Source organism: Mirounga leonina, unplaced genomic scaffold, assembly GCF_011800145.1.
Source record: "Mirounga leonina isolate KUSES-001 unplaced genomic scaffold, KU_Mleo_1.0 Mir_151, whole genome shotgun sequence".
Taxonomy (NCBI): domain Eukaryota; kingdom Metazoa; phylum Chordata; class Mammalia; order Carnivora; family Phocidae; genus Mirounga; species Mirounga leonina.
This window is the reverse complement of record NW_023270377.1, coordinates 81,604,015-81,676,103: the sequence shown is the minus strand read 5'-3', so window position 1 is coordinate 81,676,103 and position 72,089 is coordinate 81,604,015.

Genomic DNA, 72,089 nt, shown 5'->3' with positions numbered 1-72,089 from the left:
TTAGAATATTAGTCTGAAGTGATGTATAAATTACAAAAGGGATGAGATTCCATAAGAAGATAAAAGAATACTGCAAATTACAACACTTTACATATCATTCTTAATACAATGTTCTAGACTTCCCAGTCTAGAATTAAAAAAATTAGAACCACACATTGAAGGTCTCCATTTATTTCTGTAACATCATATTGGTCCAGGAAGTCCTTAAATATTTGAAATTTTGTGAATGGCTGCAATGTCTATTTTCTATGGAGAGAGGGCATATGATTTAACAGATTCTCAAGGAGACTGTTACCCCAAAAGATTATGAATATCTGTGGAAGTTAAATAAAATGTTAAAACAAAAGTCAAAAAACAAAAACAAAATAGAGGATATGCCAGTGCATCAAATATCAGCAAGAATATTATCTCCACTAATCAAACTTGCTTTTCCCCACCATTGGCAGAATTAAGCATCTTTTTTTCCTATTTTTTGGATAGCTATTTGTCTATATCTATTATTATAAAAGTTACCACAATTTATTGGGCGCCTGGGTGGCTCAGTTGGTTAAGCGACTGCCTTTGGCTCAGGTCATGATCCTGGAGTCCCGGGATCGAGTCCCGCATCGGGCTCCCTGCTCGGTGGGGAGTCTGCTTCTCCCTCTGACCCTCCTCCCTCTCCTGCTCTCTGTCTCTCATTCTCTCTGTCTCAAATAAATAAATAAAATCTTAAAAAAAAAAAAAAAAGTTACCACAATTTATTTTTAGGTAGTTGCTGTTAACCTCCCCCTCATTAGATTGGACTACTGAAGAAGAGGAAGTTATTTACTATCTAAGCCCAGTATCTAGCACACAGCTGACCTCCAAATCTGTTTCTTTACTTAAGGTACTTCATTTAAACAGCCAATATTTTTAGTGAACATTTTTTATTAGCTATTAAGAGTCAGAATACCTTGTTTCCATATAGATGCCATTCAGAATTTGTAGGGCATTTCCACTTAAAGGAAACAAAGCTTGACAACACTATGGTCTATAAATACCAATGTTATCTGTCAATATTATAGGAAAGAAATCCCTTTCATCAAATCTTTTGTATTGCTAATTCTCAAAACCTACCTAGGGCAGAAATGCTTTAGGGAAGACACTTCACTCCATTAACAGCCCTATCCTCAAAAGTCTTTCTCTTTTGTCTGTCCCTTTATGTCACATCCTTAGCACACAATTCTAATATTTCTTGGGTCATAATTTTAGGACTTGATAGGTTTTTCTCAACTCAATCCTTCAGGTTTTACCCTCAGCTTCTTTGCATTCTAGATAATAATGCCTATTTCCTGGTCTTCAGTTATTATCTATAAGCTAATAACACTCAAAACTATGGCCCTGACCTTAACCTTTTCAAATTCCAGGTTTCAATAGCTAGTTGATTTATCATTTACTCCGAGAACTACTCTTCCTCTAGAGTCCCTTAGGTCAGTATTTCCTCCGTGACACAGCATCTTACTGAAAGCCAGATTCCTCCATCACCCACATCTCCCAGGTTCCATAAATCAAATTGAATGTTGATTTTCCTTACAAAGAGTTTGCAAATGCTTGCTGCCCCTCCTTTCCCACTATCAAGACCTAAGTCTTTTCCTTCAGGTTTTCCTTTCTCAGTGAATGTTATCACCTACTTTTGCCAAGAAATTAGGAATTATTCTTATACTTTTCTTTCTCACATATGTAATTCTTATAAAATCCTATCAACTTTAGCTTTAGAATTTATTCTGAATTTGTTCAGTTATTTCCATCTCTGCTAATGTCCCCCTTAATCAGAACACCATCATTTCTCCTCCTAGAATTTGCCCCCACCCCACAGTCCATTCTATGCACATTAGTCAAAATCATCTTAAAGAATTGAAAATGGCTTCCTAGAGAAAGAGTAAAAAGAAAAACATTTCAAGGAGAAGAAACAGCTTTGTTAGGGACCTAAATTGGCAACGATTTCAATGTGTGTGTTGAACAGAAGTGGGGAAAATACTGCTCTACAATAAGAAGTGGGGAGAATGACTCAAGACAAAGTGAGCAATGAGATAAGGGGTTAGTTTCCACAAAGCACTGTAGGAACATAACCTTATTTACTATCTTAAAACATCATTCTTGTTACTAAAAAGGGAATGGAGGGGTGCCTGGGTGGCTGAGTTGGTTAAGTTTCCAACTCTTGGTTTCAGCTCAGGTCATGATCTCAGGGTTATGAGATCAAGCCCTGCATTGGGCTCCACTCTAGGCATGGAGCCTGCTTAAGGTTCTCTCTCTCCCTCTGCCTCTGCACCCCTCTTCTAAAAATAAATAAATAAAAAATAAAAATAAAAAGGGAATGGATTGTAAAGGAGGAGAGAGCAAGAAATTAAGTGGTTAGGTAAGAGTTGATAATATCAAAGAAAAAGTTATAGATTTTGAAATCAAGGAAAGTGCCTGGAATTTAGACATATTTTGGAGATTAAATAAGATTATGTGGATGACTGATATGAGGAGCAAGAGAAGAATAAAGAATGATGACTAAAGTTTTGGCTTGAACAACAGGCAGAACACTGGTGTCATTTATGAAAGTAGAGATCAAGGAAAAGATTTCATAGAGAAGAAATTATAAATCAAAGTTTCAGGGTTGAACACATTGAAGTTGACATATTGTGAGACAGTCAGCTGAAATGTCATAAAAGTGAAAGAAAGAATAAGCCTCCCTCTGATTTCTATAGCATCCCGGTACAATCTTATTATTAGGTAAACAGAAGAACTAAGAAATGTTCTGGTTAGATTCTGAGCATGTATAGAAGTGAGAGTTGAGGGGAGAAATAGTTATCAAGGTAATATAAAGTAATTACCAACATAACCAAAATTTTAAGCTCAGATTGCCTCTCTTAGAAAATATTCTTTCTGGGATGCCTGGGTGGCTCAGTCAGTTAAGTGGCCAACTCTTGATTTCTGCTCAGGTTATGATTTCATGGTCCTGGGATCAAGCCCCACCTCTGGCTCTGTGCTCAGCAGGGAGTTTGAGGATTCTTTTTCTCCCTCTCCCTCTGCCCTCCCCCCCCCAACTCCTGTTCTCTCTCTCTCTCCCTCTAAAATAAATAAAATATTTTTTTAAAAAGAGGAAAATATTCCTTCCAATTAAACAGAAATTAATGCATGGAAATATTTTTAAGGTAGCAATCTAGCAAGCAACTGACACAGTCAGCTATAAGGCAAGAGAAAATGATCATTCTAAAAAGTAACTGGATAACATGTAAAGCCAACAAAGTATCCAGTATCAATATTTCATGATGTGCCCCAGATACAGTAATAGTTCCACATCAACATGTTATTACAACATGACAATGCTAACAATAACAAGAGGTTTCTACCAAGGTTTTGGATTCTGAGGCCTAGATAAGAACAAATGAGTTATTTATCTTAAGTAGCTGGAAATAGTGCAAGCGATTTTGAAGGCGGGCTGAAGTATTACACTTAAGGAGGGAACCTGGAGATCAGAATCAATGAAATAATAACACGTCACACTTAGGAGAGGAGATGAAATCATAAACAGAAAAATAAAGTTAGAACTCAGGGAAAAAAAAAAAAAGAAATCAGATCAAATGAACAGCCATAGGACATTCACTATTATAGCTTTGAGACACACACGCCCTCCTCCCCAGCAGTCACGGCCATTTGTGAGGCTAAGGGAAGCTAGAAAAAATAATGCAAAGCCTGTTCATAGTAATTTGGGAGTATCTATCAACTGAATAATACCCATCAGTGGGTATTTTGTTCAGTTATTTCCATCTCTGCTAATGCCCCCCTTAATCAGAACACCATCATTTCTCCTCCTAGAATTTGCCCCCACCCCACAGTCCATTCTATGCACATTAGTCAAAATCATCTTAAAGAAGCTCACCCCAAAGGGATATATTTTGATCAAGGTTTATGTAACATATAGAACTATTGTTTGTGGAGTTAAAGATTCTTTATAATTCCATGGTTCCTTTGACATTTTTAAATACTTTGGACCTCCATAAATCACACTTTCTCAAAGATTCTCTATTATATAATTTTTACATGTAAGAGAAAAACATGGGTCCTAATCTGGTAAAGCTGAAGGATGATGTCCTGACAGAATGAGATCAGTGGTTTTTCAATTTTTACAGCCTGCTAGAATCAATTGGGGAGCTTTTAAAAAATATGAGTACTTGGGTTCCACCCATACAGAATCGGAATAAATCAGTGTGAGCTATGCTCCTATGGCTTAAAAACTCCTGAAATGGACTAATGAAATAAAAGATTTCTAGGCATTAAAGACATATTGTCTTGATATTAAGTCAAACACTTCATGCAAAATAATTGTCCAAGAAAGAATTTTGAAGTGTTTCTTGCTTGCCTGCATTGGTGTACTGTTTTCAATTTTAGAATTAAAGATCTAAAATCTTAAAACATTAACCCTGGAGGCTTGTCTTTCTGTGAAGGCTGCATGATCTGGAGTGCACTAGGTCAAGTTAAATGGGACCATAAACAAATAAACAGATTTTTAAACTCAAATTTGAGTTGTGAGCGAGGGACGAAGGAGAGGAAGTTCTTTTCTTCCACCTCTTGTTTCCTTTTCCAATGCTATATAGATAAGAAGTCGAAATATTATAAATTGGCCAATATGAACAGAAAAACGTGAGTAGAGGTGCAAAAACACATGAAGATTGATTTTACACTGAAGATACTACTAAGACTGCCTAAAAGGAGGGCTTCCTAAGTCAATGTAAAAATTCAAATTATTAGATGGATGGTTGACTTCTCAAAATGGATTACTGAAAAAAAAAAAGAAAGATTGAATCTACATCGATGTTATATAGAATTTGCAGAACATTCAGAGACACTAATGCTTTACAAAGAGTAATGCGCTGTTGAGAAATAAACACCACTTCACTTTGTCAATCCTGAGCTGCATGGAGGTTCCCCTTTTAAGAGGGAAATGGGCACCCATGGCTTACGCACATGCAGGCCACATGTGTATGATCATAACCACTTTTTTTTTTTTTCCCAACTGTCACATACACACAGTTTAGATTGAGTTTTACTAGACATACCCTCTCTATGGATAAAAGCAATTCCCTTATATTCAAAAGTAAAGATACAGGGGAAATATGAATAATTCAGTCAAAACAACATATTTATTTAAAACACAGGCTAAGGGGCATCTGGATGGCTTAGTCATTAAGCTTCTGCCTTCCGCTCAGGTCATGATCCCAGGGTCCTGGGATTGAGCCCCACATCGGGCTCCCTGCTGAGCGGGAGGCCTGCTTCTCCCTTTCCCACTCCCCCTGCTTGTGTTCCCTCTCTCGCTGTGTCTCTCTCTGTCAAATAAATAAATAGAATCTTAAAATAAATAAATAAATAAATAAATAAATAAATAAATAAATAAATAAATAAATAAAACGCAGGCTAAGTTATAAAGTAGAGACCACTGGATCAACAGCTATAGTACCTGAGTTCCTGTTCGTAACGAAGCCACTAATTATATATGCCTTTAGGCAAAACTTTAAACTCTGTAATCTGGAGAACAATTTTCTCAACTAAAAAATAAACACTGTGAACTAGAGAACTTTTAAAATCTTATCCAACTGTAAAAAAACAACAGGAAATTGCAAAAGGAGAGGCATCATGGCCCTAGTCTTATCTCTACCGCTATAATTTCTCTGACCTTGAGCATTCATTCATTCATTCATTCACTTCACACACTGTGTTCAGCTGCCTGCTATGCCTGAGCAGTATGCTAGGTACTGGGATTTAATAAAAAGATGGGGCCAAGAATCTTGCTTTATATAATTTACATTGTCATAGGAGAAAGAGACTAGAAAATAGTTAAGATAATTACCAATTTGGACAGATTTTTAAAAGGCAGCAAATAAAAGGGAGCACTCTGAAGGGAGTCTCTCTGAGGAGGTAATATGAAGGAAAAGAAAGAGCCAGCCATAGGACAACCTAGGAAAAGAACATTCTAAGTAGGGAGGGCAGGCTGGGACCAGGGGTGGGGAAGGTTTGTCACATACTGAACAAGAAAATCCTAATGTGGGCCTCAGTTTTTCTGTGTAGTAAAATGGAAGACATGAGCTAGATCAATGGCTTTTACTAGGAGAGCTAGGAAAATACAGATCCCAGGGTCTCACCCCAAACTACTGAATCAGACTTATGGAAGAGAAACTAAAGAGCTATGTGATTTGAAATCTCATTTATCTTGGCTCTTTCCACAGTTTGGCTATTGTGGACATTGCTGCTATAAACATCGGCGTGCACATACCCCTTCAGATCCCTACATTTGTATCTTTGGGGTAAATACCCAGTAGTGCAATTGCTGGATCGTATGGTAGCTCTATTTTCAACTTTTTGAGGAACCTCCATCGACAGATGAATGGATAAAGAAGATGTGGTATATATATACAATGGAATATTATGCAGCCATCAAAAGGAATGAGATCTTGCCATTTGCAATGATGTGGATGGAACTGGAGGGTGTTATGCTGAGCGAAATAAGTCAATCAGAGAAGGACATGTATCATATGACCTCACTGACATGAGGAATTCTTAATCTCAGGAAACAAATTGAGGGTTGCTGGGGTGGTGGGGCGTGAGGGATGGGGTGGCTAGGTGATAGACATTGAGGAGGGTATGTGCTATGGTGAGCACTGTGAATTGTGCAAGACTGTTGAATCACAGATCTGTACCTCTGAAACAATGCAATATATGTTAAGAAAAAAAAAAAAAAGAAGAAGATAGCAGGAGGCGAAGAATGAAGGGGGGAAAATCAGAGGCGGAGACGAACCATGAGAGACTATGGACTCTGAAAAACAAACTGAGGGTTCTAGAGGGGAGGGGGTTGGGAGGATGGGTTAGCCTGGTGATGGGTATTAAAGAGGGTGCATTCTGCATGGAGCACTGGGTGTTATGCACAAACAATGAATCATGGAACACTACATCAAAAACTAATGATGTAATGTATGGTGATTAACATAACAATAAAAATTTTTAAAACAGTGAAATCTCATTTATCCTGAAGTAGAATTACAAACTAAATAGATTTAAATCTCCTTTTTGGCCTCTAATATTTTATGGCACTATAAATAGTTATCTAATTCTCCATTTAAATAATCACATATAGATTGCATTCATTTTATATAATTTTTAATAAGACAAGGCACTAAAAAGGAAGAAACCCTGATGCTACAGGAATTACAAGATAATTATTTATAAATTGTTGCATCAATGCTTTAATGCAGGGGGAAAAATCAAAGGCATCTAATTATCTACATGCTTACATTCATTAGAAGGGAAAGTTTAGAAGGGTATCTACAAGTGGACTCCTAGTATGTAGTTGAGTGCCTGGCACATGCTAGTTTCTCTACTTGCAGCTGTTGTATAAAACAAAACAATCTCAAAACCAAATCATAGAACAATTCCATTGATTTACCCAAATTCATACTGTGTCAGAGGAGGTAGATTAGAAGAAAAGCACAAGGACACCCAAATCATCCAACATCTTGTCCCTTTCCCTGTTTTGAAAACTGAATCATGAAATTAAAGAAAGTCAATCTTATTTACTGGCATTAATGGGCATGTTCCCCTCACTCATCAGTATAAGAGAAATGGTACCTCATAGATTATTCATCATTCAAAATGTACATATACAGCCTGACAGAAAGAATCTGGAACCAGTGTATTTATTTGAAGAGTTTATATTAATGCTTGGGATTTTGCAGGATACTTGAGGGAGTTGGGAATGGGGGCAAACAAGCAAAGAACAAAATCCTTGACTTCAGTGAACTGAAGTCAGTGAGCAAACTCCATACTCTGGATGAAAAGATAGAATTTATACTCTGAAATTATATTGAGCAGTACAAAATTAACAGCTAAAATGTATGGTATAGGAAATGCCACAGTTTCCATGTTTAGGAGACTGTGAGTTAACACATTTCTATGGATATAAAATATGGGGCTGGGATTCGTGTATCTTAGGCAAGCAAGAACGTTCTAGGTTACTTTGAACCTGAAAAGAAATAGAATAAGGCTGTTAATGATGTTCCATGTTTGACCATTTAGGGTATAAAACAATATTCTTCAAGTCACTCATCATATTTTCAGTAATTTTTTTTTAATTTCAGAAGGAAAATATTTACAAAATTAGCATGATCCATATGCTTTTCTATTTAATAGTTTATATAAGACCTATAATATTACATATATAAATATAATATAGCTAACTTCACTAACTTCCCTAGAACAAGCATTCTACCTGTCTTGGAATCATATGCTAGTCTCTTAAGTGTTCTATTGTGTATCATTCCCTCATTTTCCCCCTCTTTCAAGACAAAAGTGTAACCTTTATTAAAAAAAAAGTTTCTAATGTGTCATGCGATCAATAGATATAAGTACCTTCACTTTTAAAATTAGTCTAAGGCTATTTTCCTTTTACTGTTGTATAAACAGGGAACTGAAGGGTAAAATAGTTAAAACTTAATGCTATAGTGCTAATGTGGCTTTTAAATCACGTCAGCTGCAATCACTGCATTATAATTAACAATTTATTGAACCAGCAATAAAATGAACATCACATTACTTCTTAAAGCAGCAGAATAAAATGGCTAATAAATAGCATAAGCCAGACAAATTGCAGAGTAATAGAAATTTTCTTAAGATTTATGGTGTGCAGAAAGATGGATGTGCTATTAGTAGGAGCTCCGATACTTGACAAAATTCTTTTGCAAAGACATTGTTACCATGCATGTCAGAGTTCACAAGTCTAAGTGGTTTATCCAAATTTCAGCTCTCTGCTATTACAGTGGAAAATACTCATTACAAGGTTTTGAAACTGCAAGCAATGTGTACATTTGCCAACATTCAAACTGCTACTGCCAAAAAGATACTAAAATATTTTATAAACTGTCAAATAACAAGTCTGCTAGCTTAATCTGAGTCTATTTTATACTATACAGACTGTAAAACTATTACATTAATTCACTTCCTGCAAAACTTTTAAAGAGCAGAGAACAGCCTATGGAGAAACTGAATAAAATAACTGCTTTTTACCTTCCAAAACCTTGACAATGTCCTACTTCTATTGGGGAACATCATTGTTTTCCTGAAATGCAATCACACTCCCCTTGACAATCAGCCATATTAAAAGAATCTATGAAATAAAGTATCAGAAATGGTCAGATTAGAGTCAAGCTCCATGTCTCACGATTACAAGCAGAAGAGATCAATGAGAAAATGAGATGTTTTCAATGTTTCTGGTAAAAATATGTTTTGTGATGCTTTATTTCTGAAATGGAGATATTACATGATGAGGGAACAAAAGACAAGCTGAGGACAAAGCAGAGGCTGATACCCCACAACACCCCCCCCAGATGGGATATATATGACATTCCTCATGCACTCCTAGCTCACTCCACCGAACCTCACCTATATTCCAAAACGCCATCATTACATTCACAATTTAGAGTAAAAAATACAATATTTTTATATTATCTGGTAATATGCACAGCAATTAACAATGCTTTTTTTAAGGAATTTATTTCTAGTATTTTATTTTTAAATTAGTAGTAGTAGTAATAGTAGTCATGGTAGCATCAGCTCTATTAAAATGCAGAAAGAGTTGGTTCTCTAGATTTGTCACTAATTAGTTTGTTCAATAATAAGGATCATTTTTTCATACATAAAATGAAATGTATTCATCAAATATTTATCAAATATCCCAGGTACAAATTTACATACTTAAAGTGGAATGTATAGTAATACGTATACTAATTACTTGCTAAAGATGATTACTGTAGGGGCGCTTGGGTGGCTCAGTCATTAAGCATCTGCCTTCAGCTCAGGTCATGATCCCAGGGTCCTGGGATTGAGCCCCGCATTGGGCCCCCTGCTCCGCGGGAAGCCTGCTTCTCCCTCTCCCACTCCCCCTGCTTGTGTTCCCTCTCTCATTGTGTTTCTGTCAAATAAATAAATAAAATCTTAAAAAAAAAATGATTACTGTAGTTTAACATGACAATTTCTAATGATGTGTTCTTTTTAACAGCAGAGGGTAAACTATGATTTGGTCATTTTATTACATTATAAGAGGACTGATACCAATACAAAGGAAGACATAATACAGGGGACAAAATTAAACAGAAAAAATTTCTTACATTTGGAAGGATGAACTGTACTGCTAATGTGATGTGCTAAAGCTCTCATCCATTTCATATTTATTCCAGTTAGATCATTGGAACAAAGGTCTACTGCTTGCTTTGTACCCATTTCCTGGTGCCTAGAAGAACTAGGGCATATAAAAGGTGCTCACAAAATACTTGTTGAATGAATATTTCCTAGTGAGACAATTCTCTTTGGACTTCTCATAATTTAGCACGTCTTGTGAGCAGAGGCCATGATCTTTGCTCCAAACTATTTGTATAGCAAACAGTCTTGGAAGATAGAAATAGTGGCACTCTTAGGGGCAATGTTTACTATTCAATACATGAGATGAATTTCCCTAAACTCATGGTTCCTCTCCTATATTGCAACTAACTGTGTGCATCTTACACCTGGCCCTCTTCACAGTGTACTGTGGAAACTGGGAATTGGGGAACTTGCATAAGAAAATTTGGGGAGTCAAGCTTCTGTTACTACTTTGAATAGTAAACCCTCTTGTCTCTGAATCAGGTGGCTCATGTTTTCTAGTATCCATGAAACTGTCACAGCCTAAATAGTTAATTTGCAAACCTTTCACAGATCTCGACAATTTTACAGAGAAGACAGATTAAAAACATTTTTATGAAAATTAAGCCTTGCTTAAAATTCTTACCTTAAATTCATTAAGTATCTTACAATTTTGTGGGTTAGATAAGTAAACCACACATATGCAAATAATACAGAACAAAGAGAAAACATGCCACAAGAGACCTACAAAGTGCCACAGGATATTCAGAGGAGAAAATTACCACATGTTGGGTGATCAAGGAAGCTTCAGAGAAGAAATGATATTTAAGTTCCATCTGATGAGGGAACAGAAGGCAAGCTGAAGACAAAGGAGAAGTTTACACCCCACAACCCCGCCCTCCATGGGACATATACGACATTCCTCTTGCACTCCTGGCTGCCCTAAAGCTAAGGAAAGAAAAAAAAAATAGTTAACTTGTAGAGATCACAATCCAAGACATGAGTCTCCCTCAGTTTACAAATGTTTTAGCAATCTACAAGAACAAAAGCATTTCTATCAATGGCCTAAGGGAAGGTCGACACAATTAAATGTCCTTGTAACCTGCAGCCCATTGACAATACTTGAAGTGGGCAGAGTGTAATGCTCCTCCTGGAAGCTCCTAAATATCTTCCTGTTAATGACTTGCTAGAGGGAAAAACAACCTTAACTTGACAATGGCAAGGCCTCAGGTATCCTGTGAGGCTTCTTTAACATATGAAAATCCTTTTGAAACCTCCCTTTTCCTTACCTCCCCCAACTCCCAAGTATATAATCAGCCACACCTCACACACCTGGGGCAGCAGCTCTTTCTGACCATGGGTCCTGTACCCATGCTTTAATAAACCACCATTTTGCACCAAAGACGTCTCAAGAATTCTTGGTTGTGGGCTCTGGACCTCACCCCACTGAACCTCACTTATATTCTAAAACCCCATCACATCGTAGATGTGCAAGATTTTGAAAGATGAATATGAAGGAAGAAAGATAAAATGCCAGTCCCCTCTAAAAGATGTTTTCGTGAGAGAAATGTCATTAAACAGAGAAGTTTGGAAAATGTTGGCAATGGAGGGTGTCTAGTTGGCTGAAGAGTAGTAAGAAAGAAGTGGAGAAAAGGTTTGGACATAGAGGTAAGGTAGTTTGGGTAAACTATAGGAATACTTTAAGCTGTTTTCAATAAATTTTGGAAATAATTTGTTTCAAATATTATATATATACATACATACATATTATATATATACACATTTGTGTGTATGTATATATATGTATATATATGTGTAAATATATATATATATATATATATATATTTGTATTTTTGAAGATTAGAGAAATGTGTCTACCACCATAGTACAAAGTCGAATTGAGATTAGAACTCATAGCCTGTGGTCAAAAGCCTATTACTCTATACCAAAACTCTTTAAATTTATTTTATTTTCTCTTTTTTAACTAGGCAACTTTGTGCTAAGTAGAATATTAGTAATTAAAATAATAAAAAGTTGATAGAAATAGGGAAATAAGACAGATACATACGCAGTCTTTTCTCTCAAGCCCTTACCCTCCACTCCCCACATAATTTTTTGGTCTCTGAGGCAGACTAATGGTGCAGGAGGAGGGTTCTTTACCTCCACACTTGTTATTTCTTGTCTTTTCGATTTTAGCCATTCTGACAAGTATAAGGTGATATCTCATTGTGGTTTTGATTCACATTTCCCTGATGATTAATTATGTTGAGCATCTTTTCATGTACCTGCTGGCCACCTGCATGCCTTCTTTGAGAAAATGTCTATTCAGGTCCTCTGACCATTTTTAAATTGGATTTTCTTGTTGTTGTTGTCCAGTTGTATAAGTTCTTTATAATTTTGGATATTAAACTCTTATTGGATATATCATTTGTAATTATCTTCTCCCATTCAGTAGGTTGCCTTTTTTACTCTGTTGATGGTTCCCCTGGTCATGCAGAAGCTTTTTATTTTGATGTAGTCCTAACAGTTTATTTTTGTGTTTGTTTCCCTTGCCTCAGGAGACATATCTAGAAAAATGTTGCTACAGCCAATGCCAGAGAAAGTACCACTTGTTTTATCTTCTAGGATTTTTATGGTTTCAAGTCTCACATTTAGGTCTTTAATCCATTTTGAGTTTATTTTTGTGTATGGCATTTTAGAGTGGTCCAGTTTCATTCTTTTGCAGGTAGCTATCCAGTTTTCCCAGCACCATTTATTGAAGACTGCCTTTTCCCTAGTGTGTATTTTGCCTCCTTTGTCATAGATTAATTGACCACATAAGCATTAGTTTACTTCTGGGCTCTCTACCCTGTTCTATAGATATGCGTGTCTATTTTTTGTACTAGTACCATACTGTTTTGATTACTACAGCTTTGTAGTACAGTTTGAAATCTCAGATTGTGATACCTCCAGCTTTGTTCTTCTTCCTCAAGATTGCTTTGGCTGTTTGGGATCTTCTGTGGTTCCACACAAATTTTAGTATTATTTGTTTTAGTTCCGCCCTAGTAATGTCCTAAATTGACAATTCATAAATCACACTCATTTGCCTTTTGGAATTCTGAAAAGGAACTATCAGTGCCCAATGCCAAAGTCTAGTTCAGAGGACTGGTACCCTGAGGATGGTCATAACTGATACATTCCCTTTAAAGAATAAAAGCCTGCATCATGCTAGTATTCTTTGTTTTGATCTAAATTCTGACCCTGAATTCCAGTGCCTCATTTTTTAACTTAGGTTGTTTGGAAAAACTAAAAAAAATATATCAGCCTGCTCTTAAGTATTGCATACCTGTATTCCCAAATTATGTTCAAGAACATATGAGAAAATCTCATAACATCATCTTAAACCATTCAGACCAATAAATGCCAGAGCTGTAAAGATTCTGGAGTTTGGTTAAACCCTGATCAAGCTGCTCAAATGATAAGCTAATTTCAGGTAGTCAGATGTGGACCCTTTTAACCATCCAATTATTGAGAGATATCTGGTACAGGATGAAAGAAGCATTACATGATGTCAATAACTCACATTTCTGTGCCCATGTAGACATCACTAATCAATCACAGGACACTAAATTGTTGGGTTTAGATAAGGTCTTAGAGTCCTTTTGTCCACATCTCTCCAGGCAGCCACTACAAATCAAATAGACTTGGCAGCCAGGAAGAAACCTATCTGCCATCCTCAATCTAGTGGCATGCTTCACCTTTCTAATGACCTACCCTACTGTGAATAAATTATCCTAGGCCAGTGGCTTTAACAGCTACTTCCATGCTACTCTGAGAATGGAGATATTTCTGTAAAAGCTGCAAAGCTACTCTTTTATGAATTCAAAATTTTTACTAAGTTCTCTCTTCTACCTTTCACTTTCAGTCATTCCACTTACCAGCATCAGTTTGCTAACCAACTGGGCTAACCAATCTAACCAGATTGTCTTTTGTTGATGATTCCATCAGAAGGGGAAATCACCTAGACAGTCTACTCAGATATAAATTTGACTTTTCCTCAAGCCTGCCTCTTGGATTTCTCCTTTATATTCTTACTGTATAAAACATAGGCAAGTAGCAGCCTTCCATCAAGCCTGAAACAGACTCAAGGGGGAAAACAACAGCCCAGTTATTAATGCATATGACTAGGAGAGGGCAGATGAACTCCAGGATAAGACAAAGGGGCTGGGCTGAAGGGGCACCATATTCATAACCATATTCACCTACTCATGAGGCTGACAGCAATATCTCTCATTAAAAGTCTTAATTTACAAAGCAGGATAGATCAGTTAAGGGTGTGTGTGTGCGTGTGTGCATGCACATGTGCACATGGTCATTTATATTACAAAAATACATACTCTAGAACTCCTTGCATTAAAATCCCAATTTGATTTATACAAAAGATTTATGTATGCATAATTTTAAATATATACATATATATATATACACCATAGTAGTCCCCCTTATCCATAGTTTCACTTTCTGCAGTTTCAATTACCTGTGGTCAACCATGGTCTGGAAGTAGGTGATCCTCTGGACATACTGTCAGCAGGTCAATAGTAACCCAACCTTACATCACAGGGCCTATGTCATGCATCTCACTTCATCTCAACAATAGGCATTTTGCCATCTCACATCAACACAAGAAGAGGGTTGAATAAAAGCTAATACTATATTACAATATAATATTGTTTTTATATATTACTTATATTTTATACATTACTTGTTTATATATTATTATGAAGATATACTACAATACAATATGATATTTTGAGAGGTCACAATTATAAGTTATTGTTATAACTATTTTATTCTCAGTTATTGTTGTTAATCTCTTACTGTGCCTAAGTTATAAAATAAACTTTCTCATAGCTACAAATGTATAGGAAAAAAACATAGTATATGTAGGTAATATCACAGTTTCAGACATGTACTGGGCATCTTGGAACACATCCCCCATGGATAAAGGGGGATTTCTGTACATGAAGTAAATATCAGTGACAGGTCAAAATAATTATGCATATTTGTGAACCAGGTATCCCTCTTCTCAAAGTGTCTAGATAGCTGAAAAGATGTGAGGCTATCATTGCCAAAAGCATTTATGAATGTTCAGTGGTTGCAGGCAAGAGCTTTAATTTTATATTTAAGCTAACAAGTTTGCTAGGGCTTTTTATTTTTAAAAAAATCCATTTGTATATTTATGTATTGTGATCCAGGTTGATCCATCTCCTGAGACCCTCGTAATACACCTCTTGTGTGTGGTTCTATGACCAATTCATCTCTCATTAATAGATCCTTCACAAGTCTAGTTGAACTAGCATCACTTTTGCCTGGATATATTCCAAAACCCAATAGCTAATAAGTCTTTCCTCCATTGTATTAAATAATAAATATGATTCATAATTGATTCTGATGAACCTTCTAGACATATCTTCTAGGGAAATTTCAATATTTCAGAAGGTGACTGGCATGGTTGGCCTGTACACTTTCATTTTTGTCTTATATTTAATAAATCATTTGCTTTGCATTCTGCCTGACAACTTCCTGAAACACATACACCCACAAAGACAGAGGTCTTTAAAATGTGCCTTTCTTTTTCTGTGGTAAGCCGTATGTCACCAAATGGTGTGAAGCATAGGTAAAAAAGCAAAACAAAACAAAACAAAAACCTCAGGGATTGTTATGGTTCTGTATGAATGCTGAGAAAACTTGTGTAAGTATAAACTGTTGCTGGTGAGTAAGCAATGACTTAGCTTAGGTTGACAAGTACTTAAGTACACCAGGAAGCCAGATGTGTTAAGATAGTTAGGAAGATGAGGAAATGAGGAATATCTCATGTAGCCTTCAAGAAGTGGAGCCCTGTGATTTCATACTGAATCCACAAACTAATAAATTACAAAGAGAAATGACATATCTGCCTTTTTATTTTTATATTTTACTGACTTTTAGACAACGTATTGGGAGACAGGATAAGAACACAGGGCATCAGGGCTCCTGGGTGGTTCAGATGGTTAAGCATCTGCCTTCAGCTCAGGTCATGATCTCCAGGTCCTGGGATCAAGCTCCACATCAGCCTCCCAGGTCAGTGGGGAATCTGCTTCTCCCTCTCCCTCTACCCACACCCCCCGCTTGTTCATGCTCTCTCAAATGAATAAATAAAATCTTAAAAAAAAAAAAAAGAACATAGGGCATCAAATACATCTCAGTTTGGGATTCCTTCTGGAATGTTCCTACATTTTAATCAAAAATGCCCACGGCAAACATGTGGCAAGTTTATCGTATGGGTGCATTTTTAAAATGACAAGCATAATTATTTATCCTAAATCATTTGCCTAATTGATTGGCAATATGATATAGTTGAAAGTTCACTGAGAGAGGAATGGAAGTTTGGTTCTGTTTGGAAGACTATGTGCTTTGGGTCAAGCTGACCAGTATTTGACTCTCAAGTTTGCTTTGATTTTTCCTTTAACTATGTGAATATAACATAACTATCATTTTTTTCATCTATAAGTATCAGAATTAAATGTGATTATATGAATTAAGTGTCCAGCTCACTATCTAGTATTTCAGGTTCACTATAAATGTTAGCTTCTTCTTTTTTTTTTTTCTTAGTCATATTTCATCTTCTATAAATCACTTCACCTCTCTGTATCCATTTCTTATCTTAAAAAAGCAAGAGCTTAATCTGGATGATCTCAAGTTCTTCTCATATCTGAAATTCTATGATTCTGTGATATATGATATATATATTGAGTGGATGTGGTCATTTAATCAGGGGTTATAGCAGGCAAATAGAATCAAATTGTGAAGCTGTGTTATGAAAGATAATGGGAAATGATAAACTAAAGAATGCATAGATCTTCCTAAAAACATTAAAAATTTTAAAACTTTAAGACAGTGTACCTATCCAAAAAAACACACCCTTGGGTCAAGTCTCAATACTGGGCTCAAGGGTTTCCAATATCTAATCTAGAACTTTTGATCTCCATTACCCATCAGCACCCCGGGTTGTTGACAGGGCTGACAGAAGATGGATCAATTGCAATTTTAAGTTAAACTAATTAGTAACAGTTCAAGAATTTTTCACGGAAGTCAGCATCTCTGGGAAAATATACTTTTGAACCTACCCAGAAGAGTCCAGATCAAGAAGGGAGAGTTAGGAAGACGAAATCAGAAGAGAATCAGCAGAATTCTTTATTCTAATTATACTGTGCTTTGGCTGTGAAGAAATGACCTCTTGGCATCCTATGGGGAATCATGCCTTTATGGTAGGTATTTTTCCCCCCTCCCTGCCATGAATATGTCTGAGAAACTGCAGAATAAAAATGCAAAATAACAACTATATTTAGATACACTCCCACACAGACTCTAAAGCTTAATATTTCACTGAACACCACATGGAAAGACTGAATTAATATCCATAACTCTTCTACATCACTCATGCTTCAAAGTTCGGTTGTTATAGATTTCTTTGGCCTATATAGTTGCAAAATTAGCTAACAACAGTAATCTTTCTTTAATATAACATTCAATTGTACTTCATAAGAAAAAATTCATTAGATTTATTTCTCTTTTGACTCTGTATATTCACAGAAGTTTCATTGATGTTGCAGTAAATGACAAATTTCTACCAAATAAAAATTAAACATGAGTGATTTTTGAACAATTATTTATAATCCAATTCTAAGTATCATAAGATAATCATAAGATCAAAATCATTTATGATATAATCTATTCTCAACTCTGTAACCAACTAGTTGTCACATTGCACAAATCAATTCACTTTTCTGACCCTCAGTTATCCTCTATATAAAATGAGATTATTAGTGGAAGTGACTAAAGTAACTTTAGAAAAGATTATTCTGATTCTTACATTTTGTGATTCTTAGTGGAACACATGCCAAAATTAATCACTGAACAAAACCTAAAAATTATTTGCAACCATACAAAATTGAGGAAGGCTAATGCGTTGATAAGCAACAGGAACTTGACCCCTCATTGAATTGCATCTTCATGTAACAAATGTTAGAATATGTCTTCTTATGAAATGAAAGGCAGAAATATTAAAATGTAGCTTAAATTGGAAAAAGGAAATTTCTAGAAAATATGCACCAAATGTTTTCAGAAATTATCAGTGGATGAAGGTACACAATAGATTTTTTTCCCTCTAAGCTTTAAATATCAATTAAAAAATGATTTAGCCTTGACTACTAAAATTAGTCTCAAGTCTGGGGAATGTTTAGAGTAATGTCATTGATAATATGGTTTACATTATGATACAAACAAAATAAAATGTAAATGATTGTAAATTAAGCCATATTTCTTAAAATCATGTTATTATTCTATATTTTCTTGATTTAATGCACAATGGTAATAAAAAAACAAATTTGAACAGTCTTTTTTCCATGGTATCCTGGGGTCAAATTTCTAAAAAAGGGATGAAACAGACACTAAAATTCTACCAACACAAAGGACTATTCTAAAACTGCTAAACAAGTCTGTATGTGGAATTTTAATGGTCTTTTTTTTCATTAAGGCACTGCTTTAAATGGATAGCAATTTTTGAACATCAATGTTTTCTTATTGAATCACATATTATGGTAGATATGCAAACAAAATGCTCAGTGTCATATCAAGGAACCACATTCATAAATTCATTGATTCATTTAATAAGCATTTGCTGAGCACTGTAACCCTTCACAACATTGGGTGTGATAATATCCATGAGCTCTCTTAAGTTCCTGCCCAAGAGATTTGTAATGTTTTACAGCGAGAGTGTCCTGACAATGCCCAAACAGCAGTACATTCTTCCCAAAGAATGATTTTTAAATGTCCCTCCCTTTGCCACAGCTCAAAGGAGAATTCTGATAAATGGCAAAGAGAATCGAGTAGCAAATAGAACAGTGATATGTACTAGGAGAAAAAGAGAAAGAGAGCCAAAACAGCTCTCCTCAATTTTCTTTCGTTAGTAATGGAGGAAGCCAAAATTTTGCAGAGAATATTAAAAGAACAAACGTAGCATAGAAATCAATCTATTAAAGATCTAGTAATGAAAGATCATTCTTCGAGCAAGTGAATAAGCAAAGTCTAAGACAGTTCCTGCAATTATTAATAAGGTCCTTAAAACAAGAAGCAGGCAATGCAGCCCAGATGCCATAGAATGGCATGAAACAAAAGATCATTTAAATTATAACTTGACATACTCTTTTTCCCTGAGATGAATTATCAACAGATCTTTAGTGATAGGAGGTAGAAATTTATAACAGAATAGAAATGAAGAGAGAGAGAGACAGAAGAGTTTAGGATCCATTTTTTAAAAATATATCATTTTGTCAACCTGATAAAGTTCCACGTTACAACTACTGTCATGACTTTATAAGTTCACCTAGACAGAACTTCCTGATTATTATAGTCAAGCTTCTGGTGCCATGAATGGGTAGATCAGACATATAGTACCTCTTATTGAATCCAAGAAGTTGGGAAGGAACACGATAAGATTAAAATGTCATTTTGCAGTATTTGGATGGATGATATAAGAAGGCTTAAATTTTGTTTTATCAATCAATTCCCCTGAAGAGAAGCTGCTGCCAGGGCTATATACTTAAAAAAATCATAGCAAGATGACAGAGATTTTTCATTTTATTATTAGGCTGGCCAAGGTCTGATGATCATGACTTATCTATTGTTCACAACCCAAACAAGAGTCCCTTGCTCAATTTACTTAACCAGCTACATGAAGGAAGTAAGAAAAAGAGGGAAACATGGAACTGTGTGGTCCTTTGGAATATATTTATCTTACTCACTGGTTACTATGAGCCAATAATTTTGCAGTGCCACTCTCCTCTTGGGATTGGCATGAGCAAATGGACTATCTTTCCTTCTCTTCCTGCTTTAAAGATCCAAATTGATGTATTGTGATGCTTTAACTAGCATTATAGCAAACAGAACAAAACTATAATATACATATTCAGTTTTACAGCTAACTTAGAGATGATGTTCAAAATCTATGTGGTGAATTAATGACAGTATCTTCTATGGATTTCCACTCAACAAGATACATTAAATAGAAGAAGGATTTAAAGTAACTGTATCATTGTTGACTTATTTCAGGGTATCATCAAAGAAGTATGATGATGATGATGATGATGATGATGATGATGTAATTATAATATGGATGAATTTTGAATTAGCTTCATTTTTTATTTTTGCTATGAACTTTCAGGTAATTTAGCAAATTAATATGTCTGGATTAGATTTTTTTTAATATGCTCAGTCTGACCATTATTCTCTGCAGCAGGAGATCCCAAATGTTCGTCCATGAATCAACACTGGAACACGTATAAATGAATCGCCTGGAAGACTATAAAATATAATTCTCAGGCTCTATCTTGAATATATCTGACATAGCATATCTGTATTTTTTTTTTTTTATAAAGATCTCATGTGAGTCTGATGGGCTGCCAGAATTAGGACTCACAGATGTAGGAGCTTCAGAAGACATGTGTCCTGACCTCAATGACTTGACACTCCTACAGAAAACACAAATTAATCACATATCAAAACACTGAAACAGGGGTGCCTGCGTGGCTCAGTCACTTAAGCATCTGCCTTCAGCTCAGGTCATGATCCCCTGGTCCTGAGATTAAGCCCCGCATGGGGCTCCCAGCTCAGGGGGAATCTGCTTCTCCCTCTCCGTCTGCCCCACCCCACCACTCATGCGCCCTCTCTCACACACACTCTCTCTCTCTCAAATAAATAAATAAAATGAAATCTTAAAAAAATTGGAACAAATAAAAATAAGCTATATAACCATCATGTTTAGCATAGACAAGTGCTTAAGAATTCAAAGTGAGGTCAGCTATGATCAGGAATGCCTGCTTAGACTAGATGGAAGTGAAGTTGGGTTCTGAGGCTGTTTGTAGGGCTGTTTGAGGTGGGAATGGAAGAAACTTTCATGTTAGAGAAATAACAGAACTGAAAGTCTGAGCAGAAATGGTCATGAATGTGTTAATGAGGGAGTAAGGAACTCAATCTAGATGAAGAAGAAAATCTTGTTTGATAGTTTAAAGACCTTGAAATTCAGACAGTGATTTAGATTATATGGTAGGAGGTAGTATTTGAGGAAATGAAATTGGCTAGTTTATAAGGGCAAATTCCAGTGTTTAAAGCACAGGGTCATGAACATGTAGATTAAAGGAAAATAATTTAATGAGTGTAAAAATAGAAGTGTGGTACAATTTTCAGATGAGAGAGAGGTGATAAGAATAGGTAACTGGTTTTAATATTTAATAAAACAGAGGTTATAGTTTTAACATAGTAGCCTATACACTTGGTTAATAATTTTTCTCTGTGGTATTTTTTTTTAAGATTTTATTTATTTATTTGAGAGAGTGAGAATGAGAGAGAGTACATGAGAGGGGGGAGGGTCAGAGGGAGAAGCAGGCTCCTCGTTGAGCAGGGAGCCCGATGCGGGACTCGATCCAGGGACTCCAGGATCATGACCTGAGCCGAAGGCAGTTGCTTAACCAACTGAGCCACCCAGGCGCCCTTCTCTGTGGTATTTTTTTAAAATGCCGATCCCTCCGTTTTTGTTTGGAAATTTCCAAAATAATATATATATATATTTAGATTTTATTTATTTATTAGAGAGAATGAGAGACAGAGAGCATGAGAGGGGGGAGGGTCAGAGGGAGAAGCAGACTCCCCGCTGAGCAGGGAGCCCGATGCGGGACTCGGTCCTGGGACTCCAGGATCATGACCTGAGCCGAAGGCAGTCACCTAACCAACTGAGCCACCCAGGCGCCCTCCAAAATAATATATTTAAAAATGAGTCTAGTCTGCAGTCTAGTCAAGAGACAACACCGACACCAATAGTGGTAATGAAGGTATCAGAGGGAGCCCAGCCTGCATACACTTCTGAGAATATTGTTAGCATGCCTGAAGAAAGCAACATTGAGGAGAGGCAGACTTAATCCACCACCCCTCTCACATGTCCATGCGAGACCTTTGGAACAGAAGTGGCTTATGTTACCTAATATCTCTCTCCCTGGTTGCTATCAGAAGCATGACTTAGAGAAGCCAGAAGAGCAGTTGCTCCCTCACACATCCTCCAGATGTAATTCCCAATTTACAAGCTGTATCTTCCTAAGGTTGGAACTTTATTACCTCTGAGGATGGGATAATTTCTTGGAGGAAAAAAAGTAACTGCTTCTACCAGCTATCTTTCTTAGATTTACATTACCATTGGAAACCCAAATATTCTTGTGTTTTCTCGTGGTATGGAGGATTTCTCCTACATGGTTGGGGAGTGCCAAAGTTTTCTGAACTCACAGGATGTCAATGAATGGGTAGGTCCCCATGTGGTTCTGTTTTGTACACTCTTCCTCTGGGAAACCCCAAAAGGGAAAAAATAAATTTTAAAATTGAGCCTCCGATTCCTGTTTGATCCATTTGCAGAGAGAAGATCTGTTTGAAGGATCTTGACATTTTGGATATTCCTTACTCCCTCACCTCCACCCCAAGGCATTTATCACATTATTCAGTGTCCCACACAAAAGCTTAAAGAAATCATCTTACACAAGCAACCATTAAGTATTCATTGCAGTTTTTCTCAGAAAACTCTTTGACTAAGGAAATATTTATTAAGGGACTAATATGTGCCAGGCACTGTTTTAGACACTTGGGACACATCTCTGAACAGAAGAAACAAAGATTCCTGCCCTCATGGAGCATCTATTCTATCAGAGAGAGGATGGCAACGCAAAATAAATTAGCTGCAAGTTCACAGGCAGTACCTATTTTTCCTCAGGCTTTTTATTGTGAAAGTATTCAAACATGGAAAAGTTGAAATATTTTTACAGTGTGCACTCATATAGATTCTTTAACATAAAGATTCTTTAACATTTTGTGGTATTTGTTTTACCACATGTGTATCCATGTATCCATCCTTCTGAAGATAGACTGAATACCACATTTGGGTGCACCATTAAAATGTTTTCTGACCCAACATTAAAAAATGTTCTTAGTAGGAGGAGATATAAGAGTAATGACAATTTAAATTGGAGTTATGAGATAACTGTAAACAATAGCACAAGAAGACTAACAGACAAAAGCAAGAGAGGATATCAGTTCAGGTCTTACATCAAGAGTACCATCCGGGTCTACAAATGTGGTCTGGCCAGGGCAGCAGCCATAAAGATGACTTCCACAAAGGGAGCAGGAATACTGCCAAGAAGTCAGCAACAATCCCCTAATACCACCCCCCCGCCAAGGACAGGGACAAAAATTAAAGCATTCTTCTGGGATCTAGGGAAAGGGAGTCTTTTGAAATTCATCCTAGAGGTTTACTTTTGAAACAGATGCTCTTAAATGTTCAGCAGGAGCAGTGCTCCTGATAGAGGTAAATGTAGCCAGGGCAGTCAGACAGATCTGGCCTATTAGTGGGCAATTCTGGATTCCCAAAGCATAAAGTTAGAATAATAATGCTTACCACAGGGAACTACTATTAAAAATTACATAAGATAAAACTACTAGATGATAAACAATGCTTAATAAGTAGTAGCTATATTAATATTATTATAACTTTTACTAAATTCCTGTAGAAAAATCATATGGCTACTGAAAAAATAACCTACTGATGCTTAGAGGTCCCTGAAGAAAAAGTATCCCAGACAACAATTATTTTAAGGATAAAAGTCATGGTTAATGACTGGACCACAGCTTCAATTAGATTGGGATAGAAAACTGCCCCTCATTTAATGGTTATGGAGGCTTCTGCAAATGATTCGATTTCTATAAACTTTGGATTTTATCTGTAAAATATTATCTACTTCAAAGTTCGCATTGGGGGTGCCTGGGTGGCTCAGTTGGTTAAGCGTCTGCCTTCGGCTCAGGTAATGATTCCAGGGTCCTGGGACCAAGCCCTGCATTGGGCTCTCTGCTTAGCAGGGAGCCTGCTTCTCCCTCTCCCTCTGTCCCTTGCTCATGCTCTCTCTCTCACTTTCTCTATCAAATAAATAAATTAGAAAAAAATCTTAAAAAACAAAGTTCAAAATGAATGGATTAAATGATATATGTTGTATCAGAATTATGTCACTCTGCCAATAAGAACTCCCTAAATAGCATCTATTACTCTAGATATACTATGTTAAGTGATATTGATGCTGTGTCACCCTGTTAGAGTGTCACCGATCTCTCATTAAGGATACAAACTAGTTCAGTTTCATAAAGGGCAGTGACTGAAATAATAAAATGGGCACTGGTCATCGTTAGTGTTTTAAGGGAGGCGACTCCTGTTTTTAATTTCTTTTTTCATCCCAAAGGAGAATTAAGTCAGGATACGTTCTGAGAGCCTCTAGATAGATTTGACCACATTCCTTTATAAACATTCAATCTTAGATTTATTTTGGGAAAATTTACATTAAGTATATTACCTAGAGTTTAAATCTATAGACGCATTTCATTTGGCATCAAAAGTTTTTAAAAATTGCTTTGTTCAATTATGTCTGGTTTGATTATTTTTTCTTAAGTTATAGAAATACATTAACTTTCAAAGATCTAAATTGCAGGACATACTATAGTGCTTTGCTGGTAGTGTTAGCAGCAGACAATCATCATTAACAACTTTTTCACAGATACACACCTACACACTCGGAATTATTTTCTTTAGTGAAATCTACTTTTCTCCTTACCCTATCAGAAAAATCATTGCAAAACTTGAAAATAAACAATGCACATACACATACACCCTATGTGCTCTTCTGGTGCCATGCTGAGCTTGATTTTCTATTAACTGTCTATTTGATAATTCTTTAGGGGCAGAAGTAACTTATAGATTGTGATTCAGAAGAGTTGCAAATAGTTGCTATCTGGTGGAACAGAAAACCCCAAAGTATAATCCCCTTAAAGACTTTAGCCATTTTTATATATAATTTGCACATTTATCATAACATTACTTTTTCTCAAATAGCTTTTGAACTAGTTTCAACATTTTGCTGGTTACCTCCTGAATTAATAGGTTGAATAAAATCTTCGCTATAAGCTATTTCTGTATTTTCACAACTCATAATTTTTAGCCTCTTGAAAATCATTTTTTTAGCACCTGTACATTCTCATTACAATGCCACCATATTCAAGATCTAAGCTTCTCTGATCCTTTTCAACATAACCTGAAGACTATGTCATGGTAACTCCTCATGAAGCTCATAGAACCAAAATTTTGAGAAACTCAAGTACTCAAATAAATACTAGATATAGTGTAAGACTGAAAAGATACTCTGGGTGGAAAAACACATGAACTTGTTTTACTCAAATAATCTAAAATATATATAAAAGCAGATGTAGGGTGCCTGGGTGGCTCAGTTGGTTAAGTGTCTGCCTTCGGCTCCGGTCATGATCCCGTGGTCCTGAGATCAAGTCCCACATCAGGCTCCCCCTGCTCTGCGGGGAGCCTGCTTCTCCTTCTCCCTCTGCCTGTCACTCCCCCTGCTTGTGCTCCCTCTCTCTCTTCTCTGTCAAATAAATAAATAAAAATCTTTAAAAAAAAAAAAGCAGATGCTTATATAAAAACATAGATTCTGTTATCCAGATTGCTACTTCCATTCCCATTTTCTCTCTCCTGTGCTACTGACTCAAATTTTTTAAAAGTCTAGGAGTCATCCTTAATTCCCCTCTGGTATCTCAATGTACAACTATCCAAGTTAATTATTTTCCATTGGAAAAACAAAACAAAACAAAACACCTTTTTCTCAAATTTCTAGATTAGTTAAGAGCATTCCACAAGTCACCCAATCTAGAAACAAGGACCTCAGCCACATTTATTCATGGAGCAATTATGTATATAGTACACACATGTGCAGTGTCTTAGGTATGTTGGTACAAAATAAAAGAAAATAGATATTGAAGAGCTGCAGATATCTAGATCTGTATATACTATTTCTATTTTAAAATTATTAAAATTAGTATTTGAGAATATTCAAGATGCTAAAATAAAATAATAAATAATTCATGGAAAGTAACTCAGATAAGATCATCAGAAAAGGCCTCTCTGAGGCGGTAACATATGAATGGAAAACTAAAGGAGAAACACACACACTTGTTCAGTTCTGGACAAACATGAGCTTGACTAAAGTTGTATAATAAAGCTTGGTGTGTCTAGAGTTTAGTGAATTAGAGAAATGCTGCTAGGAGGGTAAAGAAATCTATTAGGTAGTATGTATGAATGCCATATGACTTTCAAAAGCAGTTTATCAGAAAATCTCTCCCTGAAAATCACCAGTGTGCCTGACACTGTTCAAGGTGATAGGGATAAAATAATGAATTAAAAATATATATAAGATAAAGTCCCAAATCTCATGATGTTTATAGTATACTCTAGAGAGAGACATTAAATATTTATTTCTAAATAATCAGAAAATTATTAGTGTGTAACTTTCCTCCTTTGAAAGCAGACACACACACACACACACACACACACACACACTGTCCTCTCCCCAAGCACACCCTCAAACATAGCCTCAGCCCTTCCTAACAGGCAATCCACTCTTTGGCAAACAGTCATGTACTACTTCCTCTATTCCCCATACGAGGAAGAGTGTCCTTATAGTCTCAGTCATTCCTAGTGGTCTCTTTCCCTTGCCAGATTGCTTTATGAGTACACTTGGGATACAATTCTAAGCAAGACCTAGGAAAATTGGCTGGTGAGCTTCTAGGAAATTTTCTTTTACTTTAGAAAAGACACAAGGAAGAGATAGTCCTTATTCTGTCTTTGGAGACTGTCTGGATGTGCAGCAAATTGTAAATGGACCCAAAAGCTAACATCACTCTCTGTTGCACTTCTTGTGTTGTGAAATAGATTTCCTGAAGTCTGTTGAGTTAGGGTTTTTGATGGCTTTAAACATCCTAACTCAAGACTATTATTCCTTATGTATCTGACTCCCAAATAATTATTAAATAAGTGTATCTCTTTCTCTTTATTTCCACTATTTTGGCTCACATCCCTATAATTTCTTAGCCTGGATTATAGAAGAAATACCTATTCTTGATCCCCATATAAATCATTCTTGAATAAAAGAAAAGAAATATTGTTTTGTTCCCACTACTCGTCAGCTCACAGTCCTCTACTGGCTTGTCATTCCTTAAAGAATAAATTCCAAATGCCCAGCAGAGTTCTAGGGCCTTGCATTATCTGACCCAATCCTTCTTTCAAACTTCCTCTCTCATCTTTCTATCTCTCAAATTCTTCATTCCACCTACACTCCACTACTGGTATCCCAATGTCCGATTTTGCTGATAATAGTTGTAGTAATGATGATCCTTGCTCAGCAGAGTATTTCCTGATGATAAAATCCTGATGCTAAATAAAATATATCAGCACTCTAGGTACTCAATGATCAAAGCCAAGAAATCAGAAATTATAAAATTTAAGCAAAGAACAAACCTAGGAAGTAGGTATGATAGCTCCATTTTACTAGTAAGAAATAATGTTAAATAAAATTCTTAAGACTACGTAACTGATAAGTGGCAGAGCTAGAATATGAATCCAGATGAATCTGTTTCCAAGCAAACAGTTGTTTGCTATACCATGCTGTTTTCCTAGAACTTACACACCTCCTATGAAATGGATTTATCTACTCATAAGAAAGATTTTAAAGCTATCGAAATTCTTAGAAAAAGATAACGTTATGATATCTATTACATATTGTGGAATCAAAGGAGGTTTGCAGCTACACAGTGTAAATGGTTGCAGATGGCTCCATGCTGGCATAATCACTGTTCTTGTCTGTGGTCAATGTTGGGCATCTAACATGGCTCATGAAGGACATGAACAACTAAAATTGACATCTCAGCTTTACTGTATCAGGGCCATCACTTTGTTCTAGTCTCTAACTTCTCTTTTGCTGTAAATTCTTATTCAAGCCAGAGCAACATATATCAGAATTAAAGAAAGAGAGGATTATTGCTATTCAAAGTGTGACCTGCAGATAGTAACAGGGAACTTGTTAAAAATGAAGAATCCAGATCTTTCGAAATGGAATCTTCATTTTAAGAAATCCTCAGGTGATCAGCATGTACATTAAAGTTTGTCGAACACTAATTTAGAGATCTGAAAGATGGCCTAGGTATTCAGTAGATGAGCCTTCTTTCTCTCCCTAAATCCTGTCTTAAAAAAAGAAAAAGAAAAAGAAAAAATACGACTTGCTAGGAGCACCTAGGTGGCTTAGTTGGTTAAACCTCCTACTTATTTTCAGCTTGGAGAGTCTGCTTGAGATTCTTTCCCTATGTCCCTCCCCACACTCATGCTCGAGTGTGCACGCTCTCTCTCTCAAATAAATAAATAAATCTTTAAAAAAATAAATACAATACCATATGCTAACCTCTTTTGTAAAGCTAACCTCGATTCTGATACTCCTTTGAGATAGGTAACATGCTAATTATTCAAATCATAAAATACAATATAAAATTTAAGCAATGCTTCATTTTCATAAAAGAAATAAATGAAGCAAACAGAAGGAAATCAGTTTTGTGGTTTATCACATAATGTATTGCCCGGTTATATTTTTTTTCTATTTTGTATATTCATTTTCCCTGAAATTCACTTTTGTATTAAGACTAAACCTATGCAGAGGTAGGTAAAGGCAGAGGGTGTCCTCATTTGGCCCACTAGAAAAAAAGCAAGAAATGTCCCTTTGGACACTGGTATATCAATTCAAATCTGTAACGAAAGATTAGCTAAAAGGATTTCACTATAAAAAATCATGAGTTTTATATCAATATTTTCAACATCACTGTATGTTCAAAGTAGAATGGTATGTAAATGAAACCTTATTTTATTTTAATATCCAAAACATATTTTCCCTCGTAAGACCTGTGAAAAAAAGAACAAATTCCCATATGCATTGTCTGTAGGAGGACAAGCTCACATAAGGACCTATAAAATGTGTGCCTTTTTGGCCGTGACTACCTAAGTAATGTGACGGGGAGTATAAAATGTCCCATTTCCTCCCCACAATATTGACTTAATACAAGCTGTTTTCAAATGTGTTCCCAGGGCTTCAACATGCAAAATATATGGAATTAAATATTTTTCAGCTGTTTAGTCCGTGCAAATAAAAACATCCCACAGCTTTTAGCCTTACATACCTAAGCAGACTTTTGTTCATTTTGGAGATAAGTATAAAAGTAGGAGATGGCACAATTTTAACAGTTCATTGTAGGTGCTGTTTGTTGGGGAAGAATACTGTCTGTTGTTAACCTGAATAAGCCCTTCAAAGTAATCAAACCAACTAAATTCCTAGAATATACCATAAGAATAAAATTGTTTTCTAATCTGCACTGAGATCCTATTCAATAAAGCCATTTTCTTATCAAACTATAAATTTGGGAACAAAATATTGTATTTTAACATGGTACTACAAGCATTTTAATTCTGTTAGGGACAAAATAATGATAAACATGGATAACAGTAATAATCCCTTTCCCCAAAGAGTCCTAGAAATCCTAATTTACTGACTGGTAGCTACTTTCACTAAGTAGAAATACAGTAATTTAATAATCTTACCATAGCAGTTTTCACTAAAGAAAATTAACTAATTCATTATTGCTTATAATTTGCTGAGGCATAGCTGCCATATTTGTAAAATCAGCAGGTTCTGGAAAAAAATACAAGTTTTTAAATGAATGTTCAATTTCCCCCTAAACACATAAATGATACAATTACTTAGCTCCCTCTAGTGCCAATTTCTAATATAAACTTAATTGTAATAACTATATTCACCATGCAATTCTGGAGCAAATAAAATTTTACTTGGCAATAATTAACAAGCAAACTTTCAAGGGTTTAATAGATTGAGTTTGGAGCAGAACTGGACAAGATTTAACTGATGACAGTGCCACAGGTAGGCTCCTGGCTGCAATTAAAATAATGGTATTTCTTCGCAAGTGTCATTTGATATGTTCCAATTAAAAACAAAATTCACAAAGGTAGTATAAAGGAATGTTGATAAGAGAAATTAAGGTTTACCACCAAATGTCTTTGTACACCTAATTTAGCTACAATAATCTCATTTAATTTGTGGTTTGTATTCATCATAATTCAAACAAATTTAAAAGTCCAAGAAGAATGACACTTTATTGTATCTATCAAAGTACACAGGAATAAAATCTAATTTGCAGTTGTACATAAAAATGGAGAAGGCAGAGAATACGGATTTTTAAATATCCTAATAACCAAACATCTAGCTTAATAAAATGACTTACTAACACATATACTTCCTTAGAATTTCTTAGACTGAAGCATATATATGAATTTTATTTTTAACTAAGAGTAATATATATATGACTTTTAATAGGTAAATCTGAATGTACTGAGTGCATTTAAAGGCAAGGTGACACAATCTGTAGAAAAAGAGGACAGTCACAAATAGAATTCCCCTCAGTAAAGAGCTGCAGTAAAACTAATGAGTATCCTAAGGAAATTGAAATTTTCACAATACTTTGTGTATTCATTTGCCTGTTTATTTTGTAATATAGCATAAAGCCTAAGTGAGACAGGAGCAAGGATTTTGGAATCAGATGATATGTATGTGGTTAATAAAACTAACGGCTAACTGTAAGTCTCTGTAAAATGCAGGTATTGCTTCTTATCATTAGGGTTGTTAGGAAAATTAAAGAAGATATTTTATATGTGAAACACACAACTAAACAATGACGAATAATAACTTTTTTCTAACATGCTGGTAATAAAAAATGTTCACAGAATAAAAATAATTTATAATTGAATTATACTTCTGGTCATTGAGAACAAATTTTATTCCTAACTGTTTAGAAATCTCTAAGAATTAGCTTTTTTAAAAACTATCTTATTTTTGTTTCAATAAACATTTTTGTGTTCTAAATAAAAAAGCAAATCTCTTTTTACAACTGGTGGTGTTTTTATGCTAAAAAAGTACAATTAAAATAAGTGGTCTTTTCTCAAGCTGAGGGTAGAAATGTTACAAAGAAGATTTAAAAAAAAATGTTCATAAGTATCTGAAATTTGCTGTGAGTTTACAAACTCAATGGAGAGCATTTTAGAAATATCTTTAAATATTTCAGAATTTACAATAAAGAAGTAAACCTCTGCTATTATGACTATAGTCTTCTAAACACTCATTTCTAAATCTTAATAAAGCCTAATAAGTAAATATTGCAATCTAATTACACAATTAATATCCTCTTCACCCTTGATTCAATGAAACACAAGTCACTAGAAAGATGAAGTTTTTCTCCTTAATTGTTGAAAAATATAGAGATAGCATATAATAACTTAGTTGCTTTCTTGTCTTATTTACCTGTAGCCATAACTCTCTCGATCAATTACTACTGTTCACTGTTCTAAGTGTTCCCTTTCTCTTTAACCGGGTAGATTTGGGGAACTATCGAGAGTAAAACTAAATTTAAAAAATATATATAGATTTTCTTTTTTCTTTTTTTAAGAGAGAGTGGGGGCAGGGGTAAAGGGCGAGAGAGAGAGAGAGAATCTCAAGCAGACTCCCCACTGGGTGTGGAGCCCGATGTGGGGCTCAAACCTACAATCCTGAGACCATGATCTGAGCTGAAATCAAGAGTTGGATGCTTAACTGACTGAGCCACCCAGGTACCCCAAAGATTTCATTTTTAAGTAATTGCTATACTTAATATGGGGCTTGAACTCACAACTCCAAGATCAAGAGTCGCACGGTCTACCAACTGGGCCAGCCAAGAGCCCCATAAACCTAAATAAAATTTAAAGAAAAGATATTCCCTTACTTGGAACTGGAAATACAAGCTAGGCTTATTTTCCAGTAGAAAGTTGAAATGTGACTTGAATATTCCTTTATCTCACGTGACCCTCACAAATGATGAGGCAGATACATCTGTCCTATCACTTCTCTTAAAAATGAGGTCATGGAAGTGAGTCTGTGATTTTCCAGGATCCTCCTCCTAAAGATCTGAGGAGCAGGATAAGGAACAAAAAGAGTTTCCACTCACAATCACCAAGAGTTTATGCCTGCAATCATAGAATTATGCAATTTTGAATTCTATTGAGGAGTTACCACTTTGAAAACTAGAGAGATCTCTTTTTAAATGGACATTCATGTAAAAATGTTTAAAATTTAAACCTTAGCCAAAACCCATAAACCAAAATATTTCCAACATATAATTCTTTCATGTGCTCATAATAGTGCCCTCCCTAAAAAGTTGCCCCAAAGCAACATAACGTTGCTTCATACGTTGCTTTCTAAAGGAAATAACATTCCTTCAGAACATATGATATCAGGTAGTCCTATCATACCATAAGAGCAACACCAAAAAATAAGTGTCTCTCTAAAACACTTTCTGAATAGTACAAAGGTTAACCCAGGTAATGAAGCAATGACCTTATTAGCAACTAATTGCATTTCTTATTTCCAATGGACTTATCTAATGAATTGATGGATACTGTAACTTAGGTGTTTTATGGCTAAATTATACCCATAATTTCTAAAATGTGTACTATTTTTTCAATATAGTAGTAACACCTGCTGCTAAGTACAAAAATGATTAGCCACAAACCAACCTACTATAGAATATCAAAATGCATTTACCCAATGAAGAACTAATGGGAATTATGCAGATTATATTTCCTTCCCCGCTGAAGGCAACCAAGCTTCACGTCAATAGCAAAATGAAAATATAACTCAAATATGAAACAATATACAGACAGAGACATAACCAAATCTATTTCTGATTATTTTTAGACATGTTTTTTTTTCATGTAATTATTTGGTAGCAAAGAACTGAAATAAAGGTTTAGAGCATTTGGTGTGTACCTGAATAGCTCTAAGTATTAATCAACTAAGAATATTATTCAGATACTTCATATCAAAATGTACATGCGGAATTATAATGTAGATTGTGCATGCTAACAGAAACCAATTTTATTTAATGCCTTATCATAATTAGATTTATTCTGTAACTTTCTTTTAAGCACTATTCTGCTGATAACAAAGAACTGAGAAGAGTAAGAAAGTAATGCACTTGGTCGATCAACTTTGGGAAGTAAAATGAATTTCTAAATTCTCTTTCTGTAGTACTAAATGCTAAATAAAAATGTAAAGTTATTTTTTTAGAATTTGTGTGATTGCATAATTCATCATAAAAGTAACTGTTTTTTAGTAGATGCCTTTCTTCTGTGGACAACTTTATCCAAAAGAGAAATGCAGAGATGAAGCATTCCTTTATCTCTCAATCATCATACTTTTGCAGATGAGCATCACTGCAGCATATGTAATAAAATAGCTGTTTTCACTCTGAGCAACCGGCAGAGAAGAAAAGAAGCATCTTTTGAAACTGAAGATATTCAGCATATATTAAATTTAGTTATCTAGATATGTGTTTCTATTGCTGAAGCTTCAGGACATATTTGCAAATTTTAAAACCACCACCTAATCATTTTGTTGAAAAACATCAATAGCTAGAGATTGCCCAAATCATAAAGTCCTTTGCACAAACTCTGGGAGCTGTCTTGTCTACAGAATCTTTCCTCCAGCAACAGCAGGGATGAACAGATGGGCCATACCATACTTTTAAACATCTATAGGTTTGGATTCTGTCTGAAAAGCTGGCAAAATTACCCAGAAAAAATTGACAAGATTTAATTTCATCGAATGTCATTATGATCATTTATTCAATGGTAGAAAGAAAATCTCCATCAAGTAAACCAAAAAGACTGTAAGATCAAGAGTTTACAGAGCCCACCATTTCCTATACTGTAAAATGATCAAAATAAACAGATATATTGAAAAGTGTTGCCTTTCAAAAACTGGAAAGATATGAGACACAAAAGATAATAGAGCAGCGCCTTCTGAGAATATGACAAATCATCTTATTTATTGCCTAATAGTTGATTATTATAATTGCCCTTATCTGAACTATATTAATTTTCTGTTTGTTTTGATACTGACATTCTCCATATTTATTGCACAAATTTGCCTGACTAATCTCACATGTAAAAGAGTTTGGAAATCTAAGAACTAACCAATTATAAATCACCAATGTTGAAATTTACAGCTGATTAGTAAGCTTGAGAGTGTACTATGAAGTTCAATTGAATCTCACTAAACACTGAAATAATTCATTTGATTGTGAACCATCTACCCCAGTAATAGGAAGTTTTACACTCATTGTACAGGGCAACCTAGATCATTTAAATAGATTCTTAATAATACAGGCTGACTTTTAACTAGTTTCTAGAAACCAACATATTGAATAGCAGTGGCTGCATCAGTCTTTTGCCATTCAAACCTTTTGCCATTTAAACTCTTAAGTAAAAAGTGTTCTTTGGTTTAAGTGAACCCACTGAGGACAAATCACCCAGATGGCCATGGTGCCAATTCGGCAAATACTAAACTGCTTACTGGAATGAGTCAAGTGCACGACTGATTAATTGATTTAGTCACATATTCAAAACTTTTGCTTCTTAGCCCATTAAAAGTAGCACTAATGAGCGGTGTCTGTGACCTTCCAGTGAGAAGCCGCAAGTTCCACAACCCCTCAGTATTTACCACCCAAATTTAATCTTTTTAATGGACACCTTAAAAGGGATCTGATAGAAAATACTAAGAGCTGCTCAGATACTAAAACACTTAGGGAGGCTTTTGATTAATGTTGCATGATTAATCAATTGATTAATATAGTTTTCAATACAGATGTTAGGACACTGTCTACTTTAATCAACCATTCTGAAAATAGTGAAGATAAATGCCGTACTTTTGTGTCTGCTTAAAAAAAAAAAAAAAACCTTTCCTCAAAGGTTGTTAATTATGACATAAGCCTTATTTACCACACTCAAATTTTATCTAATGTCGACATTTTTATACATAGAAACCATTAATGAGATAAGTGGGATCCTTTTGGCAAAGCCATATTTTAATCACTTTAAAAATAATTTATTTATCCAATTTATGGACATTTTCCTTAATGAGAAATTATTTTGGAATAATGCTGCAGAATGCATTAAAATCTTAAAGTTTTTATTATTATTTTCCAAGACTGTAATTTGTGATGATGCTTTCCACCATACTAAAACTGAAATCTTTATTCCAGTCAAAAATAATCACCCTGTAATTACCGTGACAAACTGCCCAAGCTGTATCATCGTGGCCATTTCAACTAATGATATTGTATTAGAATGCCTAGCAATAGACTTCAAATGGAAAATATAATTATGTGCATTAGTTTGTCTAAGCATTTATAAGATCACATATCCATCAGTTTTCAGGTCTCATAAAGAAAACCATACATCACTGTCAGTGTGAGTTTTGTTATTGAAAGCGCAGGCCTTTACAAACTGAGCTTAAGATGTGTATCTTAAATTTCACTTGTTTTGTGGATCACTAAAATCCCTGTAAATTAAACCAGCATAAATGAGAGGAGTTTTTCCTCTGGTGATGGAGAAACTCTGCAGCATAGACCACTTCACACTCTGACCAAATAGAAGATTAGCCAGCCTGAGACAGCTTAATCTAGCTTTTCTACACCTCTTAAATCTAGGGGAGTCTGATTTGGTATAAAAGCCCATGGAAAGGCTTTTGGGCAAGGTATCAAATTAAAGGTTTCATACTGTTGGCTTCACTGACCTGAAAGATGAAAGAAATCAGGAGAAAAAAAATCATACAAAAAGAAATGTAAGTGGGAGTTGTGGCAGGGAGGCAAGAGGGGACCAAGAAAGTTCTTTGAAAAACAAGCAATGAAGTTGAATGTATTTATAATGAATGATAGCATTAAAATGAAAATATTGATAATTAAGTGACTGGACGAGAAATATGGCCCTGACACTACACACAACAAACTTTATAACCTTGGGAAAGTTGCTCAGCCTCTTTGTCTCCCAATTTTCTCAGTTGTAAAATGAAGAGGTAGACGGATTTCATGATCTTCTCTAGTTTTCACTTATGATGATGAAAGTAGTCAAGGCTCAATTTAGAAAATATTTTCTCTGTTAGTTCAAATAAAAATATGTATTAAAAAGTGAAACCTATTTACGGGTAACTGTTTTAATTGATTGCAGAAAATAATTTATCAACAGGTATATGACGTTCCTCCCCTACCAGGGATAATAAAGTTATAAAATGCTACACTTCCATGTGCTCAAATTAGAATGCTTAAACCTCTCATGTTGCATGCTCATCGTCTGTAGGAAATGAGAAATTTGTGCGTGCTTTCCTCCTGAAATGTGTTACCTGTGCATGATGCTGAAAATGTGTTCAAATATACTCTAGCATCCCTAAATCAGTCTTCTACTAGTTCAGAAAAGTGAGAATTCACCTCTGTATGATACAAACCTGATAGAAATGGTTTCTCAAGAGCAGCCAGATAATGGTCCTTGACAGGACCAGGTAATTCTTTACTGTGGGATGTCTTATGTACTGTAGGATGTTTAGTGGAATTGTTGCTCTGTACCCACTAGATGCTGGTGATTCCCCTCCACCCACCACAGTCATAAAAGTTAAAAATGTCTCCAGACATTACCAATGTTCTCCAGAGGGCAAAATCTCTTCTGGTTGAGAACCACTGTCCTGGTTGATGAGCAACTAGTGAAAATACTATCTTGACCAAGGAAAAGCAAAATGCTCTTAAATCATAAATATGTAGATTTTAAAATAATTCCACGGTCACTTATTTATTTTTTGTAACCACTTTATACAAAAATATATAAAAAGACCTAAGTAGCAGAAGTATTTTCTGGCACAAATGTGTGTTTTCCTCTATTGCTGGATCTGGGGATGTTCTTTAAGTCCCGACTCTGAGAAAAATTTTAACTAGGAATGTGATTACCTAGCCCAATCTAAATCTAACTGGAGGAAAAGGCCAAAGTGAAAGAAACCAGGAAAACATTAAATAAGGTAAGATTTGTTTTACCCAAGAAAAGGAAGGTTTTTTGTTTTTTTTTTTTTAACAGTTGGTTATCTTGATTATTCAGCTCAATTAAAGTCCTTATGACTTGTTACATGTCGGTAACAATTGCCAGTTGTCCTAAATATGTATATAAACATACTTCACTTTTTAAATCAATGCATTACTTTTATAAGTTAGGAAGTATCTTTCTTGTTTTATGGATAAGAAAATTGAGGCTTGGAAAAGTCAATACTGCAACGAAGTAGTGGAACTAATACTCAAATCTGGGTTTTCTAACTCAGTGATCTGTGTGTGACCTTAACCCACTTTCCTCAACTAGGATATTTTATTAAATTCTCCCATTATTTCATACAAACAGAAATTGTATCTATTCAGTAAGTCAAAATATTGGTCAACTTTGTTTACTTCAGCTGTCTTTATGCCAAAAGCCAGAAAATTAATGAGTTAAGAATCTAAATTTTTGTGCCATGATCTGCCTTGATTCAGAAGTAGGAAAGAATAAGAAAAATTGGTCAAATCTTTTTTACTCTTGAGGCCGTTAATCTAACAGTTCATGGTCTATAGACATGATGCTAAATTCTATGAAGTATTGTAGCACTGAAGTCATTATTATTAAGTCCCCAAATTCCAGAATTTAATTTGGCATTTCCCTGAGGTATTTACCATGAGCTTCATTTTTGACTTCATGAGATCTGGCAGGATTGTGGGCCATATAGAACATGACAGTCATCTTAAAACTCCATGTCAAACATTTATGTCTACCATTGTAGAAGAACATTTCCTGTTCTCGGTAGGAAATGTCACTATTCCTTTGACAAACTCAAGCTATGCTAACATTAAGTAACACTTAGCAAAATTCAGCCTACATCGTATTATTTCCATGTTTTGGCGCTGTATGCATTTGTCTATGCTTTCAACTCAAAAGTTGAGCAATATTGCTTGCTGTATTTTGGTGCCAGCATAGATTTAAGCCATCCAAACAAGACTGTGTATTTGAACTGACAGAGAGTAAATGATTTGCATCTGGCATAACTGATGGTGGTGTCAAAACCTTGGAAGATGATTCATTGGTAAACATATTCCTCTGGATGCCTAGCCACACATGCCCAATTTCCTATCCAGGGATGGAGCCAGATCATTGCCAGAACAATGCAAAATATTTTATACAGATAATTCAAGAGATTATTTTGATCTGACAGAAAACAGGGGGGGAAATGTGGTAGAGTTTTTCTTATTGATGAGACAAGATAATTTTTCAACTTCATTGCAGAAATTAAATTTCATGCAAAAATGCCTTTCTGACAACTATGGAGTTGATGAACTAGTAAGAATTATCACAAACAGCAAGCTAAAAAAAAAAAAAAATCTAATCTACAATTCCAAGATGTAATTGGTAAAAACAAAACAAAACAAAACAAAAAAAAACTTGAATCAGGTCAGGATTAAAATGATGATAAAAAAGGCTTTAGGGCCTTAAAACAAATGCTTGAACTACCCAGACCTCTTGAAAGAAATAGCTATAACTCCAGATACTGTGCTCAATTCACAATAAGCTTCCAATTTTTATACTAGCAGCCTTTTGAGATATACAAGCTCAATGGAATGAACATCAAATTTTTCCATTCTAGGGCTTAAGGAATTTATACATGTACTCAAGCTGGTACTTGCAAATGGTATTTTCTCCAAATGATCATAGAACTGAGCTGAATTAAATGTTCCATTGAAGAATTAACACATGCCATATGCAGGGAATCAATTTCAAAATATTCAAAATTAAATGCATCATTCTATTAAGCTATATATAATCTTTCTTTGATCATTTAGTTGACTTTCAGGATCTTGAGGATCAATCGATCAATCAAAAATAACTATAGAGAGGCTACTCAGTCGTAGAATCAGTGCTAGCTATTGAACATGACACAAAGGAGATTCAGACATGATTTCTATTTCTATCTAGCTCATGGTCCGGAGAGGATAGATAAAAAATACACTTTAAAAGTACGATGACAGAGCAACACACTATTGAAACTGATATACGCACAGACTCTTCCTATATCACTTCGAAGGATGCATTACTGGGAGGTGATGGTAAAGGTGATTGTTACAGATGAATGTGTCCCTCTAAAATTCATATGATGAAGTTGAAAATATGAACATAGTCTAAAATATGACACAGACTGTTTTCAAGGGTCACATTTCTGTGGCTAGAGTCAAATAGTTATCATGCTGAAATTGTAAGCAATGGTGAGGCAGCCCCCTAACATGGCTGTATTTAGAGACAGAGCTTCTCAGGAAGTAATTAAGGTTAAATGAGATGACAAAGGTAGGGCTCTGATCCTTTGAAGAAGAGACACCAGAGAGCTTGTTCCCTCTCTCTCTCTCTCTCTCCACAGGCTCACAAAGAAGAGATCATATGAGCATACAGTGAGATGGTGGCTGCCTACAATTGAAGAGAAGAGGTCTCAGAATAAAACCTACCTGGACGGCACATTAATCTTGGACTTCTCCTCCAGAACTTGAGAAAATTAATTTCTGTTATTTAAGCCACCTGGTCTGTGGTAGTTTGTTACAGGAGCCAGAGTAGACAAAAACAGTGATACTTCAGGTGCATTTTGAAGGATGAATCAAAGTTTTCCCTCCACAGCAGGAACAAGATACAGAATGGGGAGAAGTAGATGGAGAATGGAGAAGAGATAAAGGAAGTAAGGGCCAGGAGCAGTATGAGCAGAAGAGTCCTGGGAAACAAAGTAGGCCACACAAATATACCTGGTTAGAGGTAGATTGTGGGGAACTTGGCAGGTAATTTGTTTTCTTTTCTTTTCTTTTTTTTTTTTTTTTTAATTTTCAACCTTCTGATGTTATGGCAGGTAGTAATAAATAGATGAAGTATACTATAAAAGTTTGAAATATTTGCCATGGAAAATGAAAAAATAGGGGCACTTGGCTAGCTCAATAGGTAGAGCATGCAAATCTAGATCTCAGGGTCATGAGTTCAAACCCCACTTAAATTTAAAGAAAAAAACTGTAAAGAAAAAGAAAACGAAAAAATTGTAAAAAAAAAAAAAAAAGAGAGAGAGAGAAAGAAAAGAAAAAAGTAAATTGATCACAAATCACTAACAGCCAAACAGCATTATTAGGGTTTAGCAGAGGTTAGAAACAGGGAAGATTGAAGGGGGGGAAATCTAAGGGGGAGACGAACCATGAGAGACTATGGACTCTGAGAAACAAACTGAGGGTTCTAGAGGGGAGGGCGGTGGGGGGATGGGTTAGCCTGGTGGTGGGTATTCAAGAGTGCACGTACTGAATGGAGCACTGGGTGTTATACGCAAACAATGAATCATGGAACACTACATCAAAAACTAATGATGTAATGTATGGTGATTAACATAACATAAAAAAAAAGAAACAGATTATAAGGACTGATGAGTTTCTGTTGTTGCTGGTGGTGATGGTAGTGTTTTCCATGTGGAACAAAAGTGGATAAAGCAAATTAGATTGACTAGGTGTCACCAGCTAAACCCCAAGACCTGACCTTTACTGTTCACCTCCTCGTACCCACTGACATTTATTCCACATTTTTTCCTTAAGATCTCCTTTCCAGCTTATCTCTTAACTCAGGTAAAAGACCCTACAGAGATAAAACCCTGTGAAGGAAACCAAAACCACCCTTCAAGCAATAATGACTGCCTGGAGGCCCTGACTACCCAGATCAGTTTGAGCTAACCCCCCCAACTCACCTGCACAGATGAACCACTAAGTGGCCCATGCAGTGACCTACAGTTACCTTTACCTCATTTTAATACTAAAATCTCTGCCCAAGGAGGAGCACCAGCCTCATTTATATAATATGCAGTGTATGTATAGGCATGTTTCCTTAAGGCGCATGTGCAGTCTTAGGCCAATCTACATCTGATGTCAAGCTTCCCTATCAAAATATTCATCCTAACCCTAAATAAAAGGAACCCATTCACCCTTGCTTAGGGAGTCACAGTTTTTGAAGTTTTTCCTGTGATCTCCTTGTATGCTGCAAATAAAGTTTCCTTTGTGAGGCAACTCCACCTGGTGTACTTTCTATCTGTGAGTCACTAAGGAACAAACTCATATTAGTTTGGTTACACAGGTATGGAGGACCTGGGGGAGGGAGGTGGGGGGGAGGAGCAGCCGTGGCAGAACCAGGAAATGAGTTTACTGTGGGTAACGGAAAAAGGGCTGCTGGCTAACTCAATGACCTGGGGGTAGTACAGAAGAAAACTGAAGTCAAGCAAGAGAAAGGTAGGAGAGAAATTGGAAAAGGAAAAAAAAAAAAAAAGGAGAAATTAGGATGAAGGGTGGAGAAAAAAATAAGACATTTTATTTAACAGAATTAAGAGCCAGGAAAAAATTTTGAATAAAATCAGAATTATTTTAACTTGATAAGTATGGCAGAGAGACTAGTGAGCTCTTCACTACACCAGTTTCTTTTCCTTTGTGGATACCCATTTATGTAGCACAATTCCCATCTAGCCAACATAGCACAGGAAGAATTGATAAAAGCCACATCCAAGAATGGCCTATAAAGACCTTCCTAATGTGATTTCCACATCTTTCCTCTTCCATGGTGAACCTGGAAACCATGTCTTGAAGACACAGAGCCACAAGATGGAAGGAGCCTCAGAGCCACAGAAGCACCTGTTTTCATCAATGTTGCTTTAATTATCAATACAGGAAGAAATACAGATTCATTTAAGACATTTCAAGTGGATTATTTTCTGTAAATATAAGAATACTTTTCAATTTCTATAAAATAAATACTAAATAAGCTAATTTCACATATACTCTAATGATATCATGACTATGCATAGCCCATCTGGGAATTGCTGTATGGTATTTTCATATGAGATCTTTTGGGAGTTCAAAAGAGGGTCATTTAATGATGACTATGAACAATTTAGCCAAGTATAATGACATATTTATTGAAAAGTTTTCAACTCAAAACGTTCCAGCGTATCTTCCTAACACAGTCCTTTTTGCCCTCCAGGCGTCCCTCCAAACCTGTGTGGGAGCCTAGTTGTGACTGTAAGATTCAGAGAGGGAGAAGCTCTGAGGAGAGGCTTATTTGCCTCAATTCTACTCTAGCGGCTTCTGGGCAGAGTTTCTCCCTTTCTGTTTTCACCACGCCTTTGAGTGACACAAACGAAGCTACTGTGTTTTAAAAATCCGAGGGTCTCATAACCGTTCCTCCTTTTAGCCTCTCAAGTGGTTTTCTAAGGGTATTTTACAGCTTGTTCCTCCAGATAAAAGGAGACAACATTAAAAAAGCAGCCTCTAAAGCTCCATCCTTTCTCTTTTTCACTTAGAAGACAAAGAACACATGCCAATGCTAATGAAGTGCCTTTGTATAAACAAAGGAAGAAGCTGTGAAAGGCCTTATTCCTGAACCTCAAAAGTGGCAAAAGTAAGTTTTTCCCTCTGCTGCTCCTTCTCATGCTAAACTGCACAGGCTCTCTTCCCAACCTCCCACAGTCCTCCCAGGGGCAGCGCTGAGTAAGGTGAGAGAGGGCGTGGCTTCAGCCAGAACACCAATTATGAGCTTGAGGGAGGAAGACAAATTCTGCTGACCAAGGGGCCCTCAACCAGGCAGGGGTTGAAGAGAGGGGCGTGCTTTCAAGAGAATGTGTGCTTTGGAGCCTCTGAGGTCCCGGTGCTAGACACCTAATTCTGTTAATCGGAGAACAGTTGCCCTAGATCAGTCAGTTTCCTTCCTTGGATCTTCATTTTTCCCTTCTAAACTATGCAGAAGTAATATCCACTTCACATACTTGTAAGAATTAAAGATCATAAATATAGGCAATGTGCAGAGCCTAATAAGGGGACCTTAAAAAAAGAGCGATAGGATTAACCAATCATCAGACATCGGAGCACCCTACTTTGGTAATAGCAGCTTCTTCAAAATAGCAGGAAAGTAATAGGGAAACATGGTGACGGTATACGGGGTTCCTCTGTACTATCTTTGGAACTTTTCTGTAAATCTAAAATATTCCAAAATTAGAAGAGTGTTAAAAAATAAAAAGCAGGAATGCAACAGCTGCATAGATCTAATAAGCATAATAATATATTTTCCATAGAGTTTGCCAAAATAATTTTATACTAGATGTGAAACCTGAAGGTGAATTTTAGCTAAGACGTGAGCATAGGTGTTTCAAATAATGCCTCACAGCAGAAGATTTTTAAGTCAAGCCCACACAAGTTGGAAACAACCGGCTTTGATGGGGGTGAGAGTCAGGGAGGTAGACTCGAGAATTTACTACAGATCCATAATACACTTATCTGAAACTCTTCCAACAAGATGTGTTTTGTAACTTAGACTTTTTCAAGTTGTAGGAAAGAATTACAAAACATTCTACATGAAGTCTGGGGCAGCACCTTGTAATTGTATTAGTATTAGTAATTAGAATTAGTAATTCTCTGATGAAATTAAATAGTCAGGGAAATGAAATGAAGAATACAACCTCACATGAAGTTAGCTCCAATTTTTGCCACCCGATAGGCATTTATTTCAGTTTTCAGAGCTTTAGGACTTAGATATCTCAGGTAAAAAGTTGCAGATATGCATACTGAGAAAATCCCTAAATATCATCAACCAACATTTGCTTCTTTCCTCCCTCACCACCTCGTATACAAGTCCTTAGAGCAGGGGAATGGCTTTCACCTCAATAGTAGCAAAGAAATGTACTCTATGTACAATTTTTATAAAGGAGAAAGTAAAGCATAAAAGCAAAATTTATATTTCTTTGTGCCATTCTGACAATTCTGTCTTTTGTCTTCGTGGAATTAATTACCCATCTCTCTCCCCTGCTTCTACTTTCTAGATATGTCACAGACTTAGTCAAGCTTTTCTTCCTAAAATGAAGAGGAAAAACAAACAAAAAAGCCAGGTTACTATATTTTCCTAAAACTACACTTTCATTGGAGACCATTTTATTTTTCCCAACCATTAAAAAACAATAGTTCTTTATCCACAAATCCTGTTTTTCTTTTAATTTTTGACCTCCTCAGTTAAAATTGGTGAGCCAAATGAATATTTCAATTTGAATAATTTAAAAATGCATGATTCCTGCCTTCTTCATAGATAAAGTTAATTTAGAAATAGCATTATTGAAACCAGGCATTCTTTCTAAACCAAGAATTCCAGATGTTTTTAGTTGCTGCCTATGACATTTCCACAATCAGAATAAATTGTGTTTCCACAGTAATGTAATAGATAGAAGTGCTGAATAAATCTCAAGCAGTTGAGATGACAAAATTAACATGCTGATGACATTTTAATGTTTCAATATAATCAAGGGGGCATGGATCATGCCTCCACCAGTTCTAATATAATTCTATTCTTTAATCTTTTTCCTAGACAAAATAAAATATAGATAGATTTCAGAAAGTATATAACCAGAGTATGCTTCAGTCTTCAGGCAAGCTGTTTAGGATGCATGTGAAATGCTGTTTAGGTTCAGCTTTGCCAGTAGATATTTTACCAAAGCAATTGAGTTATACATAAAAAATCCTGCATTAGGACATTTTGTTTTCTCTTTCTGAAGGTGGTTGTTGATGCTTCTGGTACAACTATTGTTTTCTATTTAAGCAGAAAGTTTGCTGACTTAAACAGGGAAATCAGTATATTCTGATTGGATCCAGTGAACAACTGCCAATTCACCTACTCACATAAAATATGTAAACAAACAAATAAACAAACTTATTGGACTCAAAATGAGAAAAAAAGACAAATATCTGGTAATCATAAAAATACAAAATGTTTGGGGGTGCCTGGGTGGCTCAGTTGGTTAAGCGACTGCCTTCGGCTCAGGTCATGATCCTGGAGTCCTGGGATCGAGTCCCGCCATCGGGCTCCCTGCTCAGCAGGGAGTCTGCTTCTCCCTCCGACCCTCCCCCCTTTCATGCTCTCTCTCTCTATCTCATTCTCTCTCTCAAATAAATAAATAAAATCTTTAAAAAAAATACAAAATGTTTGTTTTTTGTTTTTGTTTTTGTTTTTCTAACGGAACAATGCAAACTGAGATCTTAGAGCCAAATTCATCCCTGGAAGAAAAAAATAGCCTGACTACGCATGTAGGTTGAAGATCTGTACTGAATGTTGACAAAGTTGTATATTCCTTGTTAAGTGGCATTGGAGAGGAGAATGAAAGACAAGGAGATAGAACGGCAGTACCTCTACCTCATCCTCACACGGAAAGGGTGGTGATGACAGTCTAAATGAGAACACTAAACCATGATGGCTTTGCCAGAAGTCAGATATAGATGTAAGAAGTCAGGTATGGATGCAAATGGATGACATATGATAAGCAATATCTGGAGCACTCATTGTGTTTATCACAGAACAGTGACAAAATAAGTATGTATTGCTAAAGAGTAGTTTTCAGTCTTTGATTATGAACCTTTTTTCAAGCAAAATCTCATCCAGAAACATAATATATTAAACTAAAAAGAGAAGAACCCCCTGAGGGAGCAGAGGCCTAATGGATGGCCCTGATGTGCCCTTCTAAAAGACAATGCTAAGTCTGCCATAGAAGATTTCCCAAAATATGGAACAGGCACAATTTTCCCCCAATATTACCTTCCCAACACATTACTCTATTTAGGTCACTGCCAACAAACTGATTAAAACATATATTTACATAAAAGCTTCTAATACCTCCCACCTTTCCAACCTCTACCCCAATTCTGGAGGATGACCAATAAGCAGGGCCACTCATGCCAGGCCTCTGCTTACCTCTCTTTTTTCCATATGTTCCATGTGTGAGAGTGGATGATTTCAGATGCAACTATAAGAAACCCCATTCAGAATGGCTTCAGTAATGAGGAAATTGACTGTCCCTGCCCTAGATATAGGGCAAGTCCCAGAAGGACAAATAGAATGGCCTAAGGATATCATCATGGGGCTTAATTCTCCCATCTCTCTGGTCCATTATCCTATGGCTGTTTCTCCTAGTGGGTTAAGTTGGCTTCCAAAAGTAATTGGGGCTTCTTTTGTTCATCCCTAGCAAGGAAGGGGTGGGAGGGAGGGAAAGAAGAAGGAGAGAAAGAGGGGTGAGGGGGGAAGGGGAAGGGAGGGAAGAAGAGAGAAGAAGGAGAGAGCCATAACCATGGAAAATAGGTTTTATTAGTTTCATTGGCTCAATCTCAGAACAATTAACAACTAGCAAAGGAAAACTAAGTATCAGCTGGCTGAAGGAAACAAAAGGGGCACTTTGTGAGAGCACCTGTGACTCTACCCTTTACTGAAGTCTGTCCCACAATCCCACATCAGGAGATCTAATAGGATAATCCACACTAAAGTGCAAAATAAGTATCAGAGATTGAACATTGAACGTGAACAGCAACTCTGTCAGCAGGCACTAGATTAACATGGCTATTTTGTTTCCGTCTCAGCCAGGGGGCTTTATGGGAACATGTCAAGCATCATTCAAAAGTATGTTTCAATGTCACACCCAAGGGATTCAAGTATGCAGTGTACAATTGTGTTCATTTCTCTCTCTCCCCTTAGATATCTTGAAAGAGTGTGCTCATACTCTGACCCTCACAGTAAAGAGCTGAGGTATCTTCAGAATGTAGAGGTATTTTACACTAAAAATGTAGCACCCATCCCAGGCATCTATAAAAGCACTCCAAGCTGTCAGATGCTTTACCAAATTAATAGCTCTGAAGACCTCCCATACACCAAAGACCTGAGGTCTTTTGGTTGAGGTTTGGTTGAGGGATGTCTCCCTTCTAATCTTGCTTATTGGATTGGAAAAACTCCATAGCTTATTCTGTCAAGGAAGCTGCAGAAAACAGAATTGTTATAGGAATGAGTTAAAAGGAAAGAATGAAAAAAGTTTAAAATAAAGATAAATGTAAACTTATATTTCAGCTCAAAACACTGACAAAAAATAAATATACTTTCACTGAAAATTGGTGAGGGGGTTGTCCTTTTTGTAAGATTTCTAACCTCAGAATACTCCTAACCACAATATCACACTGTTGCAGTCACCTAATACTTTACTTTCTGTAAAAGAAGTAATTCACAGCTCTTCAAGCTTGTTTACACAATAATGGTACAACTGTTCACCTTTCTTTCATTAAAAAGTGAATACTAGTGCATTTCAGCTATTAGGGTCAACTCAAGTTGAATTTGTGAAGGGTACAGAATTTCTTAAAGTCACTGTCATTCCTTTAGGCACCTTCAAATATAGTATTAAATTGTCTGAGATCCCCACTGCACAAAACCACATGGGTCTCTGGACTTTCTCAAGCCTTTATGTCCCATAAAATCAACCTTGTATGTGTGTGCTTTCTGCTAGGAGACAATAGGTGTTTAGGGATTGAACTTAATTATAAATTACTTAATTATTAAATGACAATTTTAAAATCATTAACTAAAGACCAAGGTAATACACTGCCCTTCTGATAAAATGTAATGCCTTAATCAAGACAAAATATAGACTTTCCTGGATGACTCTCCAACAATAACTTTTACTATAGACACTTTAGAGACATTCTGATAGGAGATAGGAGATATTTTGATAGACACATTCTTTCAATTATGCCACTTAAGTAAGTATCTGCCTACATGTTAATCCAATTTACATAAGAAGATTTCAAAATTATTCCTCTCCATTCATTTTTATATTTCCTATCCAAAAAACTGTTTTGAATACCGGAAGGAGTATTAGATTTCGTGTATCTTTAGTCTCATACTGATTGCAAATTTTTGGTCAAATTACTCAAAGATTGTAACTTGATATTTCCTTGTAAATGGAATTAATGGCCCTAGGAGTATGTGCATTAAGACAGTAAAGAAAGCAAATCCAAAATACAACATGCCTACAGGAGTTAAGAGCACATATAAATAAGTTTCAGTCAGGAAAGAGACATTAAACACAAACTGAGATATTTTGAGAACACTTTATATGGTAGCCAGCCTCCAAAATGGACTGCAATGATCTTTGCCTCACAGTATTCATGCCCTCGTGTAGTCACCTCTCACACTGAATAGATGTGTTATCCAGTGAGGCCAATAGGATGTTATGGAAATGGCAGTGTGATTTCTTAGGTCAGGTCTTATGACATTGTGCCTTCTACCTTGCACTCTCTTCGATCAATTACTCTGGAGAAACTGGCTTCCATGTTGGGAAAATACTCAGACCAGCCTATGGTGAATTTCGTGTGGCAAGGAACCAAGGTCTCTTGACAACAGCCAGCATCAACTTGCCAGTCATGTGAGTCAATCGTTTTGGAAGTCGACCGTCCATCTCCAGTCAGGCCTTCATCTGCCAACATCATGACTGAAACTCCATGAGAATCCCTAAGCCAAGACTACCTGTCAAGAATTGTCAAAGGTTTAAGATTTTACCCCACTTGCCAACTAACATATTACCCTGCCTCATTTTCATGGATACTTGCAAGAGACACAAGATTCCTGGGTCAGAAACAAAGAACTTTATCTTTCAGAGCAGGTACATTAATCAGATTATTAGCTCTCTTTTGAGCTGGGTTTGAGTCTTAATTCCCACAGAGCAATGTGAATGGGGCCAGGTAACACTTGCATACACACTGAATTGTATTACATGAGAGAAATCCTGAGTTTAGGAAACCCAAATCTTTTATCACAGTCACTAAGGATGCCTATACTTTGTTCAGGTAAGAGAAAGAATTATCTATCTGCCAAGGGAAGTCATTCTGCAAATATAATTGAAAAGATAGCTCAGAATTAAGGCAACCAATGTCTTTTCTCTCAATAAATGCAGATACGTGAGGGACTCACGGAGAATTGTTTCTCAAACCTACCCAGCCAAATCACTCCTAAATTCCTGACCCACAGAAACAGTGACATAATGATTTATTACTGTTTTAAGCTCAAAAGTTTAGAGGTAATTTGTTACATAGTAATAGATAACAAATATAATTTATTATAAAAAAGAAAAGCTAATTAGAAAGTAGTAATTATCAAGTAACAACTAATTGCTGAGGAGTATTCACGGACTCTAGGACTAGCAGCAGTGGCATGGTTACCACACTGAAGTGGAAGAGATGATGGGAGGAAAAACTTCCTGAAACCAGTGGGGAGCAAAAGTCACATATGGCAGGCTATCACACAAGGAGGGACAACCTTTAGTTAAAACAGGTGACCTCACATGGAGTTTAGCCAGGTGAATAAACGCCCTAACCTGTCTCTCTTATTTCTTTCCCATTTCCCCAACGGCTGAAAATAAATAGAAACCAGGGAATGGAAGCCCTGCTGATGGTATCCATACAGATAAGCCCCCAGGCAGAGAAGAATAGAAAGTGAATGGGGATGGTGCGTGAGGGCAGACAGAAAATATCTGGCACAATCTGGCAAATAAATGAGTTCATGCATACCTCCTCTAAAAAGGAAAGGTCCTCCTCAGCAGTAAATGATTGTTACTTGGTTATTCAGTTTGAAACGCAAGAATTTGACAGGCATGGGGTTAGGACCGGATTCCATGGAGGGAGGGACTTGAACAAAAGGCAAACTGAATTACCAACTGCATGGAGGATCTTTGCCCAGGCGGTCAGCAGCAGAAAGCCTTATTGCTTGAATTCACTGAAGTCAAGACCAGCAACACTTCTCATGCCCATAGCGAGTATCAAAGCCAAATGTGGAGACATTAGATTCTCTGAACTCAAATTTCAACAAGTCTTGGGAGCCATGATTTGCAGATAATTAAAATTCTTCTGCATGTTGTAATTGGATTTGGGCTCCCAATAGTCAACTTGTGGTATAGGTGAAAGTGTGTTGTAAATTATCACAAAGAATGCAAAATAAAGTGGAACACTGTGAATCTTATTTATAAAAAGATAATTTGTCAATTATAAAAATCATTTTAAGCAGTCAATGGCTTTGCATGATTTCTAGAAATTCAACTACACTGGATTTTTAACTAGTGTTTGAATTTAATCGAGACTCACCTGTATCCACAATTATACTCAGAACAAGAGATTTTGATAGATAAATCTATCAAAATTTACTAAGGTTTTAAAAGGTTTACTAAAATTTAAGTACAAAGTAGAAATCATAAAATTCTCTATGAAACCAATGTTTTTGTTTTGTTTTTAAAGATTTTATTTATTTATTTGACAGAGAGAGAGAGAGAGCACAGGTAGGCAGAACAGCAGGCAGAGGGAGAGGGAGAAGCAGACTCCCCGTTGAGCAAGGAGCCCGATGTGGGGCTCGATCCCAGGACCCTGGGATCATGACCTGAGCCGAAGGCAGACGCTTAATGACTGAGCCACCCAGGCGCCCCTGAAACAAATGGTTTTATCGCTCTGACCAAGAATTTAGAAAAAATATATCTGTTTTTAAGTCTTTTTTTAAAGATTTTATTTATTTATTTGAGACAGAGAGGGAGTGAGCACAAGTAGGGGTGGGGCAGAGAAATAAGCAGACTCAGATCCTAGGACCCTGAGACCATGACCTGAGTCAAAGTCAGATGCTTAACTGACTTAGCCACCCAGGCACCCCTTTAAATTCTTTGTTTCAGTTAAAACATTACTAAGTTCACTTATAAAAAGGAAATAAAACTTTTAATATAAAATGGGCTTTAATCTGTCAATGAAAACACTAGTATACCAAGAAAATAACAGATGAGAAGATATCAACTAACAATTCATAGAATAAACTGAACCAGACAATAAGCACAAAAACAATGGTCAACACACTAAGAGTCAAATAAATATAAAAGAGAAAATATAAAAATTTCAATTAAGTTTCTGGTTTTGGACTATATGTTGGTATAGACTTTCTAGAATACTCTTGGGCAATATGTAGTGAGAATTTTTTTTTAAGTTTATTTAATTTGATGTAGGAATTCCATTTACAGAAATTTATTTTGGGGGCACCTGGGTGGCTCAGGCTGTTAAGGGTCTGCCTTCAGCTCAGATGACAATCTCAGTCCTGGGATCTAGTGCCATGGTGGGCTCCCTGCTCAGTGGGGAGTCTGCTTCTCCCTCTCCCTCTGCCCCTCCCCCCGCCCTCTGCAGCTCGTGTTCTCTGTCTCAAATAAATAAAATCTTTAAAAAAATTTATTTTAAGGAAATAATCAGAGAGTTGAGAAAATACTTATGCATAAAGATGCACATCAAAGATTATTTTACATTATCAAAAGTATCTGGAAGTATCTCAGTGACCAGCTACAAAAATGATAAATCAAATTCTCTTACAAAAATTATTCTGAATAATATTTGACAATAGAAATCAGATTTAAAAAAGATAAATAAAATAAAATGAGATATTTAAATGGATTCTTATAATTTGGAGATGATCTCACAAAGTGATAATGAAAACAAAATAGACAACATCATATGATTGTATGATGTACACCAGTATGATTGCAAGTATATTAAATATTCATGTATATATGACTGAAAAAATATGCCAAAATTATTTATATTTATATTAGAAGAGGATACCTCTGTGTGGAAGGATTATAAGTGATACTATTTTATTCTTTATACTTTTTGTATCTCTCGGTCTCTTCGGTAATTATAAAAATTATGAATTTTTAAAATGTTATTGTCTTCATTTCTAAAAAACCCAAATGAGCAAATATTGGCCAAGTGAACAACATAAATGCACACTAAGATACATCCTATGGACTGTCAAAACAACATTCCTCTAACCTACCATTAATAAAGGGGCTTTATAATAAAAATGACTGTGTATTTTTTATCTGACTCTATTCCAAAAGTAATCAATCATATCTGTGGCTTTTCACCACAAACAGCAGAATACATATACTGAATGCATATACTATTTTTATTCTTGCAACTTTTCTGTAAGTTTGATACTATTTATAAATAACTTTTTTTTTGAAAAAACTTTAAAAAAGAAAGTGTTCAATTATCCAAAGAATACTTCCTATTTTGTATATCTGATCCATTAATAACACAAGGCATAATATGCTCATCTCTTACCTGAATTGTTTCAATAGGCTCTTCACTGTAACCACTGTCCGTCTCATGCCCTCATTTGTTTTGTTTATTTCCCACCTTGACTTCCAGGTTACCTGTGGAAAAAGAAACAAAAACAAAAATTAAACAAACATAATTTATTATTTCTTGCTCTCAAAATTTCTTAGCATGGCTGGCATTCAACGTTCCTCAGAACAGTCCTCAATTGGCCTCTTTGTGATTTTCTATATGTGCTGTGCATTTTCCTACCGCCTGCATCTGCTCTCTGCTCCTGATGCGCTGGGAAGCTCATGGAACTCTGTCTGTACTTCTAATGTTGCATTTAGTTCATTTTGCCATTTTTCCCCTCCTTATTCTGTTTTGCCCTTTATACTGCAGGCAGTTAAGATATTTTTTCTTCAGTTTTATAAGAATTGGAGATGATCTCACAAAGTGATAATTTAGTTCATTTTGCCATTTTTCCCCTCCTTATTCTGTTTTGCCCTTTATACTGCAGGCAGTTAAGATATTTTTTCTTCAGTTTTCTATCTCAGCAGGATTTTCTAGAGCGTTTTGCATATACTGTGCTCTCATTGTTGAATGAAAAAAAAAAAAAAAAGGCCAGTTGTTGATCAAACTCAAAGTTCTATTTCCATGTGTCCAAAACCTTGATCCAGGAGTTATTTTCTTCTGCATTGCTCTATACCAATGTGGTGTCTGTGATGCTATACCACCTTCCCATAACTTTATGACCCTGTCACCTCCTTCAAATATTCTAATTGTGACTCTAGGATAAGATATTAGCCCACGGACTCTTTCAAAATATTTTCTATGTACCCATTTTCTTAAATGTGGATGAAAGGAACTGAAAAATAATCAGCTTCTTCATAAATCCTTTTTCCCCCTTCTTTCTCTCAATAACTGATTATGGTGTAACTTCTATATTCCAGGAATTGTGCTAGGCACCAGGGAATATAGCTATCAGCAAGGCAAAGACAGTCCTTACCATGATTGACTATTTAGACTGGCAGCAGAAGCAGATGTGAGAGAAAGATTTACAGAAAGAATTAACTTTTTCATTCATTGCAATTGTGGTAAGTGGTAGGAAGCAATACACTCTGTTACAGGAAGGTTTATTTGGAAAACCTATCAAATCTGGGTAGTCAGGAGAGTCCTTCAAAAGAAGCTCACATTTAAGCTGAGATTTATAGAATGAATAGCAATTAATGCAATATAAGCCAAGGAGGAATTATCCCAGCTAGAAAGAGCAGTATGTACAAAGGCCCTGAGGTTAGAAAGGACATGAAGAAACTGAAGAAGGCAATATGGCTAGAGTACAAAGAGGGAAGAGGCTTTATCCAAGAGAGATGAAGTTGTTAATACCTCCCAGAGAGTCTCTATTACTGCTATTAAAGATGAGTAACGGATGCAGTAACACAACAATGATCGTAGTATTCTAGCTGACTTCTACTTGTGCAGTATGACAAATGAGAACTGAGAATTCAGAATCATCAGGACATCTCTGCAGTTCCACATCCTTGACTCATTCTGTTCAAAGTTAATGGGACAGAAGTGGGTGAGAACAGTTTTCTAATATGTATCTTCCATCTTGAGTGAAAAAACTCTGTTAATGGATTCTTTATAAAGAACTCAGAGCAATGGACTTAGAATCCTTCACTTGAACTTTAAAATGTTTTCATTAAAAACGAAAGTACTGCTTAAGGCTGTCTCTCCCTCTGTTCTTCCCCTGCCTCTCTCTATCTCAAATAAATAAATAAATCTTAAAAAAAAAAAAAGGAAGCAGTAGAAGAAACAGGAAAGTCAGAGAATTAAAAGATAGAGATCTTTAGGGGCGCCTGGGTGGCTTAGTCGGTTAAGCGTCTGCCTTTGGCTCAGGTCATGATCCCAGGGTCCTTGGATCAAGCCCTGCATGGGGCTCCCTGCTCAGTGGGGAATCTGCCTCTCCCCTTGCTTGTGCACTCTCTCTCTCTCTTGCTGAGTCAAATAAATAAATAAGATCTTAAAAAAAAAAGAAAAGAATCATGGTAAAATCCAAGCAAGTATTGGCCACTACACAAATAAGATTGTAACTCAGGCAACTAAATTTGATTAAAAGAAATATTTTCTCTTAGTATGCTTCCTATAAGCATTTAATTCTCTCAATTTCTTTACAAATTCCAGAAAGTTCATAGTTTCTTTAAAACTTGATAAATATATTAATATTAGCTTGCAAAAACTGTTTGAAAGGGAAGGCTTTCAAAAATATAACAGAAAAGTGCCAATCATCAAAGGGTCTCACCAATACAGAATGTCTCATTAACATGAGAGACCCAAAAACTCATAAAAGATACCCCATTCAAAAATAGAAAGGATGCTTTTTGAAAGATATGGTTGTTTTTCCAGTGAAGCGCCCCTTGATTAATAATTTTCCACGTAGATATCTTTGAAACCGCAAATAAAAAAAATATAGCCATAAATTCTACAATATAGTAGAATGCAATATAGCATTTAAGTTAATATGTTTGAAGAGTCATTCTTTGATTCAGTGTTTTGATGTTTTCTATACAGAATACACTTTTTAAGAGAGTGAAAATACATTTAAGACTAGTGATCCAAAAAGCATTTGCTAATCTTGAAAATAAAGTTATTCCAGCAACACTGTCATTTATAATGATATTAAATATGTGTATTTGTCAGGTCACATAAAAATTGCAGATTGGTGGAAATTCAAACTGATAACCAGCATCTTTCTCCTGTGTGGAAAAGCCTGAGAAAAGATGGAGATGTTTGGCCCTGGAAACAACACATCCCTGATTTCCTTAGCCTGCGTGCAACTCCAAGCAAATTTGGATAAATAAGGCTCCACTCATCCAGATAAACACCCAGGTTACAGCTAATTTGAACACCTAATTAACAGACTATGCACAGGACAACCAACAATAGAGCTATATGATTTTTGTTCACCTCTCTTTTTCTAAGACCTTATTTGTATTCCTGTGCATAGGAAACACATGAGTGCTGAAGATCAGGCCATGAAGATTCAGGCTTGTTGAAGAGAGAGGAGAGAGGAGGAAGGGGAAAGCCAAAATAAAAAAGGAAGGAATAGAAAGGAATAATGGAATGAATAAATTATGGCTAGAAAGACAATGATAAAATATAGCCATGAGGAAGATAAGAAAATGAAGAGAGGAAAGTGTGGGGAAATGAAATATAGCTGTTGAATCAGAAGTTCAATTAAGTGCGTTTCAATGAATAGTCTTCCATTGTCTTTGAGCTCCAAATTTGTCAAATTCACAGTAATTTAACTAAGAGAATGAGGTGAAAAGAGGTTTAATAAAGTTTGACACACATTTTAAACATAATATCACTTCCAAACGCAGCATCTAAGCAAGCAACATTATGCTTATAATATTCAGAAATAATACAATTCTAATTCACACATATCATTTAAAATGCACTATATTTCTTTTCTGAAAAACTGATGGATGCAGGGGGAAATTGAGGTGGAGACGAACCATGAGAGACAATGGACTCTGAGAAACAAACTGAGGGTTCTAGAGGGGAGAGGGGTGGGAGGATGGGTTAGCCTGGTGATGGGTATTAAAGAGGGCACGTATTGCATGGAGCACTGGGTGTTATACACAAACAATGAATCATGGAACACTACATCAAAAACTAATGATGTAATGTATGGTGATTAACATAACAATAAAAATATTAAAAAAAAAACCTGATGGATGCAATAGAAACATACAAGATAATGTCATGTTTCCATACCTTAGCTTCCTCAGATTCTTTCTTCTCAGGCTAAGTTAGCTTCTACTGAACCCATCATTTTATAACATTTATGTCTAGAGATCTAGCTGTCTACTCCAGTTATTTTTTTTAAAGCTTTTTATTTAAGGAAAGATTTTATCCCAAGTTTTAACGATGAATTCCAGCTTTTCACTAAAGTACTTGTTCCTGAGCTCTGGGATATAAATGAAACTCTTTTCTTCTTAATATGAAATGGGTCAATGGTTAGAGAAAAACAACTCAAATTCAAGCTATAGATGTGGACTTCGATTTTTCACAATTATTTTGATTCTACTCTGAGGCATACCTCTTACTATGTAAATTTAAAAGTCAATGTGGGATATATTTTATTTTCTAAGAATTCCTAAGGAAGTGGGAAACAAGTTACAACTTGCCACATTATGATAAGTACATGAGTCAAGTTCAGTATCCTCTTAGCTTCCACCCACCCTCATCAACTTCCAGATGCACATTCTACTGCCAAAGCCGCTCCACAGCCTCTATTATGTGTTCCCTATAATTTAATATCTTTTGTACACTGGTTAGACACTGCTTGACACAAACATCTATACATAGTCTAGGGAAGAGACCACAGAATTCAGGGTCAAGCTGCTAATACTACTAAGTACTGCTAATTACTTTGAATATAAAGGTCTTCATTCTGGATTCTAATCCACTGCCAGAATAAATTTATTCTGAGAACAAGTCTTGGAGATATTCGAATAGCACTGCATTTATATGAACAATCCTGAAGTCCATAGCAGTCACATACTTCTAATTTACTTTTCAAACTAAAATTCAATATATAGTTCATATATATGCAAATATATGTATGTATATATACAATTTAATATATATATTTAAAACAACTTCTGAAAGAGAGATGACCTTGATCTTTATAGGATACGCTTTTCCTGCAACTTGTACATATTAAATCATTACAAATGACTTTTATTCTAGGATAGAGTACACTTTATTTTCTAACATTCGTTGCTAATTTCATTCTCCCCCACATCCCACTCATTACATATCATTTGTACCATAAAACACTAGGTGTTTTAGAGAATATAAAGTAAGTTGCTTCAATTTTTCAATTTTACATAAAGGAATTGGGTAATCAAGGTGTCTGTGAGGTATTTTGGCTGTAATATGTATTCATTCATCCAATAGCATGTATTCAGCTATAACTATCCTTTCTTTGCTATTAGACATTAAAGACAAATATAGAGATAGGTAATATTTACTCAATGTTACTGTGAATGTGTGTTACATAAATTCACTCACCTAGTTCGTTACCCTATGAGACAAGTACAGTTTTATATTCCATTTTTTGCAGATTAGGAAGGCACAAAATTGTGAAATGCCTAGGCCTATGTCATGCAGGCAGTAAGTGGTAGAGCTGGGATCTAAACTCAGGGAGCCCTTTCCAAAACCTATGCCTTTAGTGGCTACGTATTTTTGACCCTTAAATGCAAGTAAAGGAGTGGTTTCCTATCTTCAAATTTAAAGCTAAGTTTCAAATGTTCTATCTGCAGATATAAATGAATTTATACCTATTGGAGATAGGAAGTGAACAATTTCAAAGCAGCATAAACAAAACTGAATTAGAGAATGATGGATATAGTACACAGATGGCCCATAGATTCCTTGAGAACTTGAAAAACTATTTCCAGCAGTAAAGATTTGAATATGGAAAGAAGCATCTAAATTTCTAACTCAGGAGGACAAATCTGTTCTCAAAAATTAAACAGAGGAAGACTACAGCTTGGAAGCTATCCTGCACAACCAAGAGAACCAACTGGGACTGCACCTGGTAGAGCAAAATTCCTGGGCTTGAAATGAATACTTAAGTCCACCCAATAAACTAAATCTATCATTTCTACCTAAAAAAGACCTCTGAGCTGTTGTTTTTTGATGCCAAAGTTTGTCACATGCCAAAGACATATACACTTATCACTAGTGAGATACAAATGTATAAATCAAGAAGGGTTTACAGAGCAACACACTAAACTTAGTGTCTTCAGTAAGCATTTCACTTTGATTTACTAATATAGTCACCACATGTTAATTGAAGAGTACTATTAGGTATATACAAGATATGAGTTAATTATATGTCACTTAAAATAATTATACCGAGGACACACATTAATGGATTCACTATTGGCTTATAGCAGGTATTATTAATGCATCCTGAGGCCAAGGCCATCAGCAGTGACAACTGTTTATAGAAGTTTCCAATGCATCAGAGGAGTTATGATCTGAGATCATTTAATCTTCCTCTTCCCGCAATAAGTCAAGGGCTCAACTTTATGCTTGTGAACCTCTTCTCTTTCCCCAGCCCTTTATTATTTTTCTTATTATGTTGAATCACTTTTACTTTATTTTATATCCAAGTGTTTCATGTACTTCGCAAAATTTTCATCTATTAACTTTAAAAGAGAAAAGCAAATCCTAGTTCTTAAGAATGAACTCATTTATGATTTGGAAAAGGAAACTAAATTTCTGATATAGCCAAGGAGCAGCCAGCCTCTGGTAGGGCAGCTAAACAATCAAACTTTCGATGTCAGAGACACTTTTATCCCAGAATTCAAACTGAAATTTTCCCCAATAATGTTCTGTAGCTATTAAAAATCATATTGTAAAATAATATTTGAGAAAAAGTGGGACTATAAAATAGCACACATATTATGTTTTACTAAGAAACTCTACACACATATATATGAAAAATTACCAAAAACTCATACACAAAATATTAACAACTATTATCTTTTTGTGTCACAATCATTACTTTTATTTTCCTACCTTGGTCCTTTACTATTTTAAAAGGAAATATATTTATATTTCCCTAAAATATTATTCTCAAGACCTATTAACGAGTTCTCATTTACTTACATCATTTGCTATGTCTGTATGTAGAATTTGGTAGTTGCAATCCTGACTCTTATCTTCCTTCAGACCTGCCCTTTGCCACGCTGGGCTAATATCAAGGTCCTGTAGCCAGGATTCTATAACTGCAGGCTGTGATTCATCAGTTTAGTTGGTCATAAGCAGTATTTTTTAATTTTTTTTTAAGATTTTATTTATTTATTTATTTGACAGAGAGAGAGAGAGAGCACAAGCAGGGGGAGTGGCAGGCAGAGGGAGGAGCAGGCTCCCCACCGAGCAGAGAGCCCAATGCGGGACTGGATCCCAGTAACCCAAGATCATGACCTGAGCCGAAGGCAGACGCTTAACCAACTGAGCCACCCAGGTGCCACGGAAGTATTTTTTTTGAAACAGTATAAAATAGATAAGGGACAAAAAAAGAAAATATCAGTGTACACTGTAGTAAGAAAATACTTTTAGTGGGGCACGGGTGGCTCAGTCAGTTAAGCGCCCAACTCTTGTTTTTGGCTCAGGTCATGATCTCAGGGTCCTGGGATCGAACCCCACATTGGGCTCTGTGCTCAGCACGGAGTCTGCTTTTCCTCCCTCTGCTCCTCCCCTGCTCTCCGTCTCTGTCTCTCTCTCCCTCGCTCTCAAATAAATGAATAAGATCTTAAAAAAAAAAAGAAAATACTTTTAGTGAAACTTTTTTCTGTGTTACATATATGAAAATATGTTGGTATGCACGGCAAAATGTATTTCTTACTATGAGACTAGGTAAGAAGAGTTTGAGAAACTATGGCTCTAAAACAACCTATATAAACAGATGAAGAAATGAAAGCACACAGGCATTAAAACAGCTTCCTCTAGAGTTCACCTAAGTAAGAAATGCAGATTCAGGAAAAGTATTCACTTGAAACTGTCTAGTGGTTATCTTAATTGTGCTGCCATAGGGTACATCAAAGAATGGCAGCTAGCTACACTAAATGTGCTCAGTATTTCCGAACTTTCTATCCTTTTAACTCAGCAGCCTTCCTCAATATGGCAAATAGGAAGCACTCCAGAACAAAGAAAATATAATCATTTATGTAATTAATTTTTTTTTAAAGATTTTTATTTATTTATTTATTTGAGACAGAGAGAATGAGAGAGAGAGAGCACATGAGAGGGGGGAGGGTCAGAGGCAGAAGCAGGCTCCCTGCCGAGCAGGGAGCCCAATGCGGGACTCGATCCAGGGACTCCAGGATCATGACCTGAGCCGAAGGCAGTCGCTTAACCAACTGAGCCACCCAGGCGCCCCCATTTATGTAATTAATTTGATTATTTTAATAAACATTGTTTCTAGTCCCTATAAAAACGATGATACCAAAAAAATCTATATTTTGCCTCCATTAGTATCAATTAGTAACATAGTCATTTCTCAATTATATCATTGCCTACCATGCATGTATCCAATAATCTAAAATTAAAATCCAGTATGCTATGCCATTCTCATTAAATGGCTTACATCTAATCTGTTGCACTTGAGCTAGTGAAGGATATTGTTTTGGAAAGGTAATTAGCGATATTATTTCTTACAACATTCTATCTGCTACAGTAGAGAGTTTTAGAAGAAACCAGCAAATATTCTAATTGAACCATGCATTTGACACAAGCATTCACACTGATTCTGTTAATTATTCTCTGTTTTAACTGGTCAATTAAAACTGTAAAAAGGATGGCCAGTGTGAAAGTAGTGTTTTTAAAATGTTGTCTCCCCATCATTTAACTCCAACAACCTAATAGTATTACTTTCACCAAGTGAATCAAATGCTTCCAAATGCACATATCTTTCTTAAAATACAAAAAACAAGTAATAGTCTGTGTCATATGGTGACAAGTACAGTTCAAAGTGCCATTATCACTGTTCTCACGGTGATAATTAATCCTTTAGTCATTATCATAATGAGAAACCATGTTCAGAAAATGCTGATTGAAAAATTCAGATATCAAACACAAGTCACTCGTTGCCTATCAGCCAAATTGATTCTTACCCTTATGGCAGATTAACACAGAGTCTTCCAAATAATTTATCTAGCCTACTCCAAACTTTTCTAGCCTTCTTATGTTTCACTTCATGATTTTTTAAATGGCCTGCTCTAACATGAAGTACCAGCATTACACTTTTATTTCTTAATTTGTGATGGATCTTTCATCTTAATCAGAATCATTTCCTGATTTTGTTTTTAATATGGTCTACACTTCATTCCTTAACTGAAATAATTGGAATAAGTTTGCAACTATCTGTGGCCAATTAAGTCTGAAAACTTTCAAATTTCCAAGTATAACTTTATCAACTTCAAAAGAACTAATTGTCATTTTCACATTGCCCAATGAAACCCACAAGCAAAATTAATATTTCAAAGAGGTCTAACTCTGAATTCATCTAGAAACATCCAGGTACCGAATGAAGTGCTGCATTTCTTTCCCAACATGCAAAAACTCTAAGTGCTACACATTATTAAATGTGAAACAGGTTAAAATGAGTGTTTTTCCAATATCAGCATGCTGGGCATTTCCATAAGAATGTCCCAGAATCATCTTAAAATATACTCAACTCCCCCAGTTTTATCTTAACTTTGCTTGCCTTCCTCTTTTTTCCCTTAAATTTCTCAATTTCAAAACTTGAGTGTTACACTGAAATTCATTTTTTGTCTTTGGCCCCCTCACACTCAAATGGCATGTGTGCACAAGAGCACACACACATCCAGTAATCAAGTTATACTGCAGCATCCATTGATACTTTTTCCTAAGGTCCTGCTGAGTCATAAGGAGCATCACATAATAAGAAACAAGGAAAGAGTGAGGATTCAGAGGGCAGCGCTAACAAGAATAAAGTATGGGTAGCTTGGGGAAATGGGGCAATGTTTGCAGAACAAACACTCAAACTTCCTCAAAGGAAATCAGACATAAGCTTATCCACACAAGTACTTTTATACCAATGTATCTATTCCAAAAGAAAAAAAAAAGGAAAAAAGGCAAAAAATGAAACCAAACGGTTGGTTAAGTTATTTCAATTACACTGCTAGAGCCAATAAGAAATGAAGATTTGGGACAGCTGGGTGGCTCAGTCAGTTAAGTGGCCGACTCTCAATTTGAGCTCAGGTCATGATCTCAGGGCCTTGGGGGCAAGCACGGTGTAGGGCTACATGCTCAATGGGGAGTCTGCTCCAGGATTCTCTCCCCCCTCTGCCCCCCCCCACTGCTTGTGTGCACGCATGCGTGCATGCGTGCGCTCTCTCTCTCCTCTCTTTCTCTAAAATAAATAAATAAATTTTTTAAAAAAAGAAATGAAAATTCTATGATGTGGTTAACTGATGATTCTAGCCTTAGGAATAAGAGCAGCAGACACTGTTGCAAAATTTCACATTCTTAAGTTTAGAATCCTATGAAGATCTCTCTATATTAAGTAAAACGATAATTATACTATACTAGAATGCCAGCAGTATCACCAGTTCAGGCAAAGCATCATTCATAGGAAATTTGGACTGAGATCATTGCTCCTCCATGAGCCATTTCTCTAGGGATACCTTTCCAAATCAAAGACTCATTCAATATGCCTGTTTATTATCACAATCTAATAATGTTCTGTGTTAGCCTGTGGATTAAGACTGCTATAATTTCCATTTACATCTTTAATCAAGCAGCCTATATTATTGATTGTTTAATGATAAAATATTTCCTTACTTACATGAGATATTTAAAATCAAGTTTGAAGATGGCTATTGCTCTCTCAAATATGCTTACTCCTAAGAGTGCCAACCTCAATCTGACCATTCCATGCAGCTGGAATTTTGAATTTGTGGAAGCAAGAACTGGGGAGGGGTTCTCTCCACATCAATGGTAACTTTCTGTATTCTAAGGATTTCTTAGCTCTCTATTCCAGGTGTCTTTTGCTTAGCCATATAGTCACACACAATAATTTTGACAGTTCATTGGCTAAGCAATTGGGAACTAGCCATCCTATTTTTTGGGTCAATAAGTTCTGTCCACTAATATAACACTGTATGTTAGCTAGCTGGAATTAAAATAAAAACTTAATGGGGCGCCCGGGTGGCTCAGTTGGTTAAGTGACTGCCTTCGGCTCAGGTCATGATCCTGGAGTCCCGGAATCGAGTCCCGCATCGGACTCCCTACTCAGCAGGGAGTCTGCTTCTCCCTCTGACCCTCTCATGCTCTATCTCATTCTCTGTCTCAAATAAATAAATAAAATCTTTAAAAAAACAAATAAAAAATAAATAAAAACTTAAAAAAATAATAATAACATTTAAACATCCTAAACATTTGGGATTTAAACATTCTAAATCAGCTAATGGATATTTAGAATTATAAAATTAAAAAGACTGTCAAATTGGGCAGTTGGGGGAACATAATGGGCTACTGTCATAAGTAATGGAAAGTCTGGAAGTGGGACTCAAATTATTGGCTGCTCTTATTTAGATGACTATCTTCCTCAGTTACTATTTAAAAAAATACAGACCACTATTTCTGTTCTTCATCTAAAACAATGTTCTTTTTGCAACTCTAGACATTTTTACATGCTATTCCTCAAGGTGACAATATCTAATGTACTTTTGACTTTACCTGCTCTCTTGCCTTCCAGTGACTTCTCCTAAAATCTGTTTGATTTTATTTCCTTTAAAAACATTATACCCCATATTTCTCTAGGGCATAGACAGACTCAGCACTCTCTCACAGTCAGCCAAATTCTTCTAACAGCTCATAATGAGAACAAAAAATAATGAACAGTGTGCTAGAATGATCATAATTAGCACAAATAAGTAGGTGAGTTGATGAACATGTAGAGCGTTTTCTCGTCCTCTTTTTTTCTATTCTGCTCTCTTCCTTTCCTTCTTTCCTTTCTCCTTCCCCTTCTTAAATTAGTCCTAAAACCTTTACATGCAGCACAAAAACTTACAGGTTAGTAAATGGAGAGAGGGTATATAGAATGAAGTGCCAGTGGTCCAGAACAAGTTGTTGGTATCTAAGCAGAACACGGAAGGCATCCGTGTGGAAGGGCTGTCCCAGGGGAGGGGTCACATACCAAGTCGGAAAGGGGCATATGCTTACATAAGAACAGCCCCTCACTGAATACTGAAGCCCAATCTATGTCAAGAGGGAGTCCATGCCAGGGAAGAAGTGCAGTGAAGACACTAGTTTGTATACATATAGAGGTTTAATCAAATTAGTTTATTGAGGATAATGGGAGGCAGGTTCTCATTGTAGAAGAAGCCATTTTTACAAATATGGAAAAGTAAGAATAAACAAACAAAAACTAGAGTAAACTCTATGGTAATGTATTGGAATTGGAATTACTGGTGGAAATACACATATGCACGTGCATATACACAGTCATACATGCACACATGTATATAGTTATATGTAGAAAAATATAAATCTAATAGACACGTTTTATATAGATCAATAATAGATATCAACAGAGCATATGTGTACTATACGCATGCATGTGTGCACCCACACGCACACATGCTCTAGTTTCCCCTACTAATAGGGCCTGAGAACAATGATACAATAAGGAATTATAAAGGAATTGGATCTTCTAAATATCGCACATTACTGAAAAGAACCAGAATTCCTTAGAGAAATTGCTGTTTTCAAGCAAAGTATAAGATAAGCCAAGAAATCTTGGTCTACCAAAAAAAAAAAAAAAAAAAAAAGTACTCAAAGAATGACAGGACACAAAAATTAGCTTCTTTTATTTTATTTTATTATGTTATGTTAATCACCATACATCATTAGTTTTTGATGTAGTGTTCCATGATTCATTGTTTGTGTATAACACCCAGTTCTCCATGCAGAACGTGCCCTCTTTAATACCCATCACCAGGCTAACCCATCCCCCCACCCCTCTAGAACGCTCAGTTTGTTTTTCAGAGTCCATAGTCTCTCACGGTTCATCTCCCCCTCCGATTTCCCCCACTTCATTTTCCCCTCCTTGCTATCTTCTTCTTTTTTTTTTTAACATATAATGTATTATTTGTTTCAGAAAAAAATTAGCTTCTTGATGGGCTCCCACCAGTCAAGTAAAGATAAGTGATAGTGGTGAATTAGAAACCACTGAATAAAATAGGAAGTCATAAACCTATCATGAATCATGGAACACTACATCAAAACTAATGATGTAATGTATGGTGATTAACATAACATAATAAAAATAAAACCTATTCAGATATAAAAAAATAAACAAATATAAAACAAATGGATAAATAAATAAAGCTGTCCTGCTAGGCTCCATGAGCTTATTACATAGTTTAAAAGTACTAGTACTTCTCAAAAAACACTAATTCTTAAGGTGAAAATGTGCAGAGGACTCAAAAGATCTGTAAAGAATCCTGAATAACTGTGCAAAACCACTGGTGAAACACATATAATATGCCTATTTCAGGAATCCTGGCAAAGACACTTTGATCAAGCAATAAAATGAAATCATAAGTAACAGGACAAACAAAAAATCATGAGCCAATGCGATAGAATGCAGTCAAAGCACCAACTCTAATTTTACCTTCAATGATGTATCATCTGGATCTAATCATGAGAGCCAATCCAAATTGAAGGACATTCTGCAAAATAACTAGCTTGTAATCTTCAAAAGGTCATGAAGGTCAAAGCTTGAGGAACTGTTTTAGGCTGAAGGAGACTAAGGAAATATAATAACTAAAAACACTACTTGACTCTGACCTAGATCCCCTGAGAATTAAATGAAAGTGATACATCAGTATTAAATTCTTGATTTTGATGGTTATACTATTGTCATGTAGGAAACAAACACTAAAACATTTAGGGATGAGGGAATATGAGGGTAGCAATATACACTCAATTAGTGCAGGAAACAAAAATGAAGTTATTTGTACCAATCTTGTAACTTTTCTGTAAATTTGTGATTGTTTCAACACCAAAAAACTAAATAATTTAAAGGTGTGGAGAGAAATGAACACAAGATAATCAAGAAATAATTATATGGTATATCAGTTTCATAGCACCACTCAATCTTGTTTGTGCCTTTACAAATCTGCTTATGACATCACAGTGAAAATTTGTGTAAGGACTATATCTCCTGCAATCTATGATATATATTTATAGCCCCACTGCTTAAAATGGCTTATATCTATGCTTGAATAGACTGTGCTTTGTTCATAATTGGATTATAAATAACCTACCTTGGTTTGCCTTCATTTTTTTCACAAAAGAGAAAAGTTCATATATATGTATATTAAAGAAGTTACAAAAACTTAAAACAACTCCCAATGCAGAACACAACACATCTGCAAGCCACCAATGCAAAGAGTAACACATTGGTTTCTTAGGATTATTCAGAAAATTCTTTCCAAATCTCACAAGTCCTCTGTGCCATTTTCTAGAAAATAGCTGCATAAATCACTGAAAAATTGTTTCTTAAGAAGGAGTCAAACATAATACAGAATACCCAAGCTTATAAACTATACTGAAAATCCTCTAAGGGGAAGCTTGCTTCAATTGCATCATACTAATCAGATAATGTCCCCACTCTATTCTTCCTTTTGTTAATTGGTAAAAGTTATTAGATTAGGTGATTTCTAAGATTGCTACCTTACGGTTTATGATTCTATTCCTTGTTTATCCTGTTCAAAACTGAGGTAGCCAGGGTCACACTGACTAGAATTCACAGGGGAAAATGCCCAGTTGCTTCTTGAACATTGAATAATCTCATGGCATGACTTTAATATAAAAATCTTAATAATAGCCAATTGTATGTTGGATTCTTATTTGGATAAAACTATCTGTCCCATAGTTTATCTAAATACTATCTGTGAAATGTCAAAACATGCAGAGTCTAGGACACCTACCTTTGCTTCCTATTGTATTGCATTTTTCACCTTGCAACTAGTTAAACATGGTTTGATATTTTCAAGAACGAACAAAGTTTTCTGTCTTTATTTTATGCCTGTTGCTTATTTTTAAGTTAAACATTTTTAATATCCTGCTTTTCTCACTGCAGCTTCAGTGGGTTGAAGAAAGATTCACTGGCTTTAAACTATTTTCAGAACTAATTTTGAGTTCTATTTCAGTTTTCCCCACCCCCACCCCCACCTCCTGCATTATCTCTTCTCATTTCCATGGACTATTTTATTCTAAGATTCTGCGTAATATTAAATTACAATAATAGCAATCAAAGTCATGGGGAGCTAAAGGATTTTCGATTGCAGCCCATGCTTGGCTCTCAATAGCATGGCAGAAGGAGAGCCTGAAAAGCACAACAATTCAGAGAACTTGCCAGCAGACCCCATTGTCCTTTCAGTTTCTAATGACACTGAAGTACTTGCATGATTAAAATTTAAAGGATTCCCAGTAACCAAGTAATTTGCCCAAAACTCCTTATCTAGCACTCACCAAGAAGACTCTGATTTTAATATACTATTAATCAAGCTCCAGCCAAGTTTACCACTGATACTTTCAATTACAGAGAGACTAGCTTCATCTCTCTCAGTGTGTATATATGAGGGGAATTTTTTTTTTTTCTGATTAGTCAGTTACCCAGCAATGAAATAAACTGCAAACTTGGTTTAGACACACATTACTAAGACATTAGTTGTAGATTTGATAACAACAAACCAAAATATTATAAACTATCTTAAACTATTAACTGTTTTTAAGAACAATTTCAAATCTGAATTCCTTGGTGTTCACTGCTAACAAAGAGTTATTACTATTATAAAACACTAATGCATTCATTAAGACACATGCTGAAACATACTTTAAAATATAAAAATCAACTCAAATCTATTTCAAAAAATAATAATGAATATATGCAAAGATTTATCTATGTTTGTTTCAGTGTTGTTCATAATACCAAATATTTAGAGCAACATAGATATTCAAAATAGAAAATTATGGATCATTCTTCCAAATAACCGAATAATATAACAGTAGGTTTATACAACTTTTTTTAATATGGGATATATGTGTCATATATTAAGTAGAAAAAAAGCCAGTTTATTTTGTTAAAATATATGCAAATGCAAAAAATCCCTGTCCACATAATCATCCACATATGACCAGTACTTATGTTTTGATGATTATGAGTCATATTTATTTTCTTAATTCTGCATTTTCAACATCAAATACACATTCCTTTGTAACTAGATAAATGACATTAATCCATCTCATTTCATACATAAGAATTCATCTACATAGCCAAAGAAAAATAGAAGTATTTTGTCCTATTTTTTCTTCAATATTTATATAGCACCATAAATGATTATTACACCAGGTCATAGAATTCTTTAAAAGAAATCTGGATAATTATTGTATTACATTGCATGTTTGCGACAATAATGTAGACTACATACATGCAGATAACATTTGATACCTTGGTCAATTAGTAAAAATAATAATATTATTTTGTTGATTTATTTTTCCATATATTTTTTATTTTCTATATGAGAAAGTTATTTTTCATTTAATTAAAGCCAAGGGATTTTATTATATGTAATATAAGTAACTATATGGCAGTATCTGCTAGTAAAAATAAGAGAAGATGAAATTTAAAAATTGACTGAATTTTCATAGCTTGAGCTAGAAAAATTATAGTTACAGACTATCTTATATATTGTTATAATGTAAATTAAGTTTTGATTATTTATATTGACTAATGATCCACACAGTAATACAGAAGAAAAATACATTTTCTGAAAAGGATTTTAGCCAAAGACATGAGCATCCCCTAATTCTGGAGGCACAGGGTCTTATTATTGCTTTTATGCTAAGTTGAAATAACAGTATTATTGTTATTTAGTTACAAAATCAGGTTTTTATAGAAAAAGGTTATTCATCAATATGTTACTGATAATACCTTATATTTGTATGGGATTTTACAAAGCTCTTTTAAACAAATCATTGCAACAAAATCTCAAAAAATAATCACTGAACTTCATATTAGTAAGTATTTTACAAGTGAGAAAATTGTGAATCAAAAGCTATATGAGAAAATGTTCAACTTTACTAATAATGAGAGGTAGACAAATAAGCATGTTACTTTTTTTAAACTATTATATTAAAATTTTTTTGTTATTTTGATGATACATTTGATGCTGTTGGAGATGTGGTAATCTAAGTTATTTCTAGGGAAAAGTACAACTATTTTGGAAAGAAAGAAAGAAATGTGTACCAAATGTCAAAGTATTCACATCATTTGAACAGTCCCACTTCTGAGAATGAAGCCTAAAGAATTTGACTGAAATAAAGGAAAAGTTTATGACTAAAGATGTCCATTGCTTTATTATTTATAACTAAAAGATACAACTTAATGTGTAGCAATAGCAAAATGGGCAATGAAATTTCAACACTATAAATCTATTAAAATTATATTAATAATTATTTTTAATAGCAAGAATGATTTTCACATTATATATTACTACTTATAACATGGTGACATTTTAAAAATATATAGAAGATAGGTATAAAATAAATCAAAATGTTAATTACAGTTATTTTGCAAAAGGGGTATTAAAGGTGATTTTTAAAATATTCTTTATTATAGTTTATAGATTTTTAACAGTGAGCAAATGTTGCTTCTTTAAATAGACAAAAATATAACTAATTATGTTTTAAAACTTTGAATATCACCTAAATATCCACTGGATTTATCTTACATTGAGCTTGACTTGTCACTATTTATGCAATTAAAATCCTCCAAAGCATTTTAATTTAAAGATGACTGAGACCAACATAGAGAAAAAGGTTTTCTACAAACGACAATTTAAAATATTTCAAATATTTTTTCCATTAATGTTAGATTTATGGAAATTATATTTGGGAAAATTTAAATTCCATTATGGAGCAAAAAAATGTCATTGAAAAACAATCACTTTGCAGTTTTAGACATTCATGATTTTAATCTTTATGATTACAATGATTAGCCACATAATTCTCAGTAACTTGAATTTTAAATATATTCTGCAGGAGAAATTCATTAGCCCTATCTCAAGGAGACTCACTTTTAAGACCTATGCTGGGACAGTTATCTAAATGAATTTCATTTGTTTTTTCAATTCTCTTTTCTAAAAGCTATGGTCTGAGAGTAACAATTTTCTTTTATACTTAAATAATAATAAGAAGATGGAGTGACATATATATATTTTTTAAAGATTTTATTTATTTGACAGAGAGAGACACAGCGAGAGAGGGAACACAAGCAGGGGGAGCTGGAGGGGGAGAAGCAGGCTTCCCTCAGAGCAGGGAGCCTGACGTGGGGCTTGATCCCAGAACTCTGGGATCATGACCTGAGCCGAAGGCAGACGCTTAACGACTGAGCCACCCAGGCGCCCCTCTTATATTTTAATAACTCATATTGTCAGGCACTACATTAGTATTTTTTTAAAAGATTTTATTTATTTATTTGAGAGAGGCCAGCGAGAGAGGGAACACAGCAGGGGGAGTGGGAGAGGAAGAAGCAGGCTTCCCACTGAGGAGGGAGCCCGATGTGGGGCTTGATTCCAGGACCCCGGGATCATGACCTGAGCCGAAGGCAGATGCTTAACGACTGAGCCACCCAGGCGCCCCGGAGTGACATATTTTAATCAAATATAAATATGCTGTTCATGGGAATACATGTACAGGTATTTAAAACATGTACATGCATAACTTCCAATATATGTGAATGTATATCATGAAATACTTCCTGGGCCCTTCCTAAGCTAATGCTATACAAAGTAAAGAAAGATTTATTTTTCGGTGAGGTTTTATTTGACATTATGACAGTGTACAACCACCTGCATATAATATTAGATGAAAAATCCTTAGCTCCAGTGATTAAAAATGCCAAGAAAAGAGTAGATTCAAATTAAACTAAAAACATAAAATCGCAGGTAGTTTGAAGCACTTCTAAGGAAAAGAATAGCAAATTTTATAATTGTTATTTTCTGGTTTTGTTTGTTTTTCCTTTAACATACTGGTAACTTCATATGAAGACCACAGAATAGATCTCTACTCATTCAGATGTGATTTAATTATGTATCCTTCACTTAAAGTCTTTTTTTACCCTGGTCTTCAAAATTTAATGACTACATATTTAACTATTTTAAAATACTCTCTATCTCTAACTTCTTAGAAGGTTAGAGGATTATTAGAAAGTACCAAATGAAGCTACAAATGTGTTTTATATCTACATTATATGATAAGCAAATAATTACATAAAGATATATACAAGTATTCAGTAAATAGCAGTGACTATCTGTGACCCGAGAAGTAGTAAAAATTGGTTAATTAATTTCTATTTCATAATGAGAACTCATTTCTTATTTTGCATATATACTTGATTGAGACATTTTCAGGTTGGATATTTCATGAAAAATTTGAGTGCTCTCAAATATACTTCACTAGTACGCAGGTTTACTCTTCATTAAGGGGATTCTCAAGTTTTAAGTGCTAAGTAAATCTTACAATAGAATATTTAAGCAATTGTCTACAGTCTAAAAGAGTGTTGAGCTTCACTCTGCATTACCTTCCCACAAAATGCACAGCATTAACCAATTCTTTTCTGTCAACTAGCAATTTTTGGCAGATCCCTTTTGCATGATTCATGAAGGACCAGTAAAAGGCTAATTGTTCAAATTAATTTGCGTAAATGACTAAGCAAGAGATAACAAAATTACATCTGCACTTGTTTGGCGAAGATTCAATAGCAGCGGCCCTGTACTGCCAGCTGCTTCCAGACAACACTCTTGCAGAAATTAAAAGCTACAAATATTAATTAATACACTTTTTTGGTACGTTAATTTGCACTGAAAGGTTCCGGAGTGCAGAACTGCTGAGAAGATGAACCATGATAATTAGAATTAATGGGATGGATGCATGTTTTTTGCAGCTGAAGTTTTAAAAACCCATGAATGGAACTGGGAACTTGAAACTGACATTCCCATAAATCTCTATGATAATGCAGCTATTAGTATTAGAAGGATTAAGTACTGTGGCTCCAGAGTTATCCATCACATGACACATTATATCCCATCTGTCATTGCAGTAGCTAAGACATGATAGCCGTCCTTGAGGAAGCTGTATGAAAAGCTTTGGGAATTCAAGGAATTGTAGTGATGACTGTCAGACTACAAAATGAATAGCTCAAATCTGTGACTTCCAAACAGAAATAATGGCCAGCACTCTGTATTTGTCAGCTTAGTACTTTGCAAATACTCTAACTCTCATATTTGTATTTAAGTTTAGTTAGGCAATCTGAATTATAGACAGATGAGAATGGAAAAAGGAGTAGTACAATATCACAGATTTTACCTTTAATTCATGTATAACTTTAGGACTCCGAGTTTCCTGTACGATAGTTTTTACTTGATTGCATT